General features: G+C 40.5%; 4 protein-coding genes and 1 long non-coding RNA gene across 9 annotated transcripts; 3 read left to right on the forward strand and 2 right to left on the reverse strand.

Moving 5' to 3' along the window:
• Window positions 1-8,248: 8,248 nt before the first annotated feature.
• LOC131243528 (rac-like GTP-binding protein ARAC3) lies at window positions 8,249-37,090 on the forward strand. Of its 2 annotated transcripts, none has more exons than XM_058242946.1 (8): window positions 8,249-8,406; window positions 8,780-8,964; window positions 10,749-10,836; window positions 10,924-11,033; window positions 11,160-11,223; window positions 35,141-35,205; window positions 35,324-35,389; window positions 36,695-37,090. In XM_058242946.1, exons 2-8 carry the CDS (start codon window positions 8,866-8,868, stop codon window positions 36,797-36,799), a joined length of 597 nt encoding a protein of 198 aa, XP_058098929.1. In that variant the 5' UTR covers window positions 8,249-8,406; window positions 8,780-8,865; the 3' UTR covers window positions 36,800-37,090. The 2 variants fall into 2 exon arrangements, with proteins under 2 accessions (XP_058098929.1, XP_058098928.1); XM_058242945.1 differs by having other exon boundaries at window positions 8,286-8,445.
• Window positions 37,091-39,779: 2,689 nt separating this feature from the next.
• On the forward strand, window positions 39,780-41,686 carry LOC131243530 (ubiquitin-conjugating enzyme E2 28-like). Its single transcript, XM_058242947.1, has 4 exons — window positions 39,780-39,957; window positions 40,642-40,769; window positions 41,168-41,272; window positions 41,361-41,686. Exons 1-4 carry the CDS (start codon window positions 39,888-39,890, stop codon window positions 41,502-41,504), a joined length of 447 nt encoding a protein of 148 aa, XP_058098930.1. The 5' UTR covers window positions 39,780-39,887; the 3' UTR covers window positions 41,505-41,686.
• Window positions 40,662-41,161, reverse strand: LOC131243531 (uncharacterized). The gene is made up of 2 exons (XR_009170115.1): window positions 40,872-41,161; window positions 40,662-40,819 (listed from the first exon to the last, which is right to left on the reverse strand). It is a non-coding gene; the product is annotated as an uncharacterized LOC131243531 (long non-coding RNA).
• A 2,475-nt stretch (window positions 41,687-44,161) lies between the features above and the next one.
• On the reverse strand, window positions 44,162-53,975 carry LOC131243532 (uncharacterized). Of its 4 annotated transcripts, none has more exons than XM_058242949.1 (4): window positions 53,788-53,975; window positions 53,572-53,694; window positions 46,265-46,604; window positions 44,162-45,317 (listed from the first exon to the last, which is right to left on the reverse strand). In XM_058242949.1, exons 2-4 carry the CDS (start codon window positions 53,647-53,649, stop codon window positions 44,440-44,442), a joined length of 1,296 nt encoding a protein of 431 aa, XP_058098932.1. In that variant the 5' UTR covers window positions 53,650-53,694; window positions 53,788-53,975; the 3' UTR covers window positions 44,162-44,439. The 4 variants fall into 4 exon arrangements, with proteins under 4 accessions (XP_058098932.1, XP_058098931.1, XP_058098935.1 ...); XM_058242948.1 differs by having other exon boundaries at window positions 46,265-46,610; XM_058242952.1 differs by adding an exon at window positions 53,153-53,224 and having other exon boundaries at window positions 53,572-53,975.
• An 11,673-nt stretch (window positions 53,976-65,648) lies between these two features.
• On the forward strand, window positions 65,649-66,176 carry LOC131244241 (uncharacterized). The gene has a single exon (XM_058243879.1). The coding sequence runs from the start codon at window positions 65,649-65,651 to the stop codon at window positions 66,174-66,176; it is 528 nt and encodes a 175-aa protein (XP_058099862.1).
• The last annotated feature ends 5,913 nt before the right edge of the window (window positions 66,177-72,089 follow it).

The raw sequence follows: 72,089 nt of genomic DNA on the forward strand, positions 1-72,089 counted from the left end.
AGACCAAGTTCCCACTGAGTTATTGATGAGGACCGTGAACTAAGCTAACCTGACCGTGAACTGAGCTAAAATGACCGTGAACTGAACTAAAATCACCGTGAACTGAGTTAAATTGACCGTAAACTAACTAAATTCTGGCCATTCCCCGTCATTTCATGGTTAATTCCCTTCACTTTACGGTCATTTCCAATCATTTCATGGTCATTTCCGACCATTCCCCCTCACTTCACGGCCAATTCCATGCATTTCACAGTCAATTCGCTTTACTCCACGATCATTTCCATGCATTTTATGGTCAATTCCCTTCACTTCGCGATCATTTCCAATCATTTAACGGTCATTTTTGGCCATTCCCCTTCACTTAACGGTCATTTCCATGCATTTCATGGTCAATTCGCTTCACTTCACGGTCATTTTCATGCATTTCATGGTCAATTCGCTTCACTTCACTGTCATTTCCATGCATTTCACGGTAAATCCTTTCACTTCACGGTCATTTCCGGCCACTCCCCTTCACTTCACAGTCAATTCCATGCATTTCACAGTCAATTCCCTTCACTTCACGGTCATTTCCATGCATTTCACGGTCAAATGCCTTCACTTCACGGTCATTTCCAGTCATTCCCCTTCACTTCACGGTCAGCTCCATGCATTTCACGATCAATTCGCTTCACTTCACGGTCATTTCCATGCATTTCACGGTCAATTCCCTTCATTTCACGGTCATTTCCATGCATTTCACGGTCATTTTCGGTAATTCCCCTTCACTTCACGGTCAATTCCATTCATTTCATAGTCAATTCGCTTCACTTTATGGTCATTTTCATGCATTTCACGGTCAATTCCCTTCACTTCGTGGTCATTTCCAATCATTTCACGGTCATTTCTGGCCATTCCCCTGCACTTCACGATCAATTCCATGCATTTCACGATCAATTCGCTTCACTTCACGGTCATTTCCATACATTTCACAATCATTTCTGGCCATTCTCCTTCACTTCATGGTCATTTTCATGCATTTCATGGTCAATTCGCTTCACTTCACGGTCATTTCCATGCATATCACAGTCAGTTCCATTCACTTCACGGTCATTTCCAATCATTTAACGGTCATTTCCGGCCATCCCCCTTCACTTCACAATCAATTTACTTCACTTTACGGTCATTTCCATGTATTTCACGGTCAATTCCCATCACTTCACGGTCGTTTCCATGCATTTCACGGTCAATTCGTTTCACTTCACGATCATTTCCATGCATTTCACAGTTAATTCCCATCACTTCACGGTCATTTCCAATCATTTCACGGTCATTACCAGCCATTCCCCTTCACTTCACGGTCAATTTCATGCATTTCACGATCAATTCCGGTGATTCCCCTTCACTTCGTGGTCAATTCCAGTGATTCCCCTTCACTTCACTATCAATTCCATGCATTTCATGGACAATCTCCTTCACGTCACATTCAATTCCACTCATTTCACAGACAATTTCCTTCACTTTACGGTCAATTTTATGCATTTTACGGTCAATTTCACGATGTTTTTGGCCAAAATGCAACATATAACTCTTAAAATTAACCCATAACTTAGTGAAATTGGTCGTTGACTTGTTGAATAGAGGGATGTAGTGATCCGGATGCTTCAGCTGTGCTGCCAAGAATATTATCACATTTTCATTGTCTTCAATTATAACTGAAGGAGCTGATTTGTTTGTGCAATGGTACAGTACTTTCAACCTTATATCGTAATGCTCATGTCTAGTTTTCGTAACTCGGTGCATTTTCGAGACAAGCTGTTCATATGTAGTGTCAACTCCCACCACTGAAGGTTTGGAGTAACCACCCTTGTGCATGTATTGATTATTTTTCTCCAGCTAACTCCCCAACATATGAGGATATGATCACTACTGAAGTCATTTTCTGAAAATAAATACAATAATACAACTCGTTTAGTATTCACGTGTGTAACGTCCTGTCCAACCAGAACAGTGTCCTGAGGCGTCCACGTAAGATTTGCTGCAGGACCATTCGCTAAATCGCTCATGTGTGGGGTACCGTCATCAAATTAACCCGGGTTAGCCCATTAAGGTGGACCAGTCTAGTTAGGTTCGAGTCAAGTGCAGACCATCAAGCCAGATAACCTGTTTGTACTTGATAACAGCTTGTGCGGGCCGTGCAGCAGCCAAGGAAGGTCAGAAAAATTTAAAAATTGAGAAAACCGCGGATTTCACTGGGCTTGTGGTCCATCGCGGACCATGGACTCAATAGACACCTAGAAATTAATTATCTACGCCGTCCCAACGGCACTTGCCAAACGCAACTCACTTAGCCTTAACCTAAGGGCTAGAATTGAAATCTGACACTTGTAAATAAAACTGAGATATTAGGCTTTATAGCCGTCGGATCTCTTCTATATTTACAGTGAGGGCTTAAAGTATTTTTCTACGTCCGTTCACAAATTTTGGAACCCGATTGTGTGACGGTGACCATTGATCGCAAATCGGCCCCGTACGGTAAAACCCCATATCCCTTTGCCTTCAAACTTTGCACAACCCTTCATCTTGCCATGGGACACCTACTCTATAAATTTGGTGGCCAGGGGGGCATCAGAACCGCCCCTACAGCCAGAATGGACCTCATAGAGCCATTTGTAAATCGGAATCATACGATAAAACCCCGCATCCGCTTGCTTCCAAATTTTGCATAGACATTCATCGGGCCATGAGATACCTACACAGCAAATTTGGTGGCCAATGGGGTGATAAGGCTACCCCAAGGCTACAAGGGCCCCCATAGGGCTATTGAGGAAAATTGTTGAAAGTTAAGACTAATGGGCCCAAACCTATGAAATAAAGCCCTAAGGTTCTTTCTCTCATACTCCCACCATTACTCCAACAATAAAAGAGAAAGGAGAGAGTAAATAGAGGAGAGAGAGAGAGAGAAAGGAAAGAGTGAAGGAGGGAGTGAAGGTGGACCATAGTTCAGAGTGGGGCCCAAGGGAGTTCAATCTCGCAACTCCTTACCTCTCCCTCGAGAAATTCCCTCACCTACAACCTGAAGAATCCCTCTCCGCCGATTGGGTAGGTAAATCTCTCATCACTTTATAAACCCTTATGTTGAGAGAGGATTTACATGTAATCCTAACATGTAAGTTCATTTGACTAAGGATCTCTACTAATCCACCCATGAGCTTGGCAACCCCAAATCGTTTCCTATAGCTCTCAATGATCCATAGGTGCGGACTATTACTCTTGGGTGACCTAACACCAATTTTAGTATAAATTTAATGATTATGAATGTGTGGGTAATGTATTTAGATAATCTAGAGAAAACCTAGGAAAGACCTCACCTTTGATCTTCTTAATTAACATGGAATGGTTATGGAATGTTTGTTGTCTCTCACATGATTGGGTATGAATTTGATGATTACATGTTCATGCCTTGTTCGATTCTTGTACGATGTTTCCTTACGGCATGTATGAAGCATTAACCCTTATGCATTTTTGTACAATGAGATGTATGAAATTCTTGGCTTCCTCACTAATCCACACAACACATATGCACATTTATTTCGTAATATTGTTAGTAGTTTACATTTATAGCAAATTATGAATTTATATGTTTAATACATGATTACACGACATCACTTGTATAAGATGATATTTCCTAACTCGTTGAAGTGCTGTTGAATACTATCAAATCCCTAGGTTGGTCAGGAAACTGAGGTGAGAGAAGGTAGTCCCGTTGGTAAGACTATCCTGAGGTTGGATCAACGGATTTGGGTGGATGCAAATGGGCGACAGTAGTTGGACTACATGAGTCGCCTGTACCCGATGTCGTTCGACACATATTCGCCTAAACTCACACAGTCTAGTCCAATTACTAACCAACCATATTTGTTAACCCTGTTTGCTCACGCCTGTATGGAACCTGGAACACCCTTCAACAATTGATGCTCATTGATAACCATTTGAAATCGATCCACTAACTCGAGAGCCGGACATGGTGGAATGGGACACTGTGTCCGAGCTGTCAGCCTGCACTGGGGTGACGAGCCTCCCTGTAGTGACCGCGAGCGATTCCTCTGCTCAGCACTTTCCATGTGCTTGAAGTTAGGGATGGAGAACCCGATGGGATCAAGGATCGCGGAGTCTTAGCCTCACACTTTTGAGGAGCCTTGACCTCGCAACCAGTTGAGGGCATTGATACGGGGGCTGTACTAGTTTTTCCAATCTGCTGGATGAATGGAATTAATTAAGAACTCGACCGACACTATCATGATCGCATCGCATTAGTTAGATTGGTGACTCGGCAGTTGAGGTCGCAATGAAGGAGTGTTGGTCATATGCGATTGTTAGACGGACTCGCTCGAGGGAGTATTGTTGCGAGGTCATGCATCATATCATGATACATGCATATGCATTAACAAGACTAGTTAGAGATTTGTGAATGTATGCCTTTCATTAAATTTATAATATAATTGATGTTTGTTATAACTTAAGATTAATATCACCCACTGAGTTAATTACTCACTCCCACTCTGGGACGGTGTTTTAAAACACCAACTAGACTCTTCAGTAGCTGCAGGTGGTGTTGAGTTTGACGAGTCGTGCGACATGAGCATCTAGGAAGAGGGTGAGCTGTCCTACTTTCAGCTGATAGGTGGTTCACCATAGGTCTAGCAGACAGATTTTTGGGATCGCTGAGTAATGGACTCAGCACGATATTCTTTTGGACTTATCATTCTTTTGTATTTTTGCTGGGCAACGCCTTGTGCGACCTTTTGATGTATTTTTGAACTTGTATACATTTGGTCATTTCCATTTCAGTAGAGTAGTTGTGAAGTGTGATTCATGTTTCAAATAATTCCATACTGCTCATTAAACCGGATTAAACGTAAAACAGTAAAAAATTGGTTATAAGTGACACCCGAGAACTTAGGAGTCGTGTGTATGCATAACCCCCCAATTTTCAGGGCGTTACAACATGTATAAGGTGGATTTGATCGAGTAGCATGAAATCTACCATTGTACTATCTCAAATATGATCAACTTAGCGGTCACATTTTCATAGTTCTCAAATATGCCACTCAGTTCACGATGATTTTTTCTCGCTTCGTAATCAATTTTACTCACTTATAGGGCAGGTTTACTCACTTCGCATTGAATTTCACTCACTTCTTGATCCCGATGATTGAAAATGAGTGCAAACTGAGTGTGTGTCTGAGTTTCGGGCTCAATTGTAATTACCATGTAAATGGGTAACAACTATTCACCTAGGTAATTACGACATCTTTCCCCATGTAGATGTGACAACTTACTTTTTTAAGACTTTCGAGAAATTTACAAAATCAATGTGGGGCCCACCGTGATGTATGTGACGTATCCACACCGCTCATTTGTTATGCTAGCTGAATTTAGGGCATGAGCAAAAAAAAAAGGGGCAAATCCAAAGCTCAAGTGGACCACACCATTGGAAACAACAGGAATCGAACACCTACCATTAAAAACTTTTCGGGGCCTTTAAAAGTTTTGCATATAGCTAATATTTGTGTTTTCCCCTTATCCATGTCTATATGATCCTATGAATAGGTTAGATGATGAAAACACCTAAATGTGGGCCCAGTTAAGGAAATAACTTTAAATGGTATAAGAATTAAGGTCATTGTTTCCTTTCATGTGAGCCATTTGAGTGTTGGATCGGCCTCATTTGTGGTCTGATGCCCCAAAATGTTATAATAAAATAGATGGGCGGTGTGGATTTATCATATACATTATAGTGGGGTTCACATGTTCAATTCCATGCATTTTTTTGTGAAGGGAATTGACCGCGAAATGCATGGAATTGTCTATGAAGTGAAGGGAATTGATCGTGAAATGCATTGAAATGACCGTGAAGTGAAGGGAATTGACCGTGAAATGCATGGAATTGACTATAAAATGAAGAGAATTGACAATAAAATGCATGGAATTGACCGTGAAGTGAAAGGAATTGACCGTGAAGTGAAGGGGGTTGATTGTGAAATGAATTGAATTGACCGCGAAGTGAAGGGGATTCATATGGAATTAACCGTAAAATGCATGAACTCGACCATGAAATGAAGCGAATTGACCATGAAATGCATAAAATTGACCGTGAAATGAAGTGAATTGACCGTGGAATGAATGTCTTATTGGAATTTTGAATCATAGTGGTAAGAAATTCACAATTTCAAAGAAAGCAACAAATGTATTCAATATATAACATTCACAGTCGTATTACAAAAAAAATGCACTACAATTTCACCGTCGTATTACAAAAATGTACTACAATTTGACTGGTAAAATACGTGAAATTGATCAAGTAATGCATGAAGTTGACTGATCAATTGAGTATATTGACCGAGAACAAAGTGAAAATGATCGTGAAACTTCGTCAAATTGACTGCGAACTTCTTCGAGTTTATTGGATAGCCACGTAAAATTGACTTAGCAATGCATGAAATTGACTACAAACTTCTAGGTAAATACTTAAGAATTTACCAAGAATTTAAACTTCAAGGTAATTGACCGCGAACTCCAATCACTCCTTGACACTCTGTGAAATCCATGTTCGAGAAAAGGAATACGAGTGCATTGATGTGAAACATGTTCTTCGGAGAAAGATTTTCAAGATTTCACGTTTATCAATGCATTGGCATCCTCTCAGAAAAAGAATGCACTTAGGATTGAATAGAATGCAACATGGAAGATGTAACGTGACGGTATGATGGAGATTATATGGAGATTTAGTGAAGAAAATGGGTGAATTTAAGAAATAGGGATGATAGAGGTAAGTACGGATGTGTATTTGGGCGTAAAGGAGAGAATGGAGTGAAATTGATATAGGAGGGGCATTTTCAACCTTTGGGAAGCTGTCCATACACATGGGGCTTATTCTTGAGAGGTAAAAAGAAGTGGGCTTACAAATGTAAATGGGCCATAAGTGGGTAGTACAGTTGTAAATTTCTCATGCTGAATTGGTGTAAATTGTCGGAAGCGGATTGGCTGGTGTACCACACGCCACTGACCTGGCTAGTGTGTTGACATCACCAAGTTTTATGGGTCCCATCATGAGGTATGTGTTATATCCAAACCGTCTATCCATTTGAAGAGCTCATCAGTCATAGGGTGTTATACGAAAAATAAGATAGATATAATGATCAATTGGACCACACTGAAAAATTGGTGAGGTATTTAACTTCTACCATTGAAACCCTTTTTAGGTCGCTAAGTTTTGGATCAATATGATAATTGTTTTTCTCTCTAATTAGATCTCTGTGACCATATGAACAGATTAGATGGAAAATCAACGTTCTGGTGGGCCCTATGAATATTTTAAAGGTAAGAATCATTGTCCCACTGGTATTCGTCGTGTGGTCAACTTGAGAGCTGGATATGACTCATTTCTCGGTGTATGTGCTAAAATGATATCTCAAAATGAATGAACGGTGTGGATATAATAAAAACATAGTTTTGAGTCTACGTATCTTTGATTTCCATTGAACCGTTGGTACAACTTGGAGCTCGAGGGGCGTCAGTAAGCGTCTTCGCACGACGCGTACAACACCAGCTAGGTCGGTGGTGCGCGGTACACGAGTCAATCCGCTTCCCGAGTTGCCTGTAACCGGACTAGAAGAAATTCCTGTGGTCGGAACCTGCGTGGAGCCCATATAGATGCCTGTGATAAATCTACTCCCTCCATCAGCTTCTAAAACTCACAATGAGACAGGATTCCAAAATTAACGCAGATCTAAAACTCGTGTGGGCCGCACCACAGGAAACGGTGACAGCAGAATTATCAATTATCTACAGTGGAAACCTTCTTGGAGCCGACCATGATGTTAATATACCATCTCAACCGTTCATAGGATTACTGCCACTCAGATAAGCTGTAATAACAAATGTCGGGCTGACACAAAACTTCTGTGGCCCCCATTAAGTTTCCAATGGTAGCCGCTCACTTCGTTGTTTCGTGTAGTGAGGTCCACTCGAATTTTGGATCTGCATGATTTCTGGAATCCTGTCTTTCCGCGATGTTTATACACAGATGGGCTGAGTGGATTTGTAACGGCATCTCTGTCGGTTCCACACAGCTTCCGACCGCAGGGTCTTCATGTGCCCTCGGACACAAGCAACTCGCTTCCCATGTTGACTAGTTGCTGGGATAAGCAACACATGTGCCAAGCTGGCACGTGAGACGGTCGAATACGATGGAAAAGTACACGGCCTCCAGTTGCATTTCAACAACGACAACAGCAGCTCCAACAACTACTACTGCAGAGGATTTTAAAAGGCTGGGGGTGCGTTTGGAAGGCGATTTTTGGCTGGCGATAGCTGTCGACAGATTCTCTCGACCGCTTCCATCGCCTTTTCTCCCGCCCAAAGGTAACTCTCTCTCGCCATTTCCAATCTCTCTCTCATAAGGTTAGGGTTTTACCATTAATAATCTCTCTCTCTCTCAGGGTTAGGGTTTCTCTATTTACAATCTCTCCTCTATCTCTCTCTCTCTCTCTCTCTCTCTTTCTCTGTTTAGTTTCTCCATTTCTCATCTCTCTATCTAATCTCAAAGCCCTTCCATTCTCTCTTCAGAGTTAGGATTTCTGCATTTCTCTGTATCTCCATCTCAAAACCTAACGCTGTCCGGTGTTAGGGTTTGGCAATTTCTCTGTGGAATTGAGATATTTTCCAGGCTGGAGATTTGAATTGTAAGCTTTTTGTTGAGAAAATGGGGTTCTTTTCCTGTTTTCTTTTTGAGCAGATGTATACTTGAAGAAGGAGAAGAAGAGGAGGAGTGGAAGGAGGCCTTTCTTTTAATAAAGGGAATTGGGAGTAGATCTGACGGAAATGAGTGCATCGAGGTTTATAAAGTGTGTGACGGTTGGAGATGGTGCTGTCGGTAAAACCTGTATGCTTATTTCATACACCAGCAACACTTTTCCCACGGTCAGTCTCATTTCCTGACTTGAATTGCCTTTCTAGGGTTTTGCAGTTTTCTGTTGGTGATTAAGGTTTTGGGTTTTTAATGGTTTGGGGAGTACTTGGTTTAATTCATTTTAATTTCAGTCTTCTTTGCATCTTTTGAAGCTTGATTTTAGTTTCAGTTTGAGGGTTCTGTATAATGGGTGTTCAATTTAGGGTTTTGCCTCTGTGCTGTCTGATTTGTGGAATTGTTGAAATGTTTTTGACATTTCGCAGCTTCTTATTTAGTAATTTGCACGGAAATGATAGTTATAAGGAGTTTTGGACTTCAGTTGTTTGATTTAATTTCTGCAGTTTTGAGTTTGGGTATGGTTGTTTTTTGGACATTTTTTTGTTTTGATTTTGTAGATGGGCTTGGGAGAAAAGCTTCAATCTTGAATATTCAGAAAAGAACATGGTTTGTAGTGGATGTTACATTTTTAAGGGGTATGCGTTCTGGCAGTTGCCATGTGAGCTTGGTAATATTGGCTGGGGAAATCACACCCCCCCCCCCCCCCCACAACACACACACACTCGGTTTCTTCTTTTCTTTTGCAGATTTAGTTTGATTTGGGAATGGGTTAGGAAAAAAGATTTAATGGTTCTGTTCTGTGCACACCCAATTTAGCATTTCGGACTCTTTCTATTTGATTTGGAGCTTGCCATCAATGGAGAGATCCATTTTCTTTTTGTCATGTTATTCTGTTTTAGTTGGATTTGGGAAATGGTTTGTAAGGAAAATGACATTTGTAAGTATTGTGCATTGTGGCTGTTGCTGTTTTATTTGCATTTTTAAGGGGTATGCATTCTGGCAGTTGCCATGTGACCTTGGTAATATTGGCTGGGGAAATGGTTTGCAAGGAAAATGACATTTGTAAGTATTGTGCATTGCGGCTGTTGCTGTTTTATTTGCATTTTTAAGGGGTATGCATTCTGGCGGTTGCCATGTGACCTTGGTAATATTGGCTGGGGAAATGGTTTGCAAGGAAAATGAATTTGTAAGTATTGTGCATTGCGGCTGTTGCTGTTTTATTTGCATTTTTAAGGGGTATGCATCCTGGCAGTTGCCCCGCCCTCCCCTTTTTTTTTTTTTGAAGATTTAGTTTGATTTGGGAATGGAATGGTTTTGTTCTGTGCACACCCAATTTAGCATTTCGGACTCTTTCTATTTGATTTGGAGCTTGCCATCAAAGGAGAGATCCATTTTCTTTTTGTCATGTTATGCTGTTTTAGTTGGATTTGGTAAATGGTTTTGAAGGAAAATGACATTTGTAAGTATTGTGCATTGCGGCTGTTGCTGTTTTATTAGCATAATGGTTGCTGGAGAAGAAATCCTTCTTCCTTTTGTCTTCTTTGTTTCTTTCTTTTGATATTTTTGCAGTTTTAGCCTGGGAAGTGGGTTTGGAAGAAAAATCGATCACTATTTGGTATAGGGAATAGTTGTAAGATATGTGAAATTTTTTCTTTTAAGGACTTCTAAATGTGGAGACAATTGTGCTTGCCAAATTATCGAGCTTAAAGCCTTCAATTCATGTCATTTGTTTTGGGGAAATGGATTCAAAGAAAATCCTGTTTTAGAGTTTTACATTTCTGTTTTGGATCGGCGAAATGTTAGGTTTTGAGCTTAAAGCCTTCAATTCATGTCATTTGTTTTGGGGAAATGGATTCAAAGAAAATCCTGTTTTAGAGTTTTACATTTCTCTTTTGGATCTGCGAAATGTTAGGTTTTTATTTTTATTTTATTTTTTTCCATTGGTGATGGGAAACAGGACTATGTCCCAACTGTTTTCGACAACTTCAGCGCGAATGTGGTGGTGGATGGGAGTACTGTCAACCTAGGGTTGTGGGATACAGCAGGTACACTTGCTCAATGCATTGGTTGTTTTTCTTTGTTTCCTTTTTGGATTTATATAGTGGATTTGACTCTATTTTTTGGTGGAACAGGTCAGGAGGATTATAATAGATTAAGGCCTTTGAGCTATCGTGGGGCAGATGTTTTCTTGTTGGCTTTCTCACTTATCAGTAAGGCCAGCTATGAGAATGTGGCGAAGAAGGTAAGAAATCAATACTTCCTTCTGAATGCCATACTTCTTAGCTTTTGTTCATCTATTTTTGGCAGTTTTGTAAATTTTGAGCAACATTGAAAAATTGTTTTTATGTCTTGTATTTTTCCTTTCCAGTGGGTTCCTGAACTGAGGCATTATGCGCCTGGTGTTCCCATAATTCTCGTAGGAACGAAACTTGGTAATTTCTCATCTCATTCGATTCCTCACATTTGAGATGATTTCTCCATGGTTACTTTTGTCATGCTTCTATGTTTGTAATTGCTTCCTAATTCTGTGATTTCATGTTCATGTTCAGGTGTTTTTGTTTTTTATATTTTGCAATGTATCTTGTACACCGATACATGTTTCAATGTTGGGCACATATAGTGTTACGTGGTCCCATTTCTTACCCATCTTCTTTTTTTTGTGGACAAATATTTGCTCCAAATTATAAAAAGTTCTATTCTATCATTGATTAATCTGCAATTTAATGTCGGTGGATGTATCCCGCATTTACATGTCTCTGTCCTTTTCATTTTTCTTGCACAATTTGGTATACTTGGATGGCTGATATTCATTCTTTTTCTCTTTTTTTTTTTCCCTGTCATATCTCCTCCTTTTCCAAATGGAAATAGTGGAATTATGATTTGGATTCCATCCTCGTCATCATCTGTTGTTCTTTCCTTAAGACCAATATACTTGAATATAATTAGTAGGATTTACTGTAACTAAGTATCATGGACACGTGGCATGGGTGCCAAGTGTCAAAGTGTTTGCTCCTATTCCGGTTTCTTACCCATTTTCTTTCAGCTCTATTAGAGGACCAGTATTTGTTCCAAATAAGAAATGGTTCTATCAGTTGATATATCCTACAAATACTTGTCTCTCCATTTCAATTTTCTTGCATAATTCACGATACTGGGATGGCTGATATTCATTCTTCTTTCTTTCATCGTATCTCCTCCCATTCCAAAATGAAAATAGAGGTATGTTTCATTATGATTTGGATTGCATCATTTTTTACTTCGTCCTTATGTTATCCTTTACTTAAAACTGACCTGCTTGAACGTAATTATTAGGATTATAACTATGACAAATATATAGTTATAGTTAATTATAATTGTCTCAAATGTAATACTTTGCATTTTTAGTTCAAAAAGAAAAATTAAAAAGTATAACAAGAGCCCATAAATTTATATATCATAAGAACTTTTATTTGGTTAGTACTAATAGAGTGATAATATAAATCACTCTTCAATAAAGATAAGGGACTCTTTTGCTGACTGATAAATATTTTTAATAAGTAAATAAACAAATAAATAAAATACCACGATGAAATTATTGGATTTGTTGGCTTGGCCTTCCTTTTATCTGCTAAACCTGTGTGCACAAGCATTAACAGTTTACTATATAAGCAAAGACCTTTTTCATTCTAGTAAAACCAGTGATATGGAGATGATTTTGTTATTTTTGATGGTGGGTTAGCATATTGTGCGTTTGGAACAAAGTTTAATGTGTTAATCAAAATAGATTTGTGTGCTAGTTAATCTTTTCAGACAATATGCCTCTTGGCATGTGTAGATGTCTCAAGTCTGATCTTTTTAATGTTGTACGGGTCTATCACTTCCAAGGACGGTATTAAATAACTGTAATACAGGCCCAACGATTGTGATGGCTTGGATCTCTATGCACATATTCCACATGTACAGTATATAATGAGTCACAGCCATCTAGAAACTGGCGGTGATGATCACCTCAGCCTTGTCCTTTTTCTTTTTTTTTTTTTTTTTTTTTAATTTGCTCTAGCAGTACCAAAGGAATATCCAAGGAATTAACCTTGCTTAAAGTGAAAAGGCATAAGGAAAGCAAGAGAACAGAGCTGTCCATAAAGGAGAAAATCTTGTGCCCTGTAGTGTTATCGATTTTGCTTCTTTAGTCTATTCCCTCGTTTTTTACTTATTCGTATGTCCCCTCTCTAACTTTGTTTTGAAGCTTTGTTTTTAATTCTGAACTTCGGATGCTGTAGTAGCGTGTCACGTCAAATGAGTGAGCGCCTGACTCCTCGAGCTCCACAGTTGTCAGTTTACGGTTCAAAATGTGAGATCAAAGTTATATGGGCTCCACAATGATGTATTTTATTATATCTACATCGTTCACCTATTTATCGAGATCATTTTAGAGCACCCGCCAAAAAATGAAATTATCCAAAGATCATCTGACCACACCAAAAATAGGAGCAGGATAATGATTTTCACGGTTAAATAATTTGTAGGCGCACTGTAACGTTTATTTTCCATCCAATCGATCCACCTGAGTGGGCCCCACCATAATATATATATGTTTATTATCCATATCGTCCATCCATTTTGCCACGTCATTTTAAGTCGGGTCCAAATAATTAGTAATATCCAAATCTCGTGGACCACACCATAGGAAATAGTGGTTACAAAATGCTCACCATTAAAAATTTTCTAAAATCCATCGTAATGTTTATTTTCGATCTAACATATTAATTGGGTCATATTGACATGAATGAAGGAAAACACAAATGCCGCTTGATCTAAAACTTTTCTAGCCCCCAATAAATTTTTAACGGTGAATGTGTAATAAGTATTGTTTCTTACGGAGCAATTCACCCGAGCTTTGGATGTGCCTCATTTTTGGGCTCATGCCCTAAAATTATTTGGCAAAATGGATGGATGGTGTAGATATAACACATTCATCACGGGTGAGGCCCAAAAAACTTTGACACGTGTACTGCACTTTACATTCGAGTCCCTCCTAATTCAAGCCTTAAAAAATTGTACACAAGACATATATTAACTTGAAATTTGACAATTAAATTATGGACTACAATTGCTAACTCACAATGCCAAAATCAAATTATTTGAATAGTTTTAATTGTTAATTTGTGAACGTTTATTTTTTTAAATAGGGCCTTTTGATTTTTATTTTTTTTTTATGATTCACTATCCAATAAATGTCCACCAATTTAGAAGTAAGATAATGACAATAAATGGCATGAATTTGAGGCTGATTTGGAGAATAAATTAGTCCTCCAAGTCAGCCCCAAATTGGCAACGCCATCTACCTAAATTTAATTTTATTTTTTTAAAGAACTATTGGGAGAAATGATATCAAGATGTTAAGTATATAAATTACATATTTAAAAAATTAAATATATGAATTTTGTAATCAAATTCAAGTTACCTGGTTAAAAAATTAATCAGATCGATACAACTTCTCACCAAAGAGTGGACCGTTACACCGCCATAAACATGTTCCAATTTATAAATGAATGCATATTTGGAATGCTTAGAATATTGCGGATTTAATCCATATTTTTTCATATTTTTTTGGCAAAAAAAATTTTGCGCCGTTACGGGCCGTGATGGTGGGTTAGCATATTGTGCGTTTGGAACAAAGTTTAATGTGTTAATCAAAATAGATTTGTGTGCTAGTTAATCTTTTCAGACAATATGCCTCTTGGCATGTGTAGATGTCTCAAGTCTGATCTTTTTAATGTTGTACGGGTCTATCACTTCCAAGGACGGTATTAAATAACTGTTATGCTACGGGTGCAACAACCATTGTTAATGGTAACAATGGTGCCCATTACACGATACAGGTCTGTCATGCTCAATTTGGGAAAAAAGGTAAGTAATGGGCCAATACAAGGCCGTAATAGACTGGTATGGGGCTCTAACAGGCCAATATGGGGCTGTTACAATTTTTCCCCTAAAAAAGTTTCAACTGTTACAGGGCTGTAATGACTCTTATGGCCAATGTCTTAATGGCCATAAGGCTGGCCATTTTGGACACCGCTACTGTTATTGAATAATTTGCTTCCAAAATGCGAAAGCTATAGCCATGTCTTAGAAGAAGACTTTAGACAAGATGGGGGGTTTTGCATTTGTTATAATTTGCTCATAAGGCAATGTGATGGAGGCAGCAACAGAGATTGATAGTCTTAAATGGAGATTATTTGGAAGGCTAGTTTTGGCCAGAGGTGCTCTTAGAATTGGATAGTAAAGGCACATCTATTATGGGTGATGTTGCTTCATGATTCCCCTATTCTAGTGTTTTATCTAAGCCACAAGAGAATCATCATCCACTGTAGTGGTAAGGGTGGCTTAAGACATTGGAGATTTTGTGCCTGCTTATCTTCTTGAAGGTAGATGAATTGGAAGCGGTGAGGGTTGTTGAAGCAGAAGATCCAGTAAGGATAGCTCGTATCACATTAAAAAAGTATACTCAGATCATCCTGGAAAGGAGGCACCTGGAAGTGCAGAAATTGTTCCCTAGTAGGAAACACTTCGTTGACAGGCCTCACATCATTAGGCTCATTCAGTAGTTGGAACTTGAGGAATAGGGCAATGGTTAGTTCCTATTGATCCATCTCTATAAGGTTCTGCTGGTTTCCCAGGTCACTAAGACATTTTTGGCTTTGGGTTCTTGCCTAGTCTGGCTATGTAAGTGGGTCCCAAATCAATGTCCATGGAGTTGGAATTTGCATGTTATGAATCAACATGTGTAGAGATGGGAAGCGACAAAGATATTGAGCTATGGTGTCACGCCCCAGACTCAGAAACCGGGCTCACAAAATTCCCGATCACCGAATCCGATGCTAACAGCCTCCGTAGTACCCCATTCTCGGCTCCCAGCGCACATACGCCAGATTCCGATCCTGGGATCCTACAAGGAGGATTTTCTAACGTACATTTATCTCGTAAAAAGCATAACCACAAGTTTACCCAAATCACAAAGGCAACATCATTATCACCAAGGAAAATGAGAGAGAGAGAGAGAGAGAGAGAGAGAGAGAGAGAGAGACCCCGCCACTATGGGCCCCTCAAGATTACAACACATATATCAAAATGGGTCCCACATACAAGTGGGCCCTCTAATCATCAAAGCCACATAAATCAACACTAGAAAACACCCACCTTTGATTATGGACTTCTCCTTCCATCAACGCATTCTAGAGCTTCAATCAATGAGATTTAATGGTCGAGATGAAGCTTGGATGGTGGAGATGTGAGGTAGGAAGGTGGGCCACACCAAGCTCTCTCATGGAGGTTGGACGATTGCTTACTTGGGAGAGATGGGAGAGATGATAGATGGATGGAGTGGGTATTGTAAGAAATGAGAATGGGAGGTATGAGCTGGTTTGAATTTGGTGTAAAGGTGGAATGGGTGGGGAGAGAGTGTTGACTTGGGGAAAAGAGAGAATATGTGCATTTACTTGGGATAAGGTGAGGTGGCATTGGGGTATGGAGGGTGTACTTGAATTGATTGATGTGACGGGTCGTAGAGATTCTCTCGGAATTCGCAACGCAGGACGTTTCTTCGGAATGTACGCGGGCCCACATCTCCTGGCCCGGGTATCGCCTCAGTGCACGAGACGCAGTGTCGGAACTGCATCGACGGCGCGGTCACAAGGGTACAAGTCTCGGGAGAGTGCTATCTTTATCCTTTTGTAGATTGATTGAGCCTTGACATATATACTTGATGATGTTTCATCTTCTCTTGTCTGTTTTGTAAATTTTGATGACAAATTTTTTTAGGTGGGGAGAGTTGTGAGACCCGTATTCTAGCCCGTACCGTTTCATAGGCTTCCGCGGTTATCCCGGTTAAATTCCGGCGACCCACGATCTGTTATTAGCGTTTGCGCGCAGCCTTGAGTCGTGTCTCTTATTCAAGAGTCGGCTTGACTTGAGATTTGTACCCTTGCGACCGCGCCGTCGACGCGGAGGCGCTACTCAGGCCAGGAGATGTGGGTCCGCGTTCATTCTGAAGAAACGCTGTGCATTGCGAATTCCGAGAGAATCTCTACGACCTGTCACATCAATCAATTCAAGTACACTCTCTATACCCCAATGCCACCTCACCCTATCCCAAATACATGCACCCATTCCCTCTTTTTCTTAAGTCAACACTCTCTCTCCCCAACCATTCAACCTTTATACCAAATTCAAACCAACCCATACTTCCCATTCCCATTTCTTACAATACCCACTCCATCCATCCATCCATCATCTCTCTCATTTCTCCCAAGTAAGCAATCGTCCAACCTCCATGAGAGAGCTTAGTGTGGCCCACCTTCTTACCTCCCATCTCTACCATCGAAGCTTCATCTCGACCGTTGAATCTCATTCTTTGGAGCTCTAGAATGCGTTGATGGAAGGAGAAGTCCATGATCAAATGTGGGTGTTTTCTATTGTTGATTTGTGTGACTTTGATGATTAGAGGGCCCACTTGTATGTGGGACCCATTTTGATGTATGTGTTGTAATCTTGAGGGGCCCATAGTGGCGGGGTTCCTCCATCTCGTCTCTCTCTCTCTCTATATATATATCTCTCTTTCATTTTCCGTGGTGATGATGATGTTGCCTTTGTGATTTGGGTAAACTTGTGGTTATGCTTCTTACGAGATAAATATACGTTGAAAAATTCTCCTTATAGGATCCCAAGATCGGGAGCTGGCGTATGTGCGCTGGGAGCCGAGAATGGGGTACTACGGAGGCTGTCGGCATCGGATTCGGTGATCGAAAATTTTATGAGTCCGGTTTCCGAGTATGGGGTGTGACATATGGAGTGATAATTCTTTGTTTTTTTGTTGTTGAGGTTGAAAAGTTGAAGTTCTGATTGTCCGCCAACAAATGGAGGAGCACATGTAGTCAATAAGAGTGTCCGGTTGTAGAAAAATGGCAGTTGGAGTGAGGAAGAAGCATTCTAGAAACAGGGAGTTCCTTAGTGGAGCCTGACAAAGCTCTCACCCATTGGAAGCATGGTGAGAGGCATGGGATTTTCGGAAGTCTCCATAACCTCTTAGAACGGAGGACACGGATGTTGCTGCGTCGGAGAAGAAAGGCTATTGTTTATGATGGTGCATGATCATCATATTGTAATGATGCTTTTAGAGACATTTGGCAACCATTAAAGGATGTTGATAAAGGTTATGTAACGCTATGCAGTGGTTGTTTCTTTTTCAAATTTCAAATGTCTTTTGGTTCCTTTAGAGAGATGCTAAAAGCGACAAGTTAGTGCTCATGTGTTTGAGTCGGCATGGCAAGGTCTCATGAAGTGGGAGACATCCAACGACATCAGTGGCTTGGAGATGCATGCAAACAGGGGCATGCATTTCCTTCCTTTGTTTGACACGTGATTGTGACGATTTTGGTACTTATGTGGTCATTGGTAGTGATTTAATTCATTTATCCCATGCGTCCCATTCACAACCTAGCAAAGTGCTTGGGCTTGTCAGTCGGGTCAGGGTCTCCTTTTAAGCCCATTGGGAGCTCATGATGGTGAGTTTGCTGAAGGACCGGAACTTTAGGTCCAACATGGAATCGAGCCAATAGCTAGAGATTACAAATGGATTCAGTGGAGTAGTGGTGGAGGTTCTCACATGCAACTTATTCTTAAAAAAGAAGCCCATGATGCTAGAGGATTTATGTTGGCCCCTATCAAGTGATTGCACATCAAGTGTGGACGTGTTGATGATATCAGTGTAATTTATTTCTCCCATGCATCCCATTCACAAAGTGTTTAGGTCTATCGGTTGAGTCAGGGCCTCCTTTTTAAAGCCCATTGGGAGCCCATGATGGCGAGTTTGCTGAAGGCCCAGAACTTTACGTTTGATATGGAATGAGCCAATAGCAAGGGTTATAGATGGATTCCATGGAGCAGTGTTGGTTATATATAAGTCCATGCATCCCATTCATAAAATGTTTAGTTCTATCGGTTGAGTCAGGGCCTCCTTTTTAAAGCCCATTGGGAGCCCATGATGGCGAGTTTGCTGAAGGCCCACAATTGTACGTTTGATATGGAATGAGCCAATAGCAAGGGTTATAGATGGATTCCATGGAGCAGTGCTGGGGATTCTGATATGTAGGTTATTCTTCAAAAAGATGCCCACGATGCTAGTGGATTACTGTTGGCCCCTCAAGCAATTGTGCATCTAGTGTAGACATATCGATGATAGTGATGCAATTTATCTCTCCTCTCATTTACAAGCTATTGAAGGAAGTGCTTGTGCTTATCGATTGGGCTGGGGCCTCCTTGTAAGCCCATTGGGGGTCCATGATGGTGAGTCGGCGGAAGGCCCATAACTTTAGGTCGATTGGAAGTTTACTAAAGGCCTTGAACTTTAAGTTGATTGGAATCGAGCCAATAGCTAGAGATTACAAATGGATTTCATAGAGCAATGCTGGAGATTCTAGTATGCAACTTATTCTTAAAAAAATGTGCATGATGCTTGTGGATAAATGCTGGCCTCTATCAAGCCGTTGTGTGTGGATGTGTAGATGATGCCTCCCATTTATGAGCTGGTAAAGGAAAAGTCTAGGCCCATCGATTGGGTCGGGGCCTCTTTTAAACCCACTGGGAGCCCATGATGGTGAGTTTGTTGAAGGCCTAAAACTTTTGGTTCAACATGGAATTAAGCCAATAGATAGAGTCTGAAGATGGATTATAAACAGAGGCGGATCAAACGAATTAACAACCATTGGGTATAATGCAAGTTTTGCACCTTGAAGAGGATTGGGAAAAAAGTTCAAGTAGTACATGAATCAATAATCAACACTTGGATGGCAACGAGTGTTTATTTTGAGGAGTAGAAAGAGAATTAGCTTGCTTTGTTGTCTTTCCCCTAACAAGCAAAAGGTAAGTTCAAATTATTGGGTCTTATACTCTTATTTATTTATTTGATTACAATAATGGAAGGCAATATTTGAGTGAATCTTTACATAATTAATGAAGAATTTAAAATGAAGCTATTGATATGGAATATGAGGGGATTAGGTTGCTAGGAGAAGAGGATACAAATTGAGGAGTTAGGTTCCGCCCTGAAGGTACATATCATTGCCCTTTAAGTGATGAAAAATTCTATTTGATTGGTTTCATTGGAGTCGTTGGAGGCATTGACACGGTTCTGAATATTGTCATCGACGACCATATCGGCCCAACCATAAATGATACTATACGGGCATTGTGTATAGATATTGGTCCGTGTATAGATATTAGTCCATATATGACCATATCTGCTCATATTGGTTGATTTTTTTTTTTTTTTAAAGACAGAATTAAGGAAAATATCTGGAAAAAAAATAGAATAATATGATATTCAAGAATCTATCCCTTTTTTTTTTTTTTTTTTTTTTGTATTTTGGATATGCATATGATGGTGCATTGAACCTTTTTTTAATGAGAATGTTGTCTGTTAGTTTGACTTTTCAAAGATCATCGAAATGGGCCCTTATTGATTGCAAATCAAGCATGATTTGGTGAATTAGGGCCCATTGCATTGAAAAAGAAGAAGAAGAAGATGAAAATATAAAAAAAGAAAGTGAAGGTTTATCTTCTTCTTTTTTTCCAAATTTTCTCAGAATGGTCTACTTTGCTTCGATTTGTCGAATCGCATTCAAATCATTTGTTTTAATCCCAAAATAGGTCTAGATTTAGCCTAAAATAACTTTTAAGCTCCTCCATGGTTTAAATGAAAAAGGAAGAGGAGACACGAGTGAAATTTTGAAAAAAAAAATAAAATAAAAAATCAAAATTGGGCTTTTATGGGCATATCAGTGCTGATATGTCTTGTATCGGCCGATATGGGTCTATTTTTTCATATCGGGCCAATATGGCCTCGTATCGTGCATTGTCTCATGCCAATACACATACGGTACAATTGTATCGGTTGATACAAAACCAATATTCAAAGCTATGAGCATCAATCCATGTTGTTGTAGTTAGGAGGGAGGAGAAATTGGATGTCCTCCTAGGTTGCTCATAGTTTCAATCTTCCTTGGGAGAAAAACGACAATTTCAGTTGGCCCATGAATTCAGAGCCTACTTCTGGCTTTCAGGGATGAACTAAATGGAGTGAGGCTAGGGTTAAATATGTTGTGGTGTGTGGGCGATGGATTCAATTGGATTATGCCTTCTTTCAAGAGAAGGGGTTGGTTCTAGAATCACTTCATGGACGCGCGACTTCTCTGATTGCAAGGAATTTAAAATGATGCTGTTGAGGATATATGTTGAGGAGTTAGGCTTTGCCCTGAAGGTACATATCATTGCCTTTATTGAGATGAAAATTTCTATTTGGGCCTATTCTCTCATTCAATCATTAAAAAAAAAAAAACTTCTCTAAGGGAGATGTAGCAATTTTAGATAGCCCGTGAATTCAGAACCCGCTTCTTACTTTTTAGGCTAAGTGGATTGAGGTCAAGGTGGAATGCGTTGTGGTCTGTGGGCGGTGGATTTAATTGAATTCAATTTTCTTTCAAGAATTCAAGAAAAGAGGGTGGTTCTAGAATCGAGGAAATCCCTCAATATATCATCTTGATAGGTGTCTTGTGTCGGAGGACTAGGAAGAGCATTTCTTAGGAGGGATGCAAAGTCGTTTCCTTAGGGTTATTTCCCGATCACACAAATGAGAAAACTTGGGGGGTTTTATTTCATTTTGAGTTGGTGAGGCTTCAAGAGATGACTTTACGAAAACGTTAAGGTTTGATGGAGATGTCTTTGTTGAGGGTTGGGCTGGAGATTGATTGATGACGCGATTGAAGAAATAGAAAGATTTGATTAAGGACTTTCCGAGGGACAACTTTTAGTATGTGAGAGATTGTGGAAAAGTGCAATTCTCCAAGGCATTCATGACCTAGATCTCAAAAAGGAATTGCCATGCTCTCTTTGTGGGGGAAAAGATCAAGAGGAATTTCTCAAAATGGATTTTTGGTAATCATGTGATGATAAAGAACTTGAGCAGGTTGGCTTAATTTCTTTAGGAGATAAGAACACAAAAATTTATCACGGGCATGTGGATGTTAAAAGAAGGCATATTACACCCCATGGTTTTGTTATCATGGGTGGTGGGTGAGAAAGCTGTATGTAATACTGTCATGGAGTTTTATTTAAACCTTCATTTCGAAGAGTGGGCCTTTAAATTGATAAGTTTTATTGGAAGTCCTTATAAGATTTGGCTGAAGTCCTTATAGACAGGTTCGGTGCTGGGAGATTTTTTAATATAAATAAATTGTAGGGGTTGTTTCTTCATGACAAGGAGGTCTTCGATTGTGCTCGTGAATGTATAGGTTCAAGGTATGACGACTGTAAACTTGGTACCATACGCAAGTTGGGCTTGGAAAAAGATTGATCTTGATGAATAGATCTCCAAAGGGCTTCTTTAGGGGGTCTAGAGGCACATGCAACGAGATCTTATTTCACCACTATTGTTGTGATTGTGGCCGAGTGTGAAGTAGTATTATGAAATGGCAAGTGAGAGAGGTTCTAGTTACTTTGAAGGATGTAGATATGAGGATCTTATTGTTTTGTTTCATCTGCAAGGCAACTTCCGGCCTTCTCCTGCTGAGGTTGATAGTGGTGGTAGATGTTTGACCCCATTGGGGGCTTCTCAATGAAATCTTGCTATTGTTTCCTTGCTATTAGTGTTGATAGGTCAGCTTCGTTGCCAACAAGCGTGATTTGGTGTTATGTGGGACCATTGAGGGTGATTTGGTTTTTGGTGGCCATGAAGAAAATTCTTACCTTTGACAATATGAGAATACAAGATATGGTGATCGCGAATGGTTGCATTGAGTGTCATTAGAATCTAGAATCCATTTTTTTCATCCACAATGAGTTCTTCTTCGAGATTTGAGGAACATAGCCTTGTTCAACCTTAGGCCACCTGGGGGTGGTTAGGACCTTTTCTCATCTTGGTATTCTTCTTCTTCTTTTCATTGAATCTTGCTACTTTTTCCTTGGTGTTATGTTGATAGGGCAGCACCATTGCCAACAAGAGTGATTTGGTTTGATGTGGGGCCCCTGATGGTGATTTCTTTTAGGTTGTTTGTGGTTATATGGAAAATTCTTATCAATTACCATTGACAATATGGGAAACAAAGTATGGTGGAGGGAGCTAAAAAAAGGACCCATATTTTTAGTTAAAAATTAATTTAAGCACTTAATAATATGGATTTGTGATGTAGGATAATTAACCACTTGCTCCAAAATCCTGAACTAAAAAAAGCTCGAATTGATAGAGCATGATGAATCAATCCGTTTATCTCATAGCCCGGGCCTCACATCTCATGGGTTAGGACCTTGGTTGAACCGCCCTTGTAGGCCCCAAATCACATGGGTACCACCTCACATGAGCCACCCGCCTCACATGGGCCGCCCATCCCGAGTGTGCCCCTGCATCCTACAAGTAACGCCACTTGAGCCCAGTGTGAAAATGCCCCTGCATTAATTTGCCATGTGATCTGAATCGTAAAGTGTTGAAGCCTGAAAATAAGTTTTATTAAACGACACCTATTTTTTGAAGGATAATAGTAATTGATTTTATTAAAAGCCTGCAACAACAATTATCAAAGCAACAAAGAATACAACCCTGCAAATCAAATGACACATATGTCCTGAAGTCTGAATGGATGTCACCATTTTTACCTTTTTTGGGGACTCACCCTAGGCTGCTTCTGATGGCCTCATTCCTAAACCTATGCTTTGTAGTGTTACTAGTTAAAAAAAGAAAAAGAAAAAGGTTTTATTCTAGGTTTCTCACACATCCATCTCAACATGCTCTTCTCTATAACACCCAAACACAATCAGTTGTTTTGACTTCTAGCTATCCAACACTTTGCCACATACAACATCCCCATTTTACTAGTGTTGTTTTTCTTCTTCTTCTTCTTTCTTTCTCTGGTGTTGTTTTTTTTTTTTTTTTTTTTTTTTTTTGAATCTCTATTCATTCCCTCTTACGACCATCACCCATCCCACCCCCTATTCCTAACAGTAATCATTTTCATGTCTCTCTATTTCTCACTCCTTCCCTCTTATTTTTTGGAAGGATGCAATATATTAAAAGAAAACAGATAGAAGCACAGGATCCTGAGGAGGGCAAAAACAGAAAACAACAAGACAACAGAAAAACGAAAAAGGCTAAGCAGCAAAAAAAAAAAAAAAAACCTAAAGAAGCTACACAACTTGAGACTGGACTAGGCCAAGGGCTGAAGTTGCAAGAGCTACGCCAGGTGATTGGGGAATAGGTGGCTGTTTTTGAGAGAGAGAGAGAGAGAGAGAGAGAGAGAGAGAGAGGAACATTCCCGAATGTCCCTGTAGATGAGAGCAACAACCGCGAAAGGCATGGAGTTGTGGAAGCCATAATGATGGGGACATCTCGCGCACACGCAGTACGCAAGGAGGAGGAGGGCCCCACCATCAATCTGGATTGATGACGACATCCAGGGAGGGCCTCCCAGTTAGAGGACTGTGTTTTGGTTCCTTGGAGTGGACCCGATCGTCATGTGGATCCCACCATTGGATCTCATGATCGTGGCCCACTACTCTAGAGGATCCAATACTTTGAGTTTTGCTTATTATTATTATTAGGAATATTGTGGATGGTTTAGATTGCTTTGATTAGTTGTTATTTTTGTTACTTCGTCTCTAAGTAATAGGGTGCGCACATGGCGCGACTTTTGGGGTATAGGTTTTTCTTATAAATAGGCAACCCCTTGTAGGTTTTTTTTCATTGAAGATAATTAATAAAATTCTGCGTTTTCTTGCTTCTCTAATTGTCTGAGTTGTGGAAAGCCAATTGGTTGTGAAACCCTCTATTCTTCAAAGGGCTAACTACCATGGTGCGAAGCCACACCCATCCCGATTCGCCCCTACCTCATACCCTCTATATTCATCATTTCTCACAGCCATCTACTCTTCAAATCCACTTTTATTTTGCAACCAATCCTCCTCTACAACAGATTTTCAGAATCAGGCCCTGCAGGAGGGCTGAAATTTCGGCGGAGCACTGTGCTCAAACCAGTCATCTGTTGGCCCTGAAACTTGGTGTGTGGAGGCCGACCAGCCCTTTTTGGGTTCGTGGGCCCTACACACGTGCAGACAACAATCCACGCACGTGCGTCAGGCCAGCCTGCGGTCCACACGTGTGGATTGATTACAGGTTCTCTCTCTCCTCTCTTTCACTCCTCTATCACCTTATTTCCCTAGCCCTGACCTTAGATTATCTTCAATCCCAAGTTCTATTCCCCCTTTTCAACCCTAGGGCTTCCCGAATTGAAACATGTGAATTCCTTGGATTGGGGAAATAATCCTTTGCATGCGTGGATGAATCTACTCTCCTTTGATCATTGTTTGGTCTATAATTTTAATTGATCCAGCCCTAGCATGTGTAGGCTTGGACCCTTGTAGATTCCCCTTGTTGAATGCTTGACTTTATGTGGGATGTGGAAGTTTTGTGAATGTTTCTAAATTAGTATGATCTAAAGTCTGAAATCTTACATATTGTGTTTAATTTCCATGTCCTGCATCACATAGACCATTCACCAAACAAAGCCTTGCTCTTGTACCACTTGTACCAAGCTTGCATATGTAGCCTAATTTGATCATCTTTTAGATTTTTATTCCAAGACCAATACCCCAATCCAATCATAAATAAAACTCTGCTCTAACCTTTAAGATTGGGGGGGGGCGGGGGGGCGGGGGGGGGGGGGACAAACAATGCTCCACCCTAAGTTTGCTTTTGATATTATATAGCACTTGCTAGAAACATATGTAACCTAGCGTACTTCAATGTTGAGCTTTCCTTCAACCAAATCTATTGAGAAATTTGACCTAATTTTGATATCCTTGAACTTAATTACCTTTTCAAATATCTTCCCACCCTTTTACAAGCATCCCTCTTTTCAAAGATCCTCCTCACCCATTCCCCACTTGATAAATATAATCCAAATTCCTAACCTTCCCTTACTTGCATCACTCCCAAACCCTACCCTTTATTCATTGATCCTATCTCTATATTTCCTTTCACCTTTGTCGAAAAGGTTGTGGACTATTCACCAAACCTTATTAGTTTCTCACCATAATCACAGCCTTGTCCTGCTATTTGTGGTAGGATTAACAGGAATTTGTGTGATTGCTTGGCAGAATTTCAGTGACCGATTGCCAACCTGACGCGAACCTAAGCTAGGAACTGATCATTGCATCGCACCATGTGGAGTTCAACTTAAGAAAAGAACAGAAGGGCCCACTTTTCGTCTTGAATTATCCTTTCACCTTTCTCGAAAAGGTTGTGGATTATTCACCGAACTTTATTAGTTTCTCATCATAATCACAGCCTTGTCCTGCTATTTGTGGTAGGATTAACAGGAATTCTCGTGATTTGCTTGGCAGAATTTCAGTGACCGACTGCCAACCTGATGCGAACTTAAGCTAGGAACTGATCATTACATCGCACCATGTGGAGTTCAACTTAAGAAAAGAACAGAAGGGCCCACTTTTCGTCTTGAATTATAGTTGCTCCAAAAAAGAAAAGAAAAAGAAAAAGAAAAAGAAGAAGAAGAAAATGATAAGAAAAGAAGAGACTATCTAGCAAGCTACAGTCACCACTTTAATGGGCTGAATTTTTTGTTTCAAATTGTTCCAATTTCCGCACTGCCTCCTTTTCCATTAGTTAGAAAAGTTTTTTGCCATCCTTCCGGTTAATTAAATTAGGTTTGCATTTGTCACCTTCGCTCTCCCAAGGAGCTTCTTTGATTCTCTAGTCTCAGTCACCTTAACCAGGATTTTGAAAGAGTACTAAATTGGTGTGTTAGCTGGTGTAATTGTTAAATCAATGTGAATTTGTTAGAAAATATGCAGCCTCTTTCCTTGCTTCCATTTTTTTTAATAAGTATGGGCTTGAACCCCATGCCTTTCATATTTTATTTTATTTTCCAGAGGAGCCAGGACCTCACTGTTGAAATGGACTCTATAATACCGAGGCATGGGTTTGAACCCAAATCCTTCATTTCTCAATAACTATATCTCTCATGAAAATGATATTTGACCTAAAACAATGTTGTTTGAGATGAGCATGGGAAAGGTTTTATTCTTTCTTCATTATTTTATTATTATTATTATTATTTTTAAGAATGATGATAATTTTATTGAATAGTGGCCAAAAGCCTAAAGAATTACCAAAAAGTTCCGAAGAAAAGAGAAAGAACAAATTACACATCTGACCGTATCTCAGGGAAACGGGCAATAACAATAGAATTTGATGCTATTGCCCATTCCATTACATTCAGTTTAGCCAAATCAAAGGCCCCCAATATTTGCCCATTTTGTTTCCTGAAACATCTTTTGTTCCTTTCTAACCATAGCAACCAAATTCCAGCTAATAAACAAAGACGCCAAACTCTCTTCCCAATTTTTTCTTTGCCTCTACCATGCCAAACCATGAAGGAATGCTCAATGGATCTCAGTGAAACGCATGCTTTTCCAAACAAATTAAAGAAGCACCCCCACATCATTTTTGCAAAAAAAAAAAAAAAAGCACTGAAAAAAGAGCTGATCTACAGATTTCTGATTCTGATAACACGTTAAACACACATTCGGAATAGCCATCTTCCTCTTGCGCTACTTGTCAACTGTGTGAACCTTGTTTCTTCCCACCAACCAAGCTAGAGTTGCCACCCTTGGAAGAGTACCAATATCACCACACATGAGCTGTATGACTCATACCACCTGCAGAAGGTCACCCACTGATCATAATGTTATAGGATTTAACCTTAAACTTGCCGGCCTTTTCTTTTAACCATCCCATCGAATCATTTTATATTATCGAAGGATGCACCTTGCTCAACATATCCAGCAATTTAACGTACTATTCCACTTCATCATACAAATTCCTCCTACAAGGAGCTCAAACAATCTCCTCTCTAAGGAAAGAGGAGCAACAAGCAACCAAAATATTCACATTTACTGAGAACCTTTCCACTATTGTCTTCCTCTATCACCCCGGCGATAACATATCTGCTAAATTCACCGTAGGCCCAGGGGTTGCTTCAGAGAACCTGACTGATTTTCCTAGTTCTTTAGTCTGTTCTCCAAAGCATCACAAGGGCCAATGTCTCATTGGCGAATTGCAGGTGTAAAGATGGGGATTTTCAAATTTTTCCACTTAGAAGCCATTATGGAGCATATTCAGTTTTGTTTTAGGAAACAACTTGCGAAGATGATCCTCCTAAACTTTAGAAGGGAGATAAAGTTGGGTAAAATTTCACTTTGCCTCAAACCTCCTGAGTTTTGTAAAAAGAAAAAGCTGGAATTTTGTTCACCAAAAATGAGAATGAGGGTGTTCAATTCCATTTGGTACGAGGGTGTGTGGATGCATTTGGTAATCCATCATCATTGTCGTCATCGTCTCCCTCACTGTCTCTCTTACTCTCTTCAGATGAGTATCTTCTTTGTCTCCCTTTGAAACTTATCCCCTTATTGTGAAACATTGAAATCCACAAACCCGCAATCTGCTAGATCGTAAGCCTTCTCCGTGTTGATTTTATTCACGATTTTAGGTTCTTGCTTCTTCTTCTCCCAATTTTTTTTTCTTTGAATGGATGAGCTATAGCCATGGGAATGCCATCTAGAATTTTTTCAATCCTGAAAAATGGCTAGGATGGAAAATGGACATGGAGCTTATGCAAGGACTAACTTTAATATGCTATCTTTTTATTGGATTATATATATATATATATATATATATATATATAAAGAAAAAAAGAAGAAGAAATGAGTGGATTGGTTGGAATATGAATGTAAGAAGTTGACAACGGAAAAGATGGTCATGGAAATGGGATAAGATAAAGCGCTATGTATGAATAGGTTCACCTTTGCTTTGTTTCAGGCATGTTCAGATGTCAAAAAAAAACTTCTTATCAAAGTGGTGCCCATCCCAAGCCCCATTAAAGGAGTGTTGATGTCAGGGGAGCAGCAGGTTGTCAATCTTTTGATAAGACGTCATTAGAATTCTTGTCTTGTTTCGAAACGAAGCACAATCATAGATCCAACACCAAATAGCTTGCAAGAGATGATGATGATGAGCTAGATTGAATACGGGCTTGGCTGCTTTTATTACTCTGAAAATGGGTAGGATCTTCTAATCAAAGTGAATCAGGCTCAGTGTGTGTCAATGCAGATCTTGGTGATTGATTGGGTGGTTTGAATTGTCTGATCAATGAGATTTTTTAGAGCACATGCAATCGAAGGTGTACTCAACCTGATCAACGGTCCATATCGATAAAACCATCCATCATGCGTGGAATCCATCCAGGGAACTTTAATTCCACTTGATCCTGATCGATCATGTTGGAAGCATTCTAATTCCATATCTTAGAATGATTTCCCATGGCTGTTAATTATTACTTTGTTTGGATGGTTCTAGCAATTCAATCAATGACTTGGAAGATATATGGTCCATATTGATTATAGTATAAAATGCCGAGTTTTGATTTGGACTGACAATCATGTGGCACCCACCTTCTATTATTGCACATACTGCTTAAGAATCACTTTGATTAAACTAACATAACCATGTGATAACTGGCTACGAACTCTAGTTCTACTTGATTCGTCTGTGAAAGCCGTCATTTAGGAAACTCTGATTGCACCTGGTCATAGTTGATAATTGTTTTGGACCACCCATCAGTTGGTGTGACACCGTTGATTGCCCATGACTCTCAATGATCACTTGGATCGGATGATTCTTACTATTTGCTTAGTGGTAGAAAATGTACAGCCCAAATTGATTCTGCGAGAAAAGGTTGGACTATTGACAATGTTGTCAAATCGCATATGCCATTGTATGCGATCAGCATATGCGATCGCACAATGGCATATGCCATGGCATATTTTTTATAAAATAATAAAAAATTTAAAATGACAAAAAATGACAAAAAATGAAAAAAAATAGGAAAAACTTGCCTAATTAGTACACATGATTGGATTGAGTTATTTTACTTATTTCATTATAGTTTGAGCGTTTCATTAAGTTATATATTTAATTACTTATATTATATTATATAAATTTTAACAAAACAATCAAGCTACATTAAAAGAGAACTAATTATTATAAACTTCGAGCAAAGAAATTTTACTGATAAATGGATAACTTGAAACAACTTGCAAGTTATAACTTACAACTTAATTTACAAAAAGTAAGCACAACTTATAAAATACAAAAAATAAACATACTAGAAGTAATTGTAGAGAGATTAGAGTAAGAGAGAGAGAGTAATAGATTTAGAGCTTTGGAGTAGAGAATAGTGAAAATGGAGGGGATATGAGTGTCTGTTTATAGGAAAAAGTTATCCAAATTGAAAAAATAAAAAATAAAAAAATTGCTTCCACTCTGATTATTAGGAAATATGCGATCGCATACTCACATATGCGATCGCATTGCCAAGATCGCATATGCCATCATGGCATATGCGATTCGATCCACAGTATGCGCATATGCGATCGCATTTGACAACAATGACTATTGATTTGGATTGTAATCATGTGTCACCCACGTTTGATTGCCCATGTGCTGTATCAGATTGACAATCCTAGACATTTGATTTTCAACTGGGATAATGAATGGTCGTGTTTGATTATACTGTGACTTTGTGGGAGTTCCGTTTGATCTGGACTTCAAGTGGTCCCCACACCTTTGATTTTGTGTGACTCTAAACAATCACTTTGATCAGATGCTCCTATCCATTCAATCATTGGTTGAGAAAGTGTTTGGTCCGAAAGATCATGTGAATGCAACTTTGATGGCATGTGCCTCTCAAGAATTAGACTAGCCTAACCATCTAGTCCAATGCCAAAAAATGGATCTAGATTGAGACGACAGTTTGTAGGCTTGATTTTCATGGAAATTGACATCCTAAGTTGGGTGCTGGAAGTCGAATAGGTTGTTTTTGGGAAGTCAGAGTTCCACTGGAACCCTAATCCATGGAACTTTTTAGTATGCAAATACGAACAACCACAAGTTCCATGTAGCTCATTTTCCACTTGTAAAGTTATTAAATGCTCTTGAGTTGGTTTCATGGAAGAGAATATCTTTTGGGAGGGCAAGGATATTGTCGATTAGATCCACATTGGCAAATTTGTCACTTTCTAGAATTTGAAACATGATGGAGTCATTAGAGAAGCTCAAAACCACCAATTTTTGGTGGGACGGCGGGGAAGATGGGTATGAATAAGTTCATTAATTGTGGGGATGATTATCTGGGAATCAATAAAATTTAACCTTTTGTGCAACGGTGAAAATTAAACCCTTTTACATAAATAATTGATATTTGGTGAACTGTTAGCATGGTCAAAACCTTTTTCTTTTTGTGTGTGTGTATGTGTGGTGCTTGGAAATTCTCGTCTATCACCAGAAATGCGACAATTTTCCAGCTTAAAATTGAAATAGTTTAGAGGAGCATGATTAACACTGTCAAGTTTTGTACTCCACTTGCCTCAGGTGTTTTGCATGTTAATCAATTCCATTCTTGAATTTGCAAAGTCCTGCTTGCTGAAACTCCATCTTGTTTTCACCATGACTGTTTAGTTATCGATGATTTCTAGGTATTCAAAATCGGTTACGTAACCGTTACGCGTTATGGGGTTGAAACGGCCGTTACAAGAAAAAAAAAAAAAAAAGGCTGTAAAGACCCTGTTACGGTCCTCTAACAGTTTTTCAAAAAATTAAAGAAAAAAAGGCCGTCACGGCCCTGTATCGTAATGGTAAGGGTGGTGGCCATTACAGCCACCGTTACTGTTTTGGAACACCTTGGATGATTTAGTTAGAAATGATTCTCTCATAAATTAGAAATTGTATTAATCAATGTTGTCAAAATCGTTATCATATTGCAAATCGTAATAGGGGTTGAATTGTATCGTAAATCATAATTTTTTTATAATTTCCTAAAAATTGAAAAAAATGAAGAAGAGAAAAATATAAATAAATTACAAAAAGTTTAAAACTCATCAATCATCCTTTTGTAAGTCAACATGATTGTAACCATCCATAAAAAACATTCCAGATAAGTCATACATCAATTTGGTGTTTTGACCATTTAAGAAGAAATCATAATAAAAGCTCCATGATTTAATGTTGAAGAGAATAGATACCATTTAATCTCTTATAAAGAATAAATAAAATAATTTATCTTTTCTAAACTACTTAAAGCCCCCACCAATTTAAAAACATAAAATGAAAACTAGTGTTCGAGTTGTCAGTATCGCTACAAGTTTCGTTGGCCGGAGATAAAGATAAAATACCTAAAGATAAAGATAAAGATAATATCGCCGATAACCAGAAATGAGGGGGAAAATGAGGAAACATAGGAAAAAATGTGGAGTTTTTTAGTGAAACTTCATGACATGCCTAACTACACATATCTTCATATTTAGGAATAAAAAAATTGCAAAAAAAATGCATACATAATAAGTTTTCTTGTAATGGAAGTCTAAAAACATGCACTGCCGGAAGAAATCACTCTAATAGTAACTAAAATGAGTTTATATAACACAAATAAAGCTCACATAAAATAATTAAAACATATAGTAGTAAATGAACTAAAAAAAACACATTTATGAAGCCCACCTTTATGTATGTATTGTATATCCATGTTTTCCATCCATCCAACCATCTAAACACCTATCCATCCATTCATCTCATCCAACCAACCAACCAACCATCCATCCATCCGACCACCCAACCATCCCATCCCATCCATCCATCTGACTATCCATTTGTCCAACCATCCCATCCAATAATCCAAACATACATCGATCAATCTCATCCATCCATCTATCCAACCATCCCATCTATCCATCCATCCATCCCATCAAATCATCCACACATTCCATTTATCTATCAAACATCCATCCATGCTATCTATCTAACAATCCAAACATCCCATCCATCCATTCCATCAAATCATCCAAATATTCATCCCATCCAAACATCCATCCATCCATCCAACCAATCAACCATCCAAACATCCATCCCATCTATCCATCCAAACATCCATACATCCATCCCATCTATTCATCAAAACATCCAACCATCCAATCATTCAAACATTCATCCATCCATCCCATCCAATCATTCAAGCATTCATCCATCCATCCCATCTATCCATCCATCCAACCATCCTAGTTATTTCATGCATCCAACCATTTATCCATCCATCCATCCAACCATCCTAGTTATTTCATGCATCCAACCATTTATCCATCCATCCATCCAACCATCCCATCCCATCCCATCCAATCATCCAAACATCCATCCATCTGTCCCATCTATCCATCCAAGCATCCATCCATCCGTTCAGCCCATCCATGCATCCAACCATCTAACCATGCGTCGGCCTCACCCAAGACTATGGCCCTTACAGCGGGTCCCACCTTAATAGATTTATTCTATATCTATCCGTTTTGCAAGACCCTTTTAAGGCATGAGCCTAACAATGAAGTAGATCTAATTCTCTAGAGAAACTTATCATTCATAGGAAACCGTGGTGACGAACATTACTGAGCCACAAAAGTTTTGGATTAAGTAGATAATTGTTTTTTCCCTTCATCCATATTTATGTGACATTATCAATAGGTTGGATGGAAAATAAACATTATGGAAACATAAGGTGGGTCTTAGGAAGTTTTTAATGGTATGTCATTCAATCACCCTTGTTGTATGGTCTACCTGAGATTTAGATCTTCTTTGTTTTTGGGCTTATGCCCTAAAATGTTCTGAAAAACGGATGGGCAGATACATCATGGTGGGCTGCATCATCTTATGTGAGAATGGGACGCACCTGATCTACTCCCGTAACCATCACAATTTTTTATATAAAATGGTGGTGAAATAGTCTTATTATGTTGTCTGAAACTCACACTATAAAAAAACTTAAATGTAGTATAATCTGTTAGTTTTGTTTTGAGGTAAAATGGCAGTGAAACAGTCTTATTATGTTGTGTGAAACTTACATTATAAAATACTTAAAAGTTACATAATATATTAGTTTTGTTTCGAGGCAAAATGGTGGTGACCTTTGCAATTTAATAGTGTTAAACACATATTCTACTTAACTTTAAAAATTCAGCTATAAGGAAAGAGCTTTGAAAGAGGGTTTCGAAAACCCCTCTTGCAAAACCCTAAAAGTCGACGCGCAAGCTCTTCTCCACAGCCGTAGTAACCCTAGAATCTTGGAAGTATCTTCAATCTCGCAATGCAGATTCAACTATCGACGGAAATCCCAACAAGATTAGAAAAAAGTTCGTCAAAATCCCGGATTTTTTGGGTTATTTCATACTTTTCAAGACCACACTATCGATCTACAATCCAATCACTTTTCGATTTTCTAGGAAGAGGTATTTTTAAAATATGATTTTCTTTTTTAGTATGTACGGCTCGATTTTGTTGGCGAAATTTTGAAAAAAAATCAGTGAAATCTGAAAAAATCTGTGAAATGTCGCCGATATCCAAGAGAGAAACGAAATCTGGGGTTTTCGTTATCGAAGGGCCAGCGATACCGAAAATATCGGCGATAATTCGATATTATTGCCGATAATTTAAACACTGCTGAAAACCAAGCGAAGCTTAAAATAGAAGAGAGCAATTATAATTTTAATTGTAAATTGGTACTTGAAAATCGTAGGATTCATATAAAAAAGGATTCAAGGTGAGATTCAAATCATTTTGCTTAAGATTCGACTCAAATTGTATATCATCAATCATAGGATTTTGACAACACTAGTATTCGCATGTTTGATTGTTTGATGGAGATTTCAAAGTTCCAATAGTATTAAGGAAACCATTATGTTGAGCTTGTGGGACCTGTCAGCCATGTTGAGAATTAGAAAGGAGGCTGAGAGAATACTTGTTAATTGTCTTACATGGCCCTGCCCGATGACTGGACCTGTCTGATTTTTGCTCCATGTGATTTTATTGGTAGTTTCCATCCATGACATGGATCGGGTTATCTGCAGGAGGTATCACTGTGTTAACAATGTTCATATTGACTTGAATTTTTGTGGCACATGGTCCATCCCTTTGTGGGGCATGGTTGGTCTTGATCGTTTGCATGTCAGGCATATGTTCACGTGAGGACAGACAATCAGCGTTGACCTTCTTTTTGGATGCACATTTTATTGTGTTTGCATGAAGAAATTTAAGATTCAAATTGATATGATCTGCAACCTTTATCAAAGAAAAGCACCTCATTTTCACTTCTGACACTTTTTTTTTTCCAATTCTTTCTGGTCACAATTTATTTATTATCTATTGTTCATGCACAGATCTTCGGGATGATAAGCAGTTCTTTACAGATCACCCTGGTGCAGTTCCCATCACTACCGCCCAGGTAAGGAATGTTACCATGTTGGTACAGCCACTGTTTTTCTATGATTGACTTTAGCATCCCTAAGATGTTCCCTAAGATGTTTAATACATTTTGCTGGTATTTTTATTTTAAACTGAAGGGAGAAGAGCTGAAGAAGCTGATTGGAGCTCCTGCCTACATCGAATGTAGTTCAAAAACGCAGCAGGTATGCTCTTTCCTCAGGCTGCTTTTTCACCTATTATATGCTCTAATATAATTTTTTTTTACATAGTTTGGACTTGGGGAAAATTCGGCAACGCAATCAGTTGGGGCCTGTTTGTGTGCCACTTAAAAATGAGTGCATCTCATTTTAGTTAACCGCAAGATATTCCATAACAGTCACCACCGGTACCTTTTATGAGTTCTCTCTTTTCTTTTCTTTTTTCTTGAAAAAAAAACCCTGAAAAACCTGTCTTGGCCCGGTAATGGACCGTTGCAGCCTTTACGGGAGGCATAACGGGACGTTAGAGGGGTTGTAACAGCCTTTATGGGTCATTTTTTCCATTACGGTCTTTATGACCCTATAACGTGTTATGGTTGCCACTGTTACCTTTATGTAATTGCCTTTATGGCACACCATGGTTAACTGTAATAACGTATTAGGCTGTGTTTTGTAGATGGCTTCGAAGTGTTCATCTCATATTAGTTTCTTTTGGAGGGTAAATTCAATTTCATTTTATAACTGTATTATGTATTAGAGATCATGATCGCTAATACATAATTACTGTTAATTAAAATGAGATCAAAGTTACTTTCAGGTGTCTACTGAACAGGTAGGGGATTAAAAATAATCATTACAACTAAGAATTTGTGATCTCTAGTTCATTATTAGATTATAAGTTTGAGTGATTTCTTTTTGCCGAAGGGTGCTTTTAGGCAGGAAATCGGGATCATCTCTTAATTCCGGTTTCCGCAGAGTCCATATTCTGCATCAGATTTGTGCACTAAAGCAACAAAATTGGGATTATTGATTCCCACATGATCATTGAACGATCATTAAATCTTGTAGAAAAAAGTAAAATGTCCCAAAATCGGGATTAAAAAATGCCATTCCAAGTTTGCAAATCTGACAAGGAGGGCAGGGAGCTTACTAAAACCAGGAAGTAGAGAAAGCCTCTCCCTCCCTCCCTCGACCTACCGACTGAGAGAGTGATCGAATCTCTCTTGATCGATCGTGATTGATTTTATAGAAAATTCTAGAAAAAAAGGTGCGGTGTTTCTTGCTTCCTTCTTGTTTGTGTTCTTGTTTCCTCGATTGATCAATAGATTGACAAATTTAATAATAATTTTTTCGAGATACTTTTTAGAATAAGCAAAAAAATGGTGTGGTGTTTCTTGTTTCCTTCTTATTGTTTGTGTTCTTGTTCTATTTTTTGGTGGATTGTAAACTATGGTTATTTAATGGTGGCTGCATTGTTGACTTATTGTTGTTTTTTTTTTTTTTTTTCTTTTTGAAATTTATGTTATGCAGAATGTCAAAGCAGTTTTTGACGCGGCCATCAAGGTGGTTCTTCAGCCGCCCAAGCAAAAGAAGAAGAAGAAGAGAAAGGCACAAAAGAGCTGTTCCATCTTGTAATCGAACAATACCAAGATGATGACCCACAAACCATCCTTGTTATAGTCCCCTCCCCCCCCTCTCTCTCTATCCCCTTTGAGGAAGCAGGGCCAATGGTGTATAGTCTACTGACAGTCTTAGATTTCTCAAGTCATCAGGTTATTTGTCTTGCTTTATTGGCCCTGTGTTGATCTGTAATCTAGAATTCACACGCTATGCCTTTTGGATAAGTTCCTTCTCATCGTCTGCTGCTTGTGTTAGACGGAACTTTGTCCCAAAATGGTTTTCCTACTACGAACATTGTTATATTCATATTCCGTGTCTTTGTTTGAATACTGCAAAAAGGTGTGGCTGCATTGGAACCTTCTCTAATCTATTGCTTGCTTTTGACCTAGTCTTAAATCAATTTCGAACCGTGCACCCTTGAATATCATCTACTCAAATCTGATTCCCAGAAAACCCAACTGCGGGCCCCCGTGTGTTTGCCTTTTCAACTCCGATTGATGATGTAATTTGGTTGCCGATTAATGATATTTTCCCCTTTCCCGCATAATTCTATAGCGTTGGTAGAGTTATAATTCTATCTAGTGTTGTTTGAGTTATAACCTACTTACGTAGATCTTCTCTCTTTCTTACTGTCAACAATTGAGCTAATGTGATTAAGTGATAAGATGTGATTTGGACGCATCTTAGGTGTACTTTGGTGGCCCATCTTACCCAAGTTTTTTAGGTATTGTGAATGTTTTAGTGATCCAAAACGGTACCTCGAAAACTTGCGCGATGCTTTCTGGATGGGCCATCTGGGGCAAGGTTATCACATCGACAGCTGAATTCAATGAATCGTCGTAGCCGCTCTAGCACGACATCCATATTATGAAATTGGTAGTCATCGTCATCTCCAGAATGAGGCTGATCGCTCTGTCACACCCGTGCTGCCATCTGATGTCCGTTGATTCGAACGGTGTGGATCATCTTATGAGAGTCAATGGTGTGGATCATCTTATGAGCGGCATGGCCCTCATTCTTGTGTCAAGCTATCTTCACGTTTGGGCCCACTATTTTCATGGTATGGATGACCTAAACAAGCGGTGACATGTTTTTCTCGCTTATTGGGTTGCCTTGCGTGATTGTGTTATCTCATTTCCGGCTCTGATTGACCTCAAATCCGGAAAATGGTAGCTGCCCGACTGAAGAATCTGACCGTAGAAATGGAAAGAGTGGTAGAAAAGAAAAAAAGAAAGAGAGATGTTGACAAGGTCATTGAGATGGATGTGAACGGAACAAAGGATAAGATGAAAAGAAGATGAAGAGTGGTAAAAAAGAAGGCAAATGGGGGAATATTAGCCTTTGTATGGGCAAATCGCAATTTCACGTGGTGGGGTCAAAGAATCATGAGAGATATGAGTCTGAATGAGAGGTGGCTTGAGATTCTTTGTAAGAAAAAAACTGTTTCTAGCTAAGCACGAATATCATACTTTTTGAATGTGGGGATGGACTGGTAGTCGACACTGGCCCCACCAAGATTCCAATCCTCCGGTGGGAGAGCATCAATGGGGTCATCTCAATTTCTACCGTCCGTTCTCTCTGAATCTGGTTTTTGTGATATTGTGGGATGTTATGCTGATTTTATGGTGAAAAAGAACTGATCACCTACAGTGATGGCCGACGAAGACTCCGTAGCGGCAGGACTGTGGGTCCCACCGTGATGTATGTGTTTTATCCGCACTGTCCATCGGTTTTTCCAGCTCAAATTGATGTATATAAAAAGCTAAAGTGGAAAATGATGTCCACCGTTAAAACCTTCCTAGGGTCCACTGTGATGTTAATTTGTCATCCAACCTCTTGATAAGGTCACACAGACCTGGATGAAGGGAAGACACAAATATAAGCTTGATCCAAAACTTCTATGGTCCCCTTGTTGAAATATATTGATTTTAATATATATATATATATATATATATATATATATATATATTATAGATTGGTTCGAAAAAAACTCTTTTCAAGTGTTTTGGGAATAGTCCCACGTTGGAAAAAGAGAAGAAGAATTTTGAGTATAGATGAGAAGAAAAATCTTCAATCACTATTTCTTGTGGTGTGGTCAACTTGAGCTTTTCATATGCTTCAATTTTGAGTTGATGACCTAAGATGAGTTGGCAAAACGAATGGACGGCATGGATAAAACACATACATCACGGTGGGTCCCAAAAAGTCCTGCGGCCACAGAGGTAGGTGGATTGCGTCCACCCATTGGCCAGGCCCCATCATGAAGAAGAAGTAAAATCAGGTGGACATAGTCATTAAAAGGGCCACACCTGTACGATGAGTCAGACCCATGTTTTCCATTGATTCTATCAGAATGGCCCACCTGATGAGCGAATCACGGTGATCTTTTGTTCCAGTCAACCTTCATTTCATAGCCAGCTATTTTTCATGATACGGATGTTCTACACAAGTGGCATGTTAGCATAAATAAGATACGCCTGCAAGACAAGTTCTTATTCTGAATACCCTACCCAACACAAGTTGCTGGGCTGGGTTTTATAGACGGCCAGGATCTGGACTAGCTGGGCCAGCCCTTCTTGTCCCACCATATTCAAAATTTTAATTTTCTGGGCTGATGCTGCCTCTTATATGATCAACACCGTTAGTTAGTTTGATTGGTGGGACCCACTTGGAGATTGATTATCATAGCCGTAAAGTAAATGGATTGCATGATGGATGGTAAGACTGAAAAATTAAAGTCTTCCCAACTTCTTTTAACGACTTTGATCATAGGTGGGCCCCTCTATACCTTAAAAGCTTTGGTAATGATTTTTTGAACAGTTTTTAAGAACTAAAGAACAGTCACTTTAAAAAAAATCATGGATTCTTTACTTGCAACTTTTATTCTTTTTTGGTGGAATCTATACCTTGGGCCCACTACTTCAGCATCAGCACTAGAATTAGTGGGCCCCACCTTCTCACTTTGGTGAATATAAACACCCATCATCACCAGACATTTGCATGTGTCGTAGAGTGTCCGCTCTTCCTTTGTAGTGTTCTTCCTCATTCTAAAATCCTCACCGTCGGTGGCCTCATCAGTGACCTGAGATTTCAGATTGGCGGGATGGCGTCGAAGAGGATCATCAAGGAGCTCAAAGATCTGCAGAGGGACCCACCAACTTCATGCAGTGCAGGTATTGAATGGAAAGATGATTCTTGCCGCGTTTGGATGCTCAATTGAATTGAATTGCGATAAATCTAATTCAGTACTGACTAAAATGATGAAAATGGGTGAAGCCCAATTCCATTCATTAAGGCCAGACTCCGATCCATATCTTTGTTTTTTGACTCGGTGACTCGTTCCAACTCATTTTGGTCTGAGTCGTGACTCGCCCGAGTCAGGAATGCATCGGGAAGGTGATGGTACTCACCGACACCGTTCGGGTCTGAGTCTTGACTCGTCCGAGTCATATCAGACACGTGGAACTTGACCAGATCAGACTCGACGAGTCCCATCCGATTTAAACGAGTTGGCAATCCCGGATCGGGTACCCATTTGACACCATGAAAAGAACCGTTTAGCTTAGACCCGTGTCCAGACTGGAACCGAACACGGGTCCGGGTCAGAATCTGGACCCGATTTCGCATTCTGATATATCACTTTGACTCGTCCGAACTCACTGCGAGATTCAGTATCCGGCCGGCTAGACTCGGATCCAGAGCCTATATGGGTACACCTGTACCTGACTCATTCGGGTCTAGATATGGGTACATCGTACCCGACTCAAACTAATCTCATGTAGGTTTATGGACTGTTGTAATTAAAAAATTGGGGGTGGTGGGGTGTAATAATCATAAAATGGGTGTGAAATTTTCAGGTCCTGTGGCTGATGATATGTTCCATTGGCAAGCAACGATCATCGGTCCAAATGACAGTCCCTACTCCGGAGGTGTATTCCTTGTGACCATCCATTTCCCTCCTGACTATCCTTTCAAGCCTCCAAAGGTAATCCAACCAACCATTTTTCTTCTTCTTTCAATCACAGCCATCCAATTCTGGGCCCTTCTTTTTTACCTTCTTCTCAGGCCCACTGTACCCACTGTGTACTTGGGTTCTCGTTTTGTAAAATTGGGCACACGATCTGGCAATCCGGACCGTTGTTATGTTGGGGCTCACCGCAGATGGGCCATACCTCATAAATCTCCTCGATTGTTCAATCCTAACCTTCAAAACTACATGGCCCGCCTTCGTTGTCAAAAAAGGCTAAGATGGACGGATGGGATCTTCAAATGTGGGAGATTCCTTGGGCACAGTACTTAGATGATGAGGCCCAACAATCCAACGGTCTGGATCACTGATCATAAGATCTAAATGTAATTATACATATTAAAACTATTTTGCAGGTTGCTTTTAGAACCAAAGTCTTCCATCCAAACATAAACAGCAATGGAAACATCTGCTTAGACATACTCAAAGAGCAGTGGAGCCCAGCCCTGACCATATCAAAGGTATATACAACCCCAACTCATTATCTGACCGTCCATCCAATCTATCAATGAATATGAACCGTTGATATTGATCTTGTGAATTTTGTAGGTGCTTCTCTCCATATGTTCGTTGCTGACGGACCCGAATCCCGACGATCCACTGGTCCCAGAGATCGCACACATGTGCAAGACGGATAGATTCAAGTACGAATCAACGGCCCGTAGCTGGACCCAGAAATACGCAATGGGCTGAAATTAAGCCCATTTAATTCAAGCCCAAGCCCATGTCTTTAAATAATCTACATCTATGTTGTGAGTTTTAGTGTTTTGGGTATATTGAGAGTATATAAAACAATGTTATGAAGTGTCCAAGTGTGTCACTTTTGGGCCGTTGAGAGTTCTTTGCTTATAGAATAAACGGCAGAGATTTTTCAAGTTTGGATTGTGTTGTTGATGTTGGTTTATTTGGCTTTTTTGGATTTTGGGGCTGTTATGATCAAAGCCTGTGGGCCCAAAAATCAGGTAGTCCATTCATCAGGTGGACCATTTTTTGGATTTGGATGTGGAATATTCATCATTCATTAACCTTTTTAATAAACTAACGAGCGGTTTGGATCTCACAAACGTTTGAAATGAGGGAACGTGTAGGGCATACAAACAGTTATATATCAATCAGGGTAGTTGTAGATACAAGGATAATCTAATGATCAATCCGGGCCGTCTATTAGGTTTGGCAAATTCTTCATGATCCGTTGTGAGAAAGCTACATCGTGGATCCTAATTTTTCAAAAATGACCTTTGATTTTTCAATCTACTGATATGATTTTGGATAGATATCTGTTGAAGGTGGACACCCTATAATTCGTATGACTTTCCTTTCTCATACGCAATCCAAACCGTTCATTTTGTTCCGTCCAAATTGGGTGAACGCCAGATGGGCCCCCCAACCCAGAGGCCAGATTAATGGCAACCCCAGTCAGATGGATTCTAACTTATCATGCAGCCCCATCTTTTCCTCTAAAGTATCACCTTTGTATGATGATCCGAGCCATTCAAATGAATGGCCGCAGCATGAACATCATCTGGGACAAAAATTAGGCAAGCTCACTGATCACTGGGCCACACCGTATTCCAACGATTGTACTGGTCAGATATCGTACATATGTAACTGCATAATTGTAATTCGGATCGATATTGCATCCAAACGGTGCAATTTGAATAGGAAAAGGATCATGATTGTGATTTGAGGGCTACTTTGCTACTTTCTAAATAGGAAACTTTCACTTGGGCATCCAAACACGGTCCAGATCGCATCTCTTGTAATTCCTGAGTGTGAGAATGGAGAAAAGAAAAGAATTTCTTTAAAAAAAAACAAATACATTGAAGTTGGACTATGGGATCTTCCGTACACGCGCTTTCAATTCTGAAAAGTTTGGATGATGCCTTAAGCAATCCAGACCATTGGTCTATAGATTCTTGGCTTGCGTGGACCATGCCCCTAGGACGCGGATTAGCTACTGTGGAAGTGGGACCCACAAGTAGGGCTTAAATTGATATTTTGACCTATCTCCCTTGTGTGTGTATTGGCCCATATCTCTCTTGGATAATGAAAATGAGACGTCCAGAGAAAATTAGGTTGATCCAACTATTAAGTGGGGTACACAGTAGAAAACCATGAAACAACACCTAAAAGTTTCACATTCATGTGGAGCATCCTTATTTCATGATTTGATCTTCCTTATTCTTGGGGCATTCTATTTTTATGGTGGGACAACCTTGCTGGACGGATGAGATCTCATACAAACACCATGGTGGCCCCAACATGGCAACTAGTTGGACGTACAAGAGAAAATTGATTTTGTAGAAGCAGAAGATCATCTCCCTCCATCCATCCCCACCAGTTTCTTTGATCATTTTCTCCGGAGTTCATGAAAGAACTCATTTCTTTTATTGCCATGATTGTATTTTCATTATTTCTATTAAAGTAAATTTTGGTCTCATCCGTCTGCATGATGTTTGATGATTTGATTGCTTGTGTTGAAAGTGATTATCATCCATTGATTTACAAGTATATGATTTCTCAACAGCCCTAATGAATGGTATGGATTAGTAAACAATGGGTACCTGACCCATTCTTGAGCGAGACACCCAAGTTTTCCATTAGGTGGAACAAACAAATTAGATCTTCTCCCTCCGAAGAAGAAAAAAAAACAAAAAACAGGCCGTTTCACTCGGGTGGGCCACAATGCACAAACCATTCAGATCATTGAAGCAATATTTTCTATGGCTCACCTTCTTTGTACAGTGGTCCAGGTTAAAAGTAAAAGAGCTGCCATCTAAGCCAGAATTAAACGGTGTGGCCCACCTAATGAAAAGAACAGATCGCACAGCTTCTGTGAAGGACTAATCACCAAATTTACATCTCATTTTACAAGCAGGAATGCTTTATGCTTGTAAAATGATCTTTTAAGTTTGACCTCAAATGCTTTTTTGTAGATCTCAACCATTCATTCATTCATACAACTGATAGCAAGCTATGATGCAAGATTCATACCAATCAGGTAATAAACTTCCAATCATGGCATGAAAATGGACAGTCAAGATCAACCATGAAAACAAAATAGGAACAATCATCATCTTAAAACATCAACTGGATATAGATACAGCTTTGTATTTGCATTTCTCAAGATTCTAACCATGTGAGATCCTCTCTCTCTCTCTCTCTAAATGATATTAGTGGGGCCCAAATGCTCCATCCCACTACTGGAACGGGCAGGCCCCTGCTTGTTTTGTAAACCATGGCCCACTTAATGTGTGAACCAGAATGATTTCACCGGAGGACCACCACATAAGAGACGGCCAGGATCACACCCCAGCCCATCTCATTGCAAACCACAAATGTGCAACATCTCAAACAACAGATACATTATGGAATCAAACTACTACACCTGCTTTTGAATTATCACACATCAGTGACGAATGGAATGAGCTTTTTGTATGTACATCGTGTCATCTCCAAATTCATCAAGCCAAGCACCAAGCATGAGAACCCGTAAAACCACCACCGCCAGCAACCCGCTTTCAGAAAGCAGGATGGGAGAGAAAAAAAAATTCCCTGCTGTTTCCACCTTCACCTCTCATGCTGTAGATTCTTCAATACACACCACATGGATGACTACGACAGGTGTCTAGAACGGAAGCACATAGGGCAATGCATACACGTCCGCTGCAGGCAAATAACACGCTCGTGGACCCAGACCAGCACCGCTCACATGGCTCGAGCTGCCACTGGCTTTCGGCCTTTTAGCGTCAGGCTCACTGCATTGCTCTCTCCTCTCAAAGAGCCATTCCAGGTTATCGAATTCTGGGTGTTGTATGTGCAGTGGAATCGGGTTCCAGCTCTCCATTAAATCTCCTGCATTGATATATTCGTGAGCAGTTTTAGGCGGCTCTTTTACAGGGATCTGTGCTCGGCCAGAAGTATTCAGCTCTTTTGCAGCGATCTGTGCTCGGCCAGAAGTATGTGGCTCTTTTGCAGGGATCTGCACTCGGCCTGGAGTATGCAGTTCCTTTGCAGGGATCTGCACTAGGCCCGTACTATGCAGCTCTTTGGAAGAGATCTCCGCTCGGCCTGAAGTATGCCGCTCTTTTGCAGGGATCTGCGCTCGGCCTGAAGTATGCCGCTCTTTTGCAGGGATCTGCACTCGGCCTGTAGTATGCAGCTCTTTTGCAGGGATCTCCGCTCGGCCTAAAGTATGCCGCTCTTTTGCAGGGATCTCCGCTCGACCCAAAGTATGTGGCTCTTTTGCAGGGATCTGCACTCGGCCCGAAGTATGCCGCTCTTTTGCAGGGATCTGCACTCGGCCTGCAGTATGCAGCTCTTTTGCAGGGATCTCCGCTCGGCCTAAAGTATGCCGCTCTTTTGCAGGGATCTCCGCTCGACCCAAAGTATGTGGCTCTTTTGCAGGGATCTCCGCTCGGCCCGAAGTACAGGCCTCGGGTTCTTTGATGGGGAGTTCTGGATCCTTGTGCTTAGAAAGTGGTAGCCGGATGCGGAGCACACTTCCTTTAGTTGATAATAAAGATTCAACTGTGAGAAGCAGCACAAGCGCAACAAGCAGCAAGGCCCCAACAAGAGGACCAAAGGGTCCTGAGCAGGGCAAGGGACTGCCCTACTGTAAACATGGCGTGTATCTTAAATCCAAACCGCTCAAATTGGGACACAATATGGATAAGGTCATATCAATGGAGTAATGAAAATGGACCAAATCTGGCAGTCTTAACCAGGTTTGACCTGAATCAGACAAACAGTTCCATTTCATCCCGAACCACCACTAAGGTCGAAACAATCCAAAACCGGACCGTTCTGACAAGAGGGTTCTGCCAGTTTTTACTAAAACCACATGGCCTATAATTTCAACTCTTAAAACCTAATGATAGCCTTAAGTTGTCTTATTTATGTACGCTATTTAAGAGTAATATTTTATCATAATGTTTCTTTTTTCTTTTACTTCCTATTTTAATGGCTTCTTTTTTTCAATATTGACATTTGTGTGATAAATAAAATAAATATTTTAACTTTTGGATTTTAGATATACTAAATAGTCAATTGCTTCAATAATGTATTTCAATAAACAAACGGTTCAACCAAGTGGCAGTTGGAACCCTAAAAAAACATCTGTAAAGTTATCTAGTGATATGAACAGTTTGGCCTGTTTAGGGTTTACAAAATTGGGTAATAGCCCCAAACACCCGCTTGTCAAATGTCAAATTTGAATTCAAACAATTTACTAACTATTCCTTTTTACTGTCATTAGATTTTCACAATCAACCACTTTAGATAGGAGTTTGTAATTTTTGGATTATAATCCATTTAAAGTGGGTCCAACATTTTGAGCGGTTTAGATGCAAAGAATAACAGCACATGTGAAGTGGGGAACCCCTCCTCAGAACCACACGTGGTGGAAATGCCCTGAGCACCCAATGATACCCTCCTAAGAGAAAGGTACTCACCGAGTTGGTTGCAGCAGGAGTCAGTAGGCGCGTCGGGCTTCTTCCTCTTGCTGCTGCCACGTATGCTGTCTGAAGAAACGTAGAAACTCTGAGTGCTGGAAGGCTGCCCATGCTCTTCAGAGATGCTGCTCCTCTCCAGCTGTTCAGTTTCCTCATCTCTTCTCTCTTTGTATTCTCCCTCTCCCTTTCGATTCACCAGGCCACTCTCATTCTTGTGCCTCTTCTCACTGCCGTGTTTCTTCTTCTCGTCTGTTTTCCCATCCTCCCTGGATTTGTGCTTCTTCTCTTTCTTCTCCCTCTTCTTCTCTTTCCTCTCTTTCTTGGCCTCCTCCCTTTCTTTCTGGAGCTTCAAAAGCAACCAGAGGATTCGTCAATTCCAGATCAGAATAGAAGAAGAAAAGACCAATGCAAGCAAGAAGCCACTACAACAATTTGGGGCACTCCAAGCTCAATCAAAAAAAAAAATCTTTAGTTTGGCGTTGGAATACTAATGCATTCAGATGCAACATTTACAGATCCACCATGCAATATTTAGCAACAAAAAATACATAACCTGGTATAAGTCACAAACATGAGCAAACTGCCTATGTCAAGAATTGGGTAGGAATGGCATTCCAAAACCTACTAGAAAACCAACTGGCAGTGACCATTCATTGTCGCCATCGTCATCATCATCATCTAAGCCTTATCCCAACTAACTGGGGTCCGCTACATGAATTTTATAACATAAAATTCCATGACATAAAATTCCATGATGATGGACACATGAAGTTCATACTGAGCAGTTATATAACACCCAAAGCCGATGGATGTCTTGAATCTGTTGATGAATGGCACAACTTCAACAAGCTGTCTGGGAAGCACAAAAACTCCCAGCTGTCCGGAAATATTACATTCCGGAAAGCCTTGAGAAATGCACGGAAATAACCACATAAGCTAAAACAGCATATATCTAAATAGCCCAGTCTCACCCATGACATACTCAGTAAAAATAGCACAATAACATGGTTGAAATCCAATTGTTAGGAAAAAAAAACGTTTGCAAGGATGTCACTGCAAAGGATCTGAAAAAATAATTAGGACTTCTTTCATCTGTAACTAGTAATTTACTTTATTTAAACATACCATGATGGAAAAACAGAACACGTCTAAATATTTCTAAAATTAGTATGTCGAACAGACGTTTGTGGGAACTATGTCCTCCATGATTACCTGAAATTTTACAAATGAAAACACAAACTACATTGAACAGACAGAGTGAACTCTTACATAGCAACAACTTCAACAGCCATGAATCCATGAAGGCATTGAAGGACTACCTAAACTGAACTTCTGAGATTCCAAACAAGCAGGCCAGGAAGGGTAGAAATGAGTGGCTCAAAATAACCTCTCACTTTAGCCTTTTAATCATCTGGAGTAGCTCAAAATCTAGGATACTTGCACCCAAAGCCATGTGCCCAACACTAGACACAGAAATGAGTCAGAGGAGGAACCCCTGTATAAAAAGTAACCCAACCATACACTGGAAGACATTATTGTGCATTTTTTAGTTCTAAATTCAAAAAATGGAAATTTTGTATATAATAGTTTTTTTCTTTTAATTGCATGTGCTACATAGAATTTTTTAAAAAAAAGTATATCGCAGTAATAAAAATTATTACTGGATTAAGTTCTTTTTTTAAAAGTATATCGTAGTAATAAACAAGAACAACCACAAAATTATTCTTCTTTTTTTGTTCTAAAAGCCATGTCCATGTGTGTCCATCCAAATATTTTGTATTTATACCTTGTTAAATAAAAGTTATTATTGAGAATTGTGCATGTTTCAAAGCCTAGCAAGGGACTAGAAACAATTGCAATCTTGAACAACATAGGAATGCCAAAAAGATTGCTAAGAAAGCAGAAAGTGAAGCTAAGCTATTTTTGGAATTTGTTAGATGACACTGAGAGCGCACTGCAAAAAGACACAAAGAACCATAAACTCAAATAACGTCGGAGTCCAATATACTTTCGTAAGATTAGGATATCTGAAGTGAAAGAAGCTTTGAAGAAGGTAAAAATAGGAAAGGCTCTTGCACTAGATGATATACCAGTAGAGGTTTGGAAGTGTATGGGAGATAATGGGACATTTTGGTTGACATAGTTGTTCAACAAGATTGTAGAGAGAAGAATAGAGGAAAAGTACCACAGTACCTATTTATAAAGTTAAAGGAGACATACAAAACTGCACTAACTAACATGTGATGAAACTTATGAGCCATTCTGTGAAGCTTTGGGAAAGAGTGATTGGCCCTTGATAGTGTGGAATGGTGCAAAAGGATTCAAGTGGCTGACCCCATTTAGTTGGGATAAGTATTGGGAGACGATGACGATGTCTTGTTAAATAAACAGATTAAGCACACAGATAGATCAATTGATTTTAGGCGGAATTAGGGGTTTCTTGGAAAAAGAAACATTTAAAAATAATATTTAATTATTATCTTATCTTTTTCAAAAATTCCAGAAACTTAATTTTAATCAATACCACATATTGATGGTCTTTGCAATAAAAGTGACAGTAATTTGTTTTGGCTATAGAAAATGTATCTAGGCTTCTTTTTTTCAATTTTCTATATTCTATATGATTTTACTTTTATTTTCAGCTTCATTTAAATTTTGGGGGTACACAAAATTCAATTTTGAATCCAGAAGATAAATTGAAAAGGGGTATATCGACTGATACGGGTCAATATGCACATCCGCCAATATGTATTGGTTTCGGTGGTGACCAATATAGTACACCAAATTCAATTTTGAATCCAGAAGATAGATAGGATTCTGATGATAGATGTCTCCATATTATGGAAATATTTGTAACAGGTATATAAAGGGTGTACAATGCATTTGAACGGCATGGAATCAATTGTTTATCCATTGCCATTTTGGGCATTTCGTTTGCATGAGGATTGGTTTGCTGATTGTTTGCAGTGGAAAAGGTATGCCCACAACTCTAGCAATCTACCTCAAAGCTTGGAGAATACAATTATGATTATCCATCAATGATATAAAAATAATAATAATAACAAGTAGGATTCACATCTCACATCATTTAACATCTTTGATTAGCGGCCACTACGGAGCCACTTTGGAAGGAGACATAATTTTTCTCCAAGCTTGGTAAATATTTCTCTAGGCAGTTGACAGTTGCATCTAGGCAGCACAATTTTTCTACGAGGCTAGGTAAATATTTTGGAGGATGTTAGGTCAAATAAAAGAATAGAACTCATTGGATACATCCAGACTTGGAAGATTTTTTTTTTGAAGAGTCACGAAGATTATATTAAAAGAAAAGAGAAACAGCACAAAACAAACAGGAAGAAGAAAGCAAAAACAGGAAAAACAGAAAACACAGGGGAGCAGGACCGCTGAGATAGCGGACGGACTAGGCTCCGAGAAAAAGGAGATTACAACCCTTAAGCTTGTCTACATTAGCAACCCATTCTACAATAAATTGCTTAACTCTACACACTAGGGACGCTGCTGAATTAGCGACATCTCTGAAACATCTGCCATTTCTCTCTTCCCAGATAGTCCACCAAACAGCCAAGAGAGAGATTCTCCAGATAGGGGTTCTTTGGGAACCAACACGAACACCATGCCAACTCTTTAAAAGAGATCCAGTTGAGATCGGGAAACACCAGGAAATGCCAAACGCTGAAAGAATTTGGGGCCAGATCTGATTAATGAGGGGGCAGTGCACGAACAAGTGGTTGTTTGTTTCTTCTTCAGCCTTTTGGATCTCACCCTTCACATTTCTCACAACACCTGCATTCTCCATTAGAGCATCCACCAACTAAGCTACCAGTGCCTCAGCAGAGGAGCCTTTCACCTACCTCTAGGCTCAAGGTCCTTTGTGCCGTCCTCCATTACAATTTTTCAATCACAAAAGAAATCTGTCTTACAAAGGCCCTAAAATGATAGGAGGTAACAGTGCAATTCACGCAGGATGATAGACGAGGAAGAAAATAAGAAGAGGCAAACAATAGATTTTTGCACAAACCATAGATGTTGTATAGACAGTGTCAACCTATCCAATCTATTCAAGATCTCTTGAACATCTCTTTTCAATCGATCTCGTCTCTTATACATTTCTTCCACATCCTTCTTGTTACAACCACTTATCAAACAAGCCTACGGATGAACTTATTCTAAGGGTATAGCACATGCAAATGCACGTGAAGAGAGGGAAAGAGAAATGGACGTTGCCATCCCCGCAATTAATTTCCTTAGGGGAGAACTTTAAATATTTGAAAGGACGGGAGGAGACATTTTAAACGAAACTAGAGGCATTTTAGAAACTAGAAAATGTAATTGTTGTTGGACATACACAGTCCAAGTTTCACGTGCAAAAAGCCCACAAAACAACCAAGATTTTATCGCACAAAAAGTATGCGAGTAGCTACATCATCTCTATCTTCCTCCAAAAATATCCTCCCGATTTCTCTTTCTCTTTGTCTTTCTATGTAAGCGAGAGCCATGGTTCGGTAATCCAAATCATTGATTTCATAGGCTCCCCCTTTAATGTCCCATACTACAAAAGTCACTCGACATTAGTGTATTCAATAACGGTAGCTATAACAGCCAACCTTTATGGCCATTACGATACAAACTGTAACAGTCGTTACAGCCCTATAACGATTTTTTTTTTTCCACGAAGGAAATTGCATTGGCCTCACCTCGGCCTTACTTACAGGCCTTTTTTCTCCAAAATGGGCACTATGACCCTATATCGCAGTGGGTCCCACCGTTACCATTACGTGATGGCTGTTACATAACTGTTTTTGAATACCAAACTCAAAATAAATGGTTCAAAAAACAATACATGAACACATTTAACTGAAACAGGGCAAATTTTGAATGGCTAGAGTTATGGTTTGTCCTATTGATGGTCTAGATATCTAAAATAATGCTGAAGGGCCGAAGACACTATACATTTTGGTTGAGGATTGGAGATGTGGAATGAGTTTCTTTTTGATGGTGTATGCTCCTAAGCAAATAGTCAAAGGAAAATATAAACCAAACTCCAATGGGAATTTGGTTAAATTTAAAAGCAAGACTTAAGGTACAGCATGCGGAAACGCATGTGTGGAGAGAGGAAAAGAGAGAATCCGGGGGACAAATTTCCATATGTAAGATAGAGATGTAGTTTGGGTTACTCACATAGCTTTTGTATTGAAAAAACTCGACCATTTGCAGTCTTCTTCTTTTTTTCTTCTTCTTTTTTTTGCAGGTAAAATATGAACTGCATGTCCAACAGCAGACACATTTTCTAGTTCCCAAAACGCCTCTGACTTCATTTAAAATGACTTCCCTTGTCCTCCGAATATTCAAATATATCTCCCCCAAAAGGAACTAATTGTGAGGGCAGAAATGTCCAAAAGCCAAATGCATTATATATAGTAAGATGCCCAATTAATGTAGGATGAATAAAAAATCCAATTAAAAAATAAAAAATAAAAAATAAAAGAGGAGAACGTCGGTGCAGGTCCACCTAATGGTGATGGATAATGGATAGCCCGGATGCATCTCTAATCAATGATTGTAGATGAATATTCTCTATATATTCTCAACAAATAGTATTATGAAATTTCCTCTCCTTCCTCTCTTTAGCATGAAGTCCAATAATTACAAAACAAACCATCTTCCTAGTCCAACCATGGATATCTCCAGGGATCCATTTAGTCCATGCATATCAAGCATAGAAAGGATGTAACACCACACTTCTATCACCAGTTACCTACGATGGTCAACTGAATTCCACATTCCCCCAACACCTAACAGATATTTGGCCATGGTACGTGCATCTGCTTCAGATTGTCCCCTTTAAAATCTTATCTACATGAATCAATCAGCCAAGCAAAAGCTTCAACCTTTCGGAAAACAAATTCACCACAAACTTTGGCACATTGGGGATTCTAATTACCTCATAGCTAATGTAGCAAAAGAATTATTTTATTTTTTATTTTTTAAAAAGGAAAATTTCCCATCAATTGAATCTTTTGATCCTAGTCACCAAGATTAACATTCACATCCTCCAAATTCTCATTAGCCTCTCAAAGCAAGTAATTTCATCATCCTTAAAATTACATATGGAAGTGAGATTCCACACCACATCCCCATTTCTCTAACATCAGTCCTAGACTCCAGTGTAATTAGGTGGACAAATTCCTAAGATTTCAAGCCACAGTGGCTGGGGCATCAGGTCAAGGAGATGAGTCAGATGTGCAGTGTAACCAGGTGGTGTTTTCCCATGTTAGGAGAGATGGAAACACATAAGCAGACTCCTTACCTGAGGGATTTTGTTTTAGGAGATGGCTTCTTCTCTCTCGAGATCTCCTTTACATCGTTTATTATAAAAATTAAAAAATTTAAAAAAAGAAACAAGGAAATTAAGAGAAACAACACAAACAAAAGGTGAGACCACCAAAATCGGATAAGCAGAACTGACAGATGCTTCCTGATTAAGATGTCCATCATATTACATCACATCCTTCCACGCAGTTCTTTTTTATTTAGTTTCGCGGTGCTCTGTGTTGTGTAAGAATTTTCATAGGATATGCAGTACTATAATGGAGCGAAGTGCTAAAATGGAGATAAAATAGCAACACGAAATCTACTCTACATCCACAATCTAGAAGAACTAGCGCTCTCCCTGGGATGGAAAGAAACCATATCAAAATGCTCTGAAGGCCAGCAGAACTCATTAATCTAATTTACTAAAGAAAAATATCCAAAAGCAACAGAAGGTCACAAATTCACCAAGAGGAAGCATTTTCCAATGAAAAAGACCAACATGACCTTAAAAACACAGACCAAAATTAATAAAAGAGAAACCCATCACATACGCACAAAACTCATACACCATCTTCGAATATGTATATCATCCATTACTGTTTCTTCTCTCATCCATTACTGCTGCTTCTGCAATATACATATACTCATTTAAAAACCCACATTTAATTTTCATCATCTACTCTATTTACATCCTTCAATCATTCTCTATACACATAAAACTCACACACCATTTTAGGATATGTAATCTCATCCATTACTGACTGACATCGATATTCATATACAAATTTAGAAACCCATATCTAATTTTGGTCATCAGCTTTGTTTCCGTTATTCAAACATTCTCTACACATTATTTACAACTGGACCCTATTGAATAGAGATCGAATTGAACACAATCCAATCACGAAAGCGAATCGATCACAAAAGCAGTCGAGCATAACCGAAGAAATCAACGCATGACATGCTCAACAAACCTTAATCGATTCAACTAGGCCCACGTCGACGACCTTCTTCTCATACCCGGGCGGGGGATACGGAAAGCAGCGAGACATGATCTCCGCTGATTCAGCTGATCAAATCCTGGGAGTTTCGACGCCCTAATGTCAATCAAACAATAACCCCGCTGAAATCAAACTCCAAATCGGTAGAAATTCCAGCCAAATTTCACCGGGAAAAGAGAAAATACAAACCCTAGCAATAAACGATCGACGGGATCGAAATCTAGGGCTTGAGTGGAATTATATGATGGTATCCAAGCGTATTCCGATGAAAATCGCTTCCAATCGAATTGCAGAGAGCAGCCCTTGAGATATGAGATGGAAAACCCAAGGGTTAGGGTTTCGGGAGCGTAGCCGCTGAAGAAGCAAAAACGCGTTCGTGTTTTGCTTCCGCAAAGGGTCGACGGATATTTATAGGGGACGAGTGATATGATCCTCGGCCCGAGGATATGTGTAACGTCGTGGAGCCGAGAATGCCAAGGACGCCAGTGGAAACGGATTGGTACTGACCCTGCCACTAGCCAATGGCTATGGTCGGTGCTCTGTGGAATCCACCATAACGTATGTGTTTCATCCATTCCGTCCATTCATTCTTCCAAATCATTTTATGTTACGATTCCAAAATTTAGGTTGATCCAAATCTCAAATGGACCGCACAGTGTTGATTCAATGCCCACCATTAAAAAATTCTTGGGGCCACAAAAGTTTTGGATCAAGCTTTTAAATATATATATATATATATATATATATATATATATATATATATATATATATATATATATATATTCTCATTCATCCAAGTCTGTATGACCTAATCAACAGTTAGATGTCAAATAACCATTACAGCGGGTCCTAGGAGGCTTTTAATGGTGGACATTCAATCACTACTTTTTTCCCGTGGTGTGGTCCACCTGAGAGTTATATATATCTCAATTTTGGTTTCAAGTGCTAAAATTATCTTTCAAAACGTATGGACGGCGTGGATAAAACACATACACCGTGGTGGGTCCACATAACACCCACCACTAGCCCCTTGGCTGTGACAGCTCACTAGCCAAACCGCGTCCGACGCCGTGCCCTTTATGTGGGGCCCATATCAACACCTGTGTAAAATCCATTCCATCCATCAGTTTTAACAGATCATGATAAGTCAGTGATCAAAGTATTATGCATTTATAAAATTCAAGTGGGGCACACCATAGGAAATATTGGGGATTGAACGTGGACCATTGAAACCTTGGTGGGGTCACAGAAGTTTTAGTTCAGCTAATATTTGTGTATCCGATCATCCCACTGGGAGTAACCTTATGAACGGTTTGGATGGCATGTAAACATCAAGATGGGCACCGGGAATATTTTCGACGGTGGCTATTTCCGATCCCCCACTGTTTCCTATCGTGTGGCCCATTTGAGTTTTTCATCTGCCTTGTTTTTGGGCTCACTTCAAATTTGTGCTGGAAACGGATGGACGGGGTGGATTTCTCACTGACATTACAGTGGGCCCCACAGAGCTTCCGGCTGTATGGGCTCCTCTGGGCGCACGGCAAACGAAAGTCGCGCCCGAGTGCGTATAACTCACAAGCCATGTTACCGTGAATCCAGACCGTTTATTTGGGGATCTAACAGCGAATGGGGTGTGTTCAGATATTTTATGAGGATGGAAGGTTCTAAACGTATGGCCTTGCGTGGTTTCTCTGTTGAACGTTGAACGGTTGATGTCGATTTGGTGAACGTCTATTTGGAGGACACGAGTTGAGGGGTTGGGATTGTCCGATGGGGAGAGTATTATTGTGGTTCGATTCCAAAATTGGTCACGTGCGAGCGTACTAGGATTGAATTTGCAGGTCTGTGCTGGCAAGTATGAGGTACGCACTAAGATAGGCAAGTACAGGGCTGATTGAAGAGATCCATCGCTTATTCAGCGGCTCACAATGCATTAATATATTAATAAAATCAGGCAATATTTAAAAAGTAGTGATCGTCTTTTATAATGAGTTATACCTTTGTATAAACTTTTCACCGTAGATAAAAGATAAACAGGAAAGTGAAATAGCCTAAAACAACTTACTAAATGGATATTTGAATCCAATGTATAAGCATGAACAAAAATTACAGTTAAGATTATTAACAATACATATTGCACTATGAGATGTTATTAGTAGGTGGAAAAGCAAACGAATATGCTAGAAAATGTAATTGACTTGCATAAAAAGTAAAATGATTACACTAAGGGATATAAATGACAAATAATTTAAGGGATAATTAAAAAATATATTGGGTTGATTGGGTTAGTATAAGACAATTCTTCTCACTGAATCCATTTGCTATTTATAGTATTAATCCAGCCATTTAGATGATTGCTATAACTATTTAACACCATGTGATCTTTTTTGCTTTTACTTTTGTCATCTATACTACAACCGTTTCTATACGATTGTTCTTAAATCGACAATATAATGGATGAGTGTCGTTGCTCAACACGCTCTAGTTGTGCTACTGTATACTCATATTCATATATCCTCACATATTTCCAAATACATTGTGCATATTCATTCAGATTATGCATAACTCACTTTGATTAGCTTTCACAAGATTTGACAACAATAGGGATGAACAAGTATTTGAATGTAATTTTTTAACGATGAAGGGTTAATGATCAATGGTCAAGATAGTGGAACATAGGCCCTTTAGTGATCAATGGTCAAAACCTTCAATTTCATATTTTAGTTAGTGAGGTTTAATAAAAGAGGACTTGAAGTAGGAACTATGGCTCAAACGCTACTTCCGATTGTCAACAAAATGGCTTTGATAGAGGATATGAAATTAGTTAGGGCTTTCATTAAATGGGAGAAGGTAAGATGGTGCACAAATTCTTATGGGAGCAGAAGGTTGCCTTTCTTCCAAAGGTTTGGTGTTTGGTATATTAACAGTATGAGAGGTTAATTTTCTTATTAGGGCCCACATGAAGGCATATGGGTCGAGTTAAGCGATGGAATAGGCGACCCTAGTGAGGATATATATAAGGATGTGATCAGTCTAACCTTTGGTTCAACAACTGCGACTATAGCAAGTGTACCCTCAGACAATATATAGAGTCAAACCCAACCCGACGTGGCTCCACACTGCTCAACTCGACTCGATTCACGCTGTAAAGAGATGGTCTAAACTAAATGATCGTTTTTTCCTTAGGAGCTCAAGCCTTATACAAACACATCATTTCTTTAGTTCTTTTTTATATGGGACAAGAAAACTACACTAAAAACAAAAAACACTTAAAAATATATATTAAATGAAAACTTCAAAATTTGAAACAAAATTATTTAAAAAAAGACTATTTAAAATACTTCACTTTCCATGCTGTTGCGTGAAGAACACGACTCTTTATTTTCTGTTTTTTAAATAAGATCATACATCAACATGTGCTGTACATATAAACACATGTATGTACTACTAAGTGTGTTTGTACATACATGTCCTCATGTGAATTTTCTTAAAAGAAATAAATGAAGAGCATTCTGGTTAATTTGCTCTTGTACATGTCCTCATGCAAATTAAGAACTAGTCCAATATTTTTTATAGTAAAATATGAGTTTTCAAAAATTTTATTCATAAATAACTCAAATATTAATAAAGCATTAGATTATATAAATGGTTAGCTATAAGGAGAAAATGATTTCTAACTATTAATTAAACAACATGTACTCCTTGTTTTAAGTGGCCATCAAAATGGCTCCAACATCACTTTCTCATTTCCAATTCCATTAATGTGGAGTTGGTGACACATCTTTTTCCTCTTGAGGGTTCCACACGCAAGTCTGTGAGATTAGATCATGGCCATTGAAACAAAGGAACTCGATGGTAGTTTAATAATTTATAAGATTAGACTACTATATATATATATATATATATATATATATATATATATATATATATAGGCCCAAAATCAATGTTAGAAAAAAAAAACCATTGAAATGCTCCAAAATAGCAGTCATAGAGTTGAGACGTACAATCTGAACGGTGAAGGAATTAAATAAACGGTCTGGATCACTAATGGGCCCCACTTATGAAGTGGTTCCATCAAGATGCAAGCAGACCAAAATGAATGGCCTGGATTCAACCACGTGCAACATGGAATGCCCGGCTGCAAGCACCTCGTGCAGCCACTTGGTGCTTTTTCAATGGCGCATGTTTCCGTGCTGAAAACAGTTTATATAGTGGGCCTTGCAGATAGACGAACAAGATTCGATACATGTGGGGCATGTTTTTTGTGATCCAAACCGTCTATTTGACGGGTCTACTTGTTGATGGGGCGCCCAAAAATCTCTGCAACGCAATATTTTAATCCTTGGATTGTAATATTTTCATTTAGATATTGACGGTTTAAAAAAGCCATTTTTTAAAGGGCCAGTGATTGAAAGGCCAGGATCTTGGGAACCCCGGGTGTGCATTTTGTCAGATCAACGGCCTAAAATGTACGACATTGAACCATGAACTCACATGCATCGAATACTGCGAGTCATCAAAACTGGACGGACGCAGGTTTACTACAACAACGGTACTCGCAGGGACGCCGATTGCCTATGGCCCTGCCACTGCAAATTCCAGTGGTTGGAAGCGATGTGGGGCCCACGGAGATGCCTGTGAGAAATCCACTCCGTCCATTAGTTTCTCAACCTCACACTAGGACAGGAATACAAAAATCAGACAGATACAAATCTCACGTCCGGTTCACCAAAGGAAAGAATGAGAATGAAATGTCAACCGTTGAAAACTTCAGGGAGCCCACCATGATGCTTATATGCCATCCAAACCGTTAATAATTTTACTAAAACTGGGATAAGACGGAGGCATAGATATCATCCTGATTAAAAACTTAAGTGGCCTTCACAAAGTTTCAAATGATAGGCGTTCATTCAGCTTTGTTTCCTGTTGTGTGGCTCACAAGAGTTTTGCATCTGCTTTATTTTTGGAGTCATATCCTACCTTGAGGTTTAGAAACTAATGGACGGAGTGGATTTCTCATGGACATCTCGTAAGCCTCACATAGCTTCCGATCACAAGAACTTCCTTGGTAGGGGCACATGCTGTGACATCCACTCCGCCCATTAGTACAGGTGTTGCAAAATTCTCTACTACCACACCATGATCAGAGTTGGGCACGAAAGCTCGACTCGGATTAGTTTGAAAAAGCTTGGGTCATATTCGTTTGTTGCCTCGCTTGAAGCTCAGTTTGATTCGGTTCTTAGATCCACTTGAACTTTGGATATGATGGGATCATATCCTAAAATGATATGTTATCATGTATGATACATGTACATGACGATATGGAGAATACATTTTATATATATATATATATATATATATATATATATATATATATATATATATATATATATATATATAATGCACATGGTTTTCCATTTTAGATGATGTCCTAAAATGATATGGAAAAATGAATGAACGGTGCGGATAATACATATACATTACGGTGGGCCCACAAAGTTTACTAAATATGCTGAGGCAGGATTCGAATTGGTCAGTGATCTCAACACCCGCCACTTAGTTGGCATCAAAGCTCCGAGCCCCACTGTGATATATGTGTTTTATCTAGCTATCCATCAAAATTTTCATCTCATTTTATAACATGACACAGAAAATAAAGAAAATCCAAACCTCGATTAGACCAAAGCACGTGATTCAAACTTGTTGGGGATCATTAATTTGGAATCATTATTGTTTTCCTGTGGTGAGGCCCACCTCAATGTATGTGATGCTTATCCACGCCGCCCATCCATTTGTTAGCTCATTTTAGTATTATTATTTTTGTATTAATCTTTTTTAATACTATTTTTGTATGTGCTTATGCATCCACCAATTTAGGGCATGAGCTAAAAACCGAGCAGATCCAAATCTTAAGCAAACCACATCATAGGAAACGGTCACAATTGAATGCCCACCATTTAAAGCTCATTACAGCTATAAAAGTTTTGGATCAAGTTGATAATTGTGTTTTCCTTTCATTTATGTTCGCATGACATAATTAACAAGACTGATAGCAAATAAACATTACACTGGGCCTTTCGAAGTTTTAATGGTGTTTTTCAGTAATGTGGTCCACTTAAGATTTAAAAATGCCACATGTTTAGGCTCATGCCCTAATATCAGGCAAAATGGATGGACAACATGTTTAAAACACATATATCATGATGAGCTGCAAAGCTTTTCCAGCACCACATACCACCAACCTTCATGATGTATCATACGCTATGTAATCCCACTCGCTAAAAATTGAGGAAAGCTGATTGCCTGTGACTCCATGCCTGGGGCTGTGTGAGGCCCTCAGAGATATTGATGACAACTCCACTCTGTCCATGTGTTTTGAAAGGCCGCAATAAGACATGATTCTAAAAATCAGTTGGATACAAAATTAGGTGGGGTAGGCCAACGGACAGTGGGAACGAAAACATCCACTGTAAAAAGGCTATGATGTTTATATGCCATCCAAGCCGTTCATAGCACTATTAACATTCACATAATCTCTCTCTCTTCTTTTTTTTTTTCTTTTTTTTAAACATGCACTGTAACACCCCGTACCTTCAATACACGAGTGTTATCTTTTAAACTCACATTAACTTAAAACAGATTGGGTTAATCAAATTTGTCTCGACATACACAGAATGAGGATTCCCGTCGACATTAGAGTCATTCATCAGGGTCTCCAGGAGCCAGAATACTCCCGACGACAATCGGGAAGGTGAGACCACTCGAACACTCAAAGTTTGAAGCCATTATGCTAGTTAATTCTGGTGCAACACACTTGTCACCAACACTTTAGAATTCGTTAGCTACAAACGAAGCCTTCATCATAACTAATACCCTATATTAACCGTTGAAAAAGTCTATCAGGCCCACCTGATCAACGGATCATGACGATTGAGCCAATGATGGCCAAGGATGTGTGTAATGGGCCACCTGAGCCTCACTATCAACCCAAAGTGAGCCAGGATCTCTGAGTAATGTCCCCCAATACAAATGAACGGAGTAGATTGTGGTAATCACATTTCAGTGGGCCCCTATATAATGCATGTGCACAAAGAGTGCTTGTGAAAGAGGAGTACTAAAATGAATGGCTCAGTCAAACTAGCTCTGACCGAGCATTTCTCAACTATCTTCCCGCCCTTTCTCTCTCTGTTTCAAACCGACTAACTTCAAACCTATAAGTGGGCCACCATGATCGTTTTCCGAGCATTCTAAACCATTCAAATCCTTCATGGAACCCACACCATCAAAACGGTATAGCCGTTTGACCCGTTATATTCGGAGAAAGGAGATTGAATGCCACCGTCCATCTTAGCCTAAAAATCGTCCGACCAAGAACCTGTGGTGTGAAGAGGGAGAGAGGGCCGCCCTTCCTCTCTAGGAAGGACAAATCTTAGCCGTCCACAGTGAGGACGATCACAACCGTCCATCCCTCTCTCCCTAGACTATAAAAAGGGCACACTGTAGCCCTTGAATCCATGCCAGGGAGGAAGAAGAAAGAGAGTTAGAAAAAGGGAGCCGACCCTCTGCTTCAACGTAAGTAAAAAAAAAATGGCAGTAATTGGCCCTGTCAAACACTCTCACCTCGTTCCTTTACCTTCCTCTTTTCTTGTAAGTTGTAAGTATTACGTTCCTGGACCGAGACGAAGCCAAGAAATGGCTAAGTTTTGGGTCGGGGCTGTGTCAGGAAACATGCCAAATAATGGCTGTCTTTCCATCTTAGGAACCAGCCAAGCAATAGCCCAGGTTTCATGCCAATATTAAGCCACAGTTAGGTTCGAAATCCAGCCAAATAATGGCTGAGATCATGACCAAAACAAAGCCAGAAACCAACGTTGTTCAGTCCAATCCCAAGCTAGACAATGACCGTGGGATGGACTGAGAGGCTTGCTAAGCAAAGGGACCCTGTTTTGGCCGGAACTGAGCCAATGCATGGCGCTGTTGCGGTGAGGAAACCGACCCCTTGTTGCAGCACCTGTTTCGGGCAAAGACCCGGCCAAACAATGGTCGAGCATCGGTCCAAGAACAGGGAGATACGAAGCTCTGTTTGGAGCTGAGACCGGATCATCCAGCAGGCCACCTCTGATCGTCCATCAGGCCACATGATCGGCTCTGTTGGAGCTGAAATCGGGCCAAAGCCATGACCAAATAATGGTCGTGCATTGGCTGAACTTAGCTCTGTTTTGAGCTAGGAACCGGCCAAGTTGATGGCCATACAAATGACCATAGGGATGGACTGATACCACCCTCATGCGGGCCCGAATCTGCCGTCTATCAGGCCTTGATAGTGGCCATGGGTTGGCCGTTGATGGACAGTGAAACCAGCCCTCCGATGGGTTATGCTTAAACTGGAGACGGTCCTCCAAAGACTGCGACATCAGGGGTCATCCATGCACGTTACATGCTGGTGGGCCGGTCTTGGGCTCTACGAAAATTGCAGGTGGGCCTCACCCAACGTTAACGGGCTGCACCTTGCATTCAGGTCAGGTGTTGCTCATTGATTTGGTCTTCCTTCAGACCAGGTGGACCACTCCATATAAAGGTTATGGGCCGCATCAAGCCACCACGGTCCAGCATCCTTGCTGGTGGGCGGCACCAAGATCCAGGTGAGCCGTACGTCAGGGGCCGTCCAAAGTCAGGACGTGGTCCACTTTGATGCGTATCCACACCGTCCACCTGTGTGGCCAGCTAGGTGGGACCCACCCTGCACCTGATACACTATGGGATGTGGGGTCCACCAATCACATGGGACCCACCTGTGAAGAAAATACACGGTGCATGTCAGCACCAGAATGTTGAAACAGAGGACGCCAAACACTCCTCTGCCAATCAGTTCACATAAACTGATTGCAAAAAGTTGAGATCTCATCAGCTATGATGAGTCTGGGAAATCTGAATGGTCCACTTGGAGCAGAACCTCATAAAACCCCCTGGTTCCCAGTTTTACCTTGAACCAAAACTTGGGTGAGCCATGATTAATACAAACAGTTTCTTCCCTTGGACTGCATTTATCTTTGCTATGGTCCACCGGAATCTTAGATCAGGGTGAAAATTCACCCCCTAAGGTTTCTTAGGATTCTACATCTTATGGACCGTTCGGATTTGACACCCATGTTTACGTGGGACCCACGCATAGTTTTTCCAGGGGGATCATCTCCACTGTCCATTGTTGGACGGTGCCGTGAAGGCCCTACAATGATGTATATACTCTCCACACAACCGTCCGCTGTGTATTTCACTCGAGATTTAAATCTCAATGGGCCGCACCTTGTGGGAAGCCCAAATGGGCCACACCACACTGCCAACCAGGTGGGCCTTAGTAAATTCCACATAAATCTCTGGTGGGCTGCACTGCAAGCCTATGATTGAGCCTTGTTTCAAGACAATATCAGGCCCTGGGTTAGGATGAGCAGATACGTCCCTGTTTGGGCCCAGCTTGAATAAAATAGAACCACCTGTTGGTGGGTCTGATCACCCTTGGCCAATACCCAAGCAACTTGGCTTAGGGCCTTCCAACCCTAATGTATTAAAAATTCATAGCGCATTAACTAACATAAATAAGCTTGTATAGGGAGCTACGTGGGTAGTAGAGATCCACCATCTTCTCAAGGGAACTTGCCTCTGGGAGCATTTTTACGCCTTGACTGGTGATGATTCTTTCCCCTTAAGCTTTCTACCCTTAATTAGACCAGAAATAGTAGCTTTATTAAAGTAAATGGCTAGCTAGATTAATGATAAAGTATATGTGAAAATAAACTGTATTCACTTGATTTATCTGTTTCAACATGATGATTCTCATGCTTACTATTGTTTAGATTCTTAATTTTCTCTGAACTGCTTAAGTGAATAATCTAGTCCTTTATGTCATATAAATTCAGTTGTTGTATATTGATAAGAATACATGTGTCATTCTTTATTTTTATATATGTTGCTATGACACACATACTGCTAAAATCTCTTCATGGGAAGACCTAGTAAAGGAGAGTTCGTGGTTGGGGTGTAACTAGATTGGTTGTCACATGAGTAGGCCCCTGACATGGAGGTTTTGGTTGTGGTGTTTGACCACGGGATTTACCATCCATGTGTGGTTTCACCTAACTGACTTGGAATGGACTCCATAACCCTTCTAAATACCGTTGTTTACTCGTTGTTTTGAATCATTCATGCTGACATGTTTAAATCGCCACTTGGTTAATTTCAAACTATTCACCCCTGGTCGGCATTGGTGGTATCCCCCTTATGTTGAATTGATTGACCACATGTTAGTAGGTGTTACATACACCCTAAGACGGTAGTCTCATGGGCCGGGGATGGTGGTAATGGGACACTATGCCCTAGCCGTCGACCTACGCTGGGCCATGTGCTGCCCGTAGTGACCGTGAGCTTATTCAAATTGGTTGTTTACAAATGGACTAATAATGGGCTGACAAGTCATGCATACATGGCATATTTCGATGACTTGGATCACTCTGCCCTGCGATTACATTGTGTATTGCGCTTATGATTAGTCATTCGATTGTGATATTGACTCGGATTATCATGCCCTGTGATTACGCTACATGTTGCGCTGATAACCAGTTTTATCCCTGGGTGGCAACCCCGATGTCCGTCTGGATGTTGTTCCCGGGACATAGGCCGTGTGGATGTTTTACCCGGGCCGACGATTGCATTCATACATTCATACATTTAAAAAGACTGCATCTATTGTGTTTTAGATTATCTGTATGTTTTTATGCTATTCCTTGTTTAGGGCGGCGTTGTGTAATCTTAGCGGGAGATCACACTGAGTTGGTCACTAATTCATCAATATTCAAACCGTACAAAGGACATAGGAACAGAGAAAGTTGCGGAGGAGCCAGAGGCGACGGAGGCCGAGGAGGAGGCTTACAATGAGGAGTCATACCAAGAGGCAACTACTTATTTTGGATTAAATCAGTAGCCTATTTGTTTATTAACATTTCGGTTCATTTTGAGAATTAAGGTTTTATATATGGGCCCCAACTAAGTGGCCCAGGATATTATTGCTGCTTGGGTTTTATCTATACTACACTTAGTTCCGTTAATCACACTTTAATTTGGGTTTGATTATCCTTATGCTTATCAGTTAACACCTAGGTTTTCAAGAGATGAGTGATATACTCAGGTCTCGAAAACTGGGGCGTTACAAGTTGGTATCAAAGCGGAGTATGAGACAGCCTGGTTGTGGGACCAGCTTATAAACCTTAAAGGATTAACTTAGACAAAAAGAAAAAAAATAAAATTAGTTAGGATGAATGAACATAGAAACAGAATACTTAGGCCCCCTCAGGAACAACTTAGAACTTCTTGAGAAATGATAAGTTAGTCATCTGAACTTAGAAACAAAAACGTTAGCTCCCTTGAAAAATCCAAACCACAAGTGTTGACTAAATAAGGAACTCCCTCGCCATGCAACTACTAAATTCTCCCCCTTATAATGTTTCACATTAGTTAGGAGCTGTTCTTCACCCTTCTATTCCTGAACCACGAAATCTGATCTCACAGGAGGCCATTCCACCCACGACACGATCACGTCGGGCCCACACGGTCGACATCCACCCCATTCCATCAACTGAGTGCAGAAGGGAGCGCAACCCTGTTTATACACCAAGCCTTCCGCCTAGAATGGCAGATGGGGACACAAGGTCGGAAGGTATAGGAGACTCTCCCTGCCCTCACCATACTTCAGGCGACGAACACCATCAGCCGAACCCGCAGCCAACATATACGAGGACACACAGATGGGAGTTGCCGCTTTCACAGCTTTCACACAAATGGCGGCAACTATGCAGCAGCAGCAGGCTGCCTTCATGCAGTAGCAACAAGACTCGCACGCTTTAATGATGGAAACCCTGCAAAGTCATGGGGGAGCGTCACGTGATACGGAGGTACGAGGCGCCGACATATTCGAGCGTTTCTTAAGGCTTTGACCACCGACTTTCGGGGGAGCGCCTGACCTGGTTTAGGCCGAACATTGGCTGGCAAGGATTGCCAAGATGATGAGACCGTTGGAGTGCTCCGACGCTCAAAAGGTCAGCTGGGCCACATACCTTCTTGAGGGAGAGGCCGAGACCTGGTGGAAAAGCGTACAAAGAAGTGTGCCAACTGGGTACGCCTGGACCTGGGCTGGCTTCAAAACAAAGTTCCTGGAGAAGTATTTTTCACGGTCGTGTCGCAGCGAGAAGATTGCGCAGTTCTTGAAGTTGGAACAAGGAAGTTTGACAGTCACCCAGTATGAGGTGAGATTTGATGAGCTATCACGATACGTACCTAAGGCCCTCGAGGATGAGGAGTACAAACTGGAGAAGTTTAAAGAAGGACTGAAGCCCGGGATACAATCTCGGCTATGCACTTGGGATTTCGGGGACTTCCCAGAATTGGTGGACAAGGCAATGCGCTTGGAGAAAGATTTTGAGCGCACCGTCCACTCCAGCCAGCCGACTCGGGATGCCCCGTTCCGACCAAGGCAACCTCTTCCTGCTCCGCCCATCCCTGCGGGGAAACCTAGACCATTGGTCTCATGAGCGCCGCCTTTTCCCCATGGCGGAGGCTGTGGTTACTGTGGAAAGGCGAACCACAACACCCAGGCTTGCTTCCAGCGGATGAGAGATCAGGGTATTCCGCCCCGGATGCACCGACCAATGCAGAACCAGACAGCAGCAAGGGCAGTGCCTAAGCCTCAACAGCCCAAGCAAGGGCCCCCACATTAGCCGAGGGCTCCCCCTGCGCGAGTATATGCTGTCGCCGCCACAGAGGCTGAACAGGACTCCCTCCAGACCATTCATGGTACCACCCACATTAACAGTACCCCTGTACTCACTTTATTTGATTCTGGTGTAACTCTATCTTTCATTGATTCTGCTATTGCATCTAGATTAGAACTGAACACAACTCGGATGCATGCCCCCTTAATTGTAGCATCCCCTATGGGTAAATTTGTAGAAACTAATAAAATGTGTAGAGCATATCCCCTCACGCTCGCGAGTCGCGAGGTTACTGTGGACTTAATTATCATGCCAATTAAGCAGTTTGACATCATCCTCGGGATGGACTGGCTCACGTTGGTACGTGCAGTCATGGATTGTCGCAACAAAACGGTGACAATATCCATCCCAGGGTGTGCCTCCTTCACCGTGAAAGGAGGGGGCAGGCGCCGAGAGTTTGAGAGCTTACAGGCTCTAGAGGAAGCCGAGTCAGCAGAAGTCACCATTAGTCGGATACCAGTAGTACGAGATTTTTCCAAAGTATTCCAAGAAATACCAGAGCTACCCCCTAGAAGAGCGATAGACTTTTGCATCGACCTCAAGCCAGGGATTGCTCCTATATCACTCCCTCCCTTTCGCATGCCACCTTGCGAGATGAAAGAGTTAAGGAGTCAAATTGATGAGCTGCTCGCTCAGGGCTTTATCCGTCCCAGTGTTTCTCCCTGGGGAGCACCGGTCTTCTTTGTTAAGAAAAATGATGGATCGATGCGTCTCTGTATAGACTACAGGAGACTGAACGATGTAACAATCAAGAACAGATATCCCCTACTGCGTATCGACGATCTATTTGATCAGTTGAAAGATGCCAAGTACTTCTCCAAAATAGACTTGCGGTTAGGATATCACCAGCTGAGGATCAGGGATGAGGACATCCCGAAGACGGCCTTCAGAACTCGTTATGAGCATTACGAGTTCCTGGTTATGTCTTTTGGTCTCACAAATGCTCCAGCGATTTTTATGAACCTCATAAACTGAGTCTTCATGCCTTACCTAGACTGGTTCGTGATCGTGCTCATTGATGACATCTTGGTCTATTCCAAGAGCCAAGAGGAGGATGAACATCATCTGCGTACGGTCTTAAGTACACTAAAGGATAACCAACTGTATGCAAAGTTGTCCAAATGCGGTTCTGGGAACGAGAAGTGAAATTCTTAGGGCATGTAGTAAAGGCAGAAGGAATAGCGGTCGATCCGGCTAAGGTGGAAGCAATATCTAAGTGGGAACTGCCCACTACAGTGACCGAGGTTCGGAGTTTCCTGGGCATGGTCGGGTACTACCGACGCTTTATTAAGGAATTCTCCAGAACCGCACGATCGCTCAGGCAACTGACGAAGAAGAATGCCCGGTTCACATGGGATGAAAATGCAAAGGCAGCGTTCCAAGAATTGAAGATGAGATTAACTTCTGCGCCGGTTCTCACTCTCCCACAAGAAGGAGAGAAGTTCGTGGTATACAGTGATGCCTCGAAGTTGGGCCTCAGTTGGGTTTTGATGCAGAACGACAAAGTAATCGCTTACGCTTCTCGTCAGTTGAAGAAGCATGAAGAGAACTACCTGACTCATGACCTGGAGTTGGCGGCCGTGGTATTTACCTTAAAGATATGGAGGCATTACCTATACGGAGAAGATTTTCATTTATTCTGCGATCACAAGAGTCTGAAATACATATTCACGTAGAAGGACTTGAACATGCGTCAGCGTCGGTGGATGGAGACTCTTAAAGATTTTCACTTCGAAATCTCATACCACCCCGGCAAGGCAAACTCTGTGGCCGATGCTCTGAGTCGGAAGAAAAAGCACGAATTGGTAGCCACCTTGATGATCAAGGAGTGGGAAATGATGAAATTCGTACAGGACTTCGAAATCCAACTCACCCTCGACGAACCTGATGACTACGTAGCTCTGTTGGCTGCAGAGCCAACCCTGGTCCGACACATGATCTCCATACAAGACCAGGATGAATGGCTCATCAAAATGAAAAGGGAGGTGTAAGAATGAAGTGATGCCTGACTGGAGGGTTGGCGACGACGGTGGTCTTCTGTAACACCCTGAAAATCGGGGGTCGCGTGTACGCTCGACTCCCGAGTTCCCGAGAGTTACTTTTAACCGATTTCATTAATACGTTTAATCAGGTTTAGTTGCGCAGCCTGGAGGTTCCTGGAGCATTAAACATAACCACGCCAGTCTACTGAAATGAGCGAAAAATAAATATACATCTATATACATGTCCAAAAATATGAAAGGGGTGCATATGACGTTGTCCAACAAAATTTCAAAAGAATAACAAGTCCAAAGAATAGAGCTGAGCCCTCCTACTCAGTGATCTAATCCCGCCTCTCAAGCTGGCGGTGAGCCCTCCATTAACTGGTAGTAGGATAACTCGTCCTCCTCATCGAAGCTCGCCTCACCAGGCTCCTCTGCCCCTGAGCCACCTGCATCTATAAATGGGTCTGGTTAGTGTTTTAAAATACCGTCACAGAGTGGGAGTGAGTAATCAATTCAGTGGGTGCTATTATTCTCAAGTTATCACAGGCATCAATTATAATATGGTCTTAATGAAAAACAGACAATCACATACGTCTAAGTAATCTTATTAATGCGCATGTATGCAGCATGACATGATGCATGCTCTCACCACAACGCTCCCTCGAGCGGCACCATCTAATGATCGCAAATGACAATATTCCCTCAGTGCGACCTTGACTACCGAGTCGCCACCCTAACTAGTGCGATGCAATGCGATCATGTTAGCTGAGTTATTAGTTAGGTCCATTCATCCAGCAGATTTGAAAATTTGGTACCCCCCACGTATCAATGCCCTAAACGGGTTGCGAGGCCAAGATCCCCCAATGCGTGAGGCCGAGACCCCGCGGTCCGTGATCTCATCGGGTTCATCATCCCCGACTTCAAGCACATGAGGAGTGCCGTGAGAAAGGGATCGCTCGCGGTCACTACGGGGAGGCGCGGTACCCCAGTATAGGCCGACAGCTCAGCCACAGTGTCCCATTCCACCATGCTCGGCTCACAAGGCTGTGGACCAATTTCAAGTGGGTTATTGATGGACTACCACGGTTGTAGGGTATTTCAGGTTCCAAACATGTGTAATCAAACAGGGTTAACAATCAAGGTTGGTCAGACGGTAGGCTAGACCTCACGAGTCAGGCGAGCGTGAGGCGTGTGACATCGGGTATGAGGGTCCCATGTAGTCGAACTACAGCCACCCGATCACACCCGCCCAAACCCACAAGTCCAACCATAGCGTAGTCCTACTGATGGGACTACCGTCTCTCCTCAAGTTCCTCACCAACCCAAGGGTAAGAATAGTGACTCATAGCATGCCAACAACCAATGCAACATCAAGCATATTCAACACCATGTTCTCATATTGCTCAACATACAATTCAAATTTCTCTGACAAGCAACTATTAATATCATGAATAAAGTGTAGGTGTGTGGTGTGGGTTAGTGAGGAAGTTAACACTTCCTCCATGTTGAGAAATCATATGTAAAAGAGCAATAAATCATACATCCTATGAGGCAACAACACATGGAAAAATCACACAAGGCATGAACATGTAATCTTCTATACACCAAATCATGTGAGAGGCAAGAACAATCATCATAAGAGTCAAACTAACAATTTCGTATTATTTCAACAAACCTACAATTCCTAGGGTTTCTCTAGATTCTTCAAATATGACATCCAAGTAACCAAAATCATTAATCTCATATTAAAATTGGTGCTAGGCTACCTAAGAACAATAGTCCGCACCTATAGATTGTTGAGATCTTGGAAACGACATAGGAATGATGGTTTTTGGGGTCGGACGACCGGATTCCCTAAAATAACCATTTGCATGTTAGAAATTCATGAAATCCCTTCTCATCACAAGGGTTTTAAGGAAAAAGGGGTGATGAGTCTTACCTATACGATCAACGGGATAAATGGGCGGTCGTAGAGGAAGGATTCTTCTTAGAGAAGAGGTAGGGAGTTGTGGGGTTTGATTCATTGGGCCCCATCTCGATCTAGGGTCCACCTTCACTCCCTTCTTCACTCCCCCTCTCTCTTTCTCCTCTTTTCTCTTCTATCTCTCTTTCTCTCCCAAGGGTAAATTCGTATGAGAAGAGGGGTGCCCCAAATGAGGCCCTTTTATAATGCCAGATTGGTGCAAATGGCCCCAAGTGTTAGGTTTTTACTATTCTAGACCTATGAGAAGGTTTTTCTAAGCTCTAGGGCCCACTATGGGGCTAGGAGTCGACACCCACCATTGGATAATTGGCCATAATGATGATCTACGTATGTATATGATCAGCCCGCCATTTAGACGTGCCGATCAACAGATATGATTAAAAGTCTGTTCAACGGTCACCGATGGTCGATCGGGGCCGCGGTTATACGGATATGAGTAGGAAAATATCCTTACTCTACGTGTGAAGTTTGGTCGAAAACCGACGGTCCGAAATCCTCAACTTTGCATAAGAGTGGACGACTTAATTCACTTAATTTTCAACTCATTTCTTTAGGGTAATTGCACTTCTCATGCACTCGTCCTTCTGCTCAAGTTGAGCGGTTCTGGACAGTACCCCAGTCCGACTCTCGTGATAGAGGTCAAGCCCAGTAAGATGGACATTATTCTATAGTTTTGGAACTAGTGGTCTACCAATGAGCGGTCTAGAGCTTGTTTGGAGAATCGGGGCAGTTCTGGTAGCCCTTTGGCCATGAAACTTATAGGATTAGTGCTCCATGTCCCGATGAAGGGCCATGCAAAATTTAGGGATGATCGGACATGGGGTTTGGTCGTACGGGTCTGATTCACGATCAACAGTCACCGTGCCACGATTGGGACCCAGATTTTGTGGGCAGGCGTAGAAAAATAGATTAGACCTTTACCATAAATTTGGAAGAAATCCGACGGTTGAAATGCCTGAAATCTCGATTTTATTTACCCGTGTCAAATTCCAATTCTGGCATTGGTGGGGCGCATCTGGCAAGTGCCAGATTCCACTTTTGGGTGTCCACTAGGTCCGTGGTCCGCGATGGTCCCCAAGCCCAATGAGATCTATGCTCTCCTAAATTTTTATAATTTTCTGACCTTCCCATGTCGTGGTATAGCCTACACGGGCTGTCGCTAAGTGTTAACAGCCATCTGGCTTGGAAGCCCGCACCAGTTTCTATCAGGACCCGTATGACCTATTCAATTGGGTTAATTTTGGTCTAATTTATTTGTGATACCTCACTACGAGTGGCTTAAACGAACGGTCCTGTGGCAAATCCTATGTGGACGCCCCAGGACACTGTTCTAGTTGGGCGGGACGTTACACTACACGTGATGTTCAAGTGATCGGGCGGATTCATTGGCTTCCTACGGCTGATTAATCGGACTGGTGCGGCTCTTAACTGGTACCACCCCTGTATACACTGACATTGAGTGCTAATGGTTATTAAGTAATATTTAGGTTAATTAAATAAAATTAAAAAAAAATTGATGGATTTTTAGAAATCCAAAACAGTGAAAACCCAGGATGTTACATCTTCGATATCAGGAACGAGTATGCATTCCAAATGATGCCAAATTAAGGAAAGAAGTAATGAAAGAAACCCACCATTCCAAGTTAGCCATCCACCCAGGAAGCACGAAAATGTACAATGATGTAAAAAGCCAGTACTGGTGGA

The sequence above is a fragment of the Magnolia sinica genome, chromosome 4 (genome assembly GCF_029962835.1).
Source record: "Magnolia sinica isolate HGM2019 chromosome 4, MsV1, whole genome shotgun sequence".
In the NCBI taxonomy this organism is placed as follows: domain Eukaryota; kingdom Viridiplantae; phylum Streptophyta; class Magnoliopsida; order Magnoliales; family Magnoliaceae; genus Magnolia; species Magnolia sinica.

Bases quoted from the DNA above. Each gene is read 5' to 3' on its own strand.
- LOC131243528 (XM_058242946.1), top strand. From the start codon at position 8,866: ATGAGTGCATCGAGGTTTATAAAGTGTGTGACGGTTGGAGATGGTGCT. The intron at 10,837-10,923 runs GTACACTTGCTC...TTGGTGGAACAG, and splicing joins AGGGTTGTGGGATACAGCAG to GTCAGGAGGATTATAATAGA. The intron at 11,224-35,140 runs GTAATTTCTCAT...GTTCATGCACAG, and splicing joins TCTCGTAGGAACGAAACTTG to ATCTTCGGGATGATAAGCAG.
- LOC131243530 (XM_058242947.1), top strand. From the start codon at position 39,888: ATGGCGTCGAAGAGGATCATCAAGGAGCTCAAAGATCTGCAGAGGGAC. The intron at 39,958-40,641 runs GTATTGAATGGA...TGAAATTTTCAG, and splicing joins ACCAACTTCATGCAGTGCAG to GTCCTGTGGCTGATGATATG. The intron at 40,770-41,167 runs GTAATCCAACCA...ACTATTTTGCAG, and splicing joins ATCCTTTCAAGCCTCCAAAG to GTTGCTTTTAGAACCAAAGT.
- LOC131243532 (XM_058242948.1), bottom strand. From the start codon at position 53,649: ATGTCTCGCTGCTTTCCGTATCCCCCGCCCGGGTATGAGAAGAAGGTC. The intron at 46,611-53,571 runs GTTTGTTGAGCA...TTGCTTTTGAAG, and splicing joins GCCTAGTTGAATCGATTAAG to CTCCAGAAAGAAAGGGAGGA. The intron at 45,318-46,264 runs GTGAGTACCTTT...TATCAACTAAAG, and splicing joins CTCCTGCTGCAACCAACTCG to GAAGTGTGCTCCGCATCCGG.
- LOC131244241 (XM_058243879.1), top strand. From the start codon at position 65,649: ATGATGAGACCGTTGGAGTGCTCCGACGCTCAAAAGGTCAGCTGGGCC.